This window comes from Abrus precatorius, unplaced genomic scaffold, assembly GCF_003935025.1.
Source record: "Abrus precatorius isolate BTA unplaced genomic scaffold, Abrus_2018 Scaffold8, whole genome shotgun sequence".
NCBI lineage: Eukaryota > Viridiplantae > Streptophyta > Magnoliopsida > Fabales > Fabaceae > Abrus > Abrus precatorius.
Genome location: NW_020874428.1, coordinates 12,140,572 through 12,212,660, shown reverse-complemented (window position 1 = coordinate 12,212,660; position 72,089 = coordinate 12,140,572). Strand labels below are relative to the sequence as shown.

At 34.3% G+C, this 72,089-nt stretch overlaps 1 protein-coding gene and 2 non-coding genes across 3 annotated transcripts; 2 read left to right on the top strand and 1 right to left on the bottom strand.

Moving 5' to 3' along the window:
* Positions 1–10,482: 10,482 nt before the first annotated feature.
* LOC113848558 (uncharacterized protein C57A10.07) lies at positions 10,483–16,253 on the bottom strand. Its single transcript, XM_027478169.1, has 3 exons — positions 15,426–16,253; positions 12,124–12,248; positions 10,483–11,029 (listed from the first exon to the last, which is right to left on the bottom strand). The coding sequence occupies exons 1-3, from the start codon at positions 16,018–16,020 to the stop codon at positions 10,709–10,711; spliced, it is 1,041 nt and encodes a 346-aa protein (XP_027333970.1). The 5' UTR covers positions 16,021–16,253; the 3' UTR covers positions 10,483–10,708.
* Positions 16,254–50,060: 33,807 nt separating this feature from the next.
* LOC113848611 lies at positions 50,061–50,167 on the top strand. The gene has a single exon (XR_003501875.1). It is a non-coding gene; the product is annotated as a small nucleolar RNA R71 (small nucleolar RNA).
* Positions 50,168–57,429: 7,262 nt separating this feature from the next.
* On the top strand, positions 57,430–57,536 carry LOC113848567. Its single transcript, XR_003501831.1, has one exon. It is a non-coding gene; the product is annotated as a small nucleolar RNA R71 (small nucleolar RNA).
* Positions 57,537–72,089: the final 14,553 nt, after the last annotated feature.

Here is a 72,089-nt window from a genome sequence, read left to right as displayed (position 1 = left end):
TTGCTCCACTCCAATTCCTCTTCGTGAAGCTCTAAGATCTGAATCCCCACTCCTCTCTCTCACTTCCTCTAACCAGAAACTAACTAAAAAAACTGAAAATGAACAGAATCCCTTTTTTCCGGATTGTTTCTGGTATTTATAAAATTTCCCAGATTTTCACGTCATCACTTTTATGAGAAATAGTAGTTACGCAGAGAGTTTTTGGTTGCGCGTTAACACTTTTTTCAGAAATAGTGGCCACGTGCATTTTCCTGATATTGAGAGCTCTCTGGAACTATCACTCTTGATGATAAAAGTGACAACGCAGAGCCAAGGTAGTTGCGCGTTATCACTTTTTCTGATAAAAGTGACTACGCGCAGCTCGCCAAGTTGAAGATTCTCTGGAACGATCACTTTTGATGACAATAGTGGTTACGCAGAGCTTTCCTGATATTTTGCCTCTCTGGAACTATCACTTTTAATAATAAAAGTGGTAACGCCCAGGCTTCACTTCTTCTTTGAGCTTTGAAGTGATCACTTTCACTGACAATAGTGATCACGCCCAGTCTGCAATTTCCTATTCTTGAGTTTTTGGAGTCCAGACTTGCTTCTTTCCTCTTCCTTGTCATCAAACTTCCATGAATATGATCCTTGCTCAATTTATTCCTACAAAAACAAGATTAAAAACTTAATTCCTAAGCAAAAATTTCACAATTGCTAAAAGAACTACATATGTAAACAAAATTTAATTCTTTCTCTTTTTCTAAGTTTTTCTGCTTTCTTTATATATTTTTCTTATCATTTGTGTTAGAATTATGCTAAAATATCAGTCAAAATATGGATTCATCAACTATTCAGTTGAATGTTATTTTAGTTGATACACACAGTTGCTGCATAATATCAATATATATCTCACACAAACTCTTTTCTTCTACAGCAAATATGGTCAATACACCAAGGAAAAGCACTCCAAGGTCCAAGAGGGCCAAAACAGCTAGTGCATCTTCCTCTGCACCCCACCTAACCATGACCCCAGGTTTAGGTCATTGGAGCATGAAGAATATTTCAAAACAAACATCCTGAGAAGAAAGTTGGTGCAGGACCACAACTTTGAAATTCAAGAAGGCACCTATCCCCAATTTGAAAAGGAGATTCAGAGGAGAGGATGGGACCTTTTCACGACCTATGCTGGTAATGAGTGGAAGGAAATCACCCAAGAGTTCTTTGCCAATGCAATGAGGGTTAAAGGCGACACTCTCCCTCCCAGACACAGCATAGTGAGGGGAAAACTAGTCAGCTTCACCCCCTCCAACATCCAAAGAGTTCTGAATATTCCAGTTGTGCATAAGTCAACTGGCCAACTGGACTTTACCACCTTCAGCATCCAAAAGGATAAGGACTACAAGCTTATCCTTGAAACTGTCTGCAAGGAAGGTGAGAATTGGGAATTTGACTGTAAGATGCAGCCCAAGAACTTGACCACAAGGCACCTCATCCCTACAGAAAAAGCCTGGAGTGTCTTCATTCTCAGCTCTTTCATGCCAGTCCTCCACTCCTCTACATTGGCAGTGAAGAGAGCAGAGCTCATTTATGCAATCCTGACAGGCATGCCCATCCATTTGGGTGAGGTAATCAACAGTGCCATCATGGACATCTTGAGCAGGAGCAAAGATTTCATGGGTTTTCCATCCATCATCACCATGGTATGCCAAGATGCTGGGGTAGATTTTTGGCGACTACCTGCAGAAAATCAGAGCAGACCCTCCTATTTCTACAGCAATGGTGAAGGACTTCTTCAAACCCAAAAAGACTGCTGACCCAGGACTATCCTTACCAACTGACTATAGGAGGGATACTCCAATGAGGATGAGGGAGCAGATGAAGCAGCTTGCTCTGAGGCAGGACTCTATTCATGCTAGACAGAAGGCCCTCATGACATTTATGGACACGATGCTGCTGCACATAGGGAAGAAGCTGGGGATGACTACCACGCAGCTTTATGAAGCTCCTACTTTCAGTGCCCCTTACCTACGAGCAGCAGTCCAGAGTGACCTTCCACCCTTTCCTCCTACTGCCCCTGCCAAAACTGAAGCAGATGACAGCAGCTCCAGTACCTCAGATGAAGACCTCCGAGCAGCAGTAGAAGATGATGATGACTCTGCCTTTTCCAGTTCTGATGAAGATGTTATTTAGTCTGAGTTTCTTTTTCACTGCACTCACGTTTCACTTACTTTATGTTATTTCCCTGTGTTTACTACTAACCACCAATTCCTTGTAAATATCGCACATTTCTATTTCCACCTTTACTGCTTTATTTTCGTATTGTCACTCTTAATCTGAACATTTCTGACATTTTCACTTATATATATCTATTCCATTTTTTGGCTTTATATTTGCTCCCTATACTGAATTTTGTGTATATTTATGCAGAAAATACCCTCAGTCCTATTAAGAGGAGCATGAATTTGACCCCTGAGATGTGATTCTACTTTCTATGAAAGGGGGGTGATCTCTTTGCCTCTGTTTCCATGTTCTTAGTCTAATTTTCTTGCACAGTGTTAACTGAAAATACAAAAATATTTTCCTTATCTCTCTTTTAATATAATCCAGTTTTGTAATTCCATAGTTACATTCTGATTGCACTTTCCATTCAACTCATGATCATTCTCTGTTTTTGAATATTTTTCGTTCCTACCATGCTGAACATATTTTCTTGAAAGGTGAACTGTAATCACATATTGTTAAGTAATTATCACCTGTTACCATGGTAGAGAATTGAGCCTTTAAATTCTTTTCTATGTGCAATTTACATGTATTGTTGCATGTATCCTCTAGAACTTGCCCTGTTTCTTAATTGAATATGCATTGTGCAATTTTTCATCTAGATGATTGAGGCCTTCTTTGCACGCACTCACCCAACCTTCAACACCTTTGCACCTAGTTTCCCTTGTTCCACATTCCTTCTTTTGCCAAAACTTAGTCTGCAAAAATATTTTTCTTACTTTAAGAGAGGTATTTCTTTTGAGTTGCATCAAGAGTGAATGCAATAAACTAAGTTTGGGGTGCTAATTATGATTGTAGTTGCTTGAGGACAAGCAAGCTCTTAAGTTTGGGGTGGTGAGGATTTTACATGTCAATATTACATGTCAAAAAAATTTGTTTGAAATTGAAGAAGAGAATGATTGTCAAAGTCCATAAAAAAAATGATGAATGAATGAAAAAGAGAGAAAAAGAAAAAGAAAAAGAAAAAGACAACAAGTCATTTTGATAGAAAAGGATTTTCCACATAAGGCAAAGCAAATGAAAAATATGGTGAAAAAGTGCTTGAATATCACTTGCTGCATCATTTTATGCATTCCACTCTTAGTTGTTGTACTCACTTACTCAAAAGAATGCCCTCCTCTTAAATACCCACTTGAGCTTTTGTCCATCCTTGATCAAAATTGAGCCTAACCTAATCCTATTTGTGACCAACAAAGCCCTTATGATAGGTGGTTCATTGTATCTAGGCAAAGGAGATTGAGAATATGGGCAAACATATGGTAGGGTAAGGCAAAATGCATGAATTGAGGGAAAACACTTAGCCTGAAATATTGATGAGTGAAGAGTGAAACACCATCTTGTGAGCTAGATAATTTCTTTGCATTGTGTGGATTACATGAAACCTTGCTAGATTTTTTTTGTTTCAGTTTAGTGGGACTTTGCTTGAAAATAATTGATTTAGACATGATTTCTTTGTTGAATGAATCCATGATTGTGAAAACATTGGAAGTGTCAATTAGAGTTTGATTTTGGAATGAAAATTTTGAAAGAATTTTTTTTGGATAAATCCAACCCTCTTACAAGTGCCTTTATTGAATTATGATTTGCTTGAGGACAAGCAAAAGTTTAAGTTTGGGGTTGTGATGAATCCATATTTTATTAGTTTTTTACTTGTCTTTTTAATGTTTCTTAATAGAAAAAGTAAACTTAGGAATTATAAATAACATAAAAACATCATTTTGGTCAATTTATCATAGATTTCTTAATTTTTGGTTAAATTACATTGATTTACATAGATATAGTTTGCAATTTTGATCATTTGAATAATTGTGCAGGAGTTTCTAGACTTATTCCATGGATTTTTAGCATTTGAGAAAGTTTGAGATGAAAGTGATCACTTTGGAGTCCATAGTGAACACTACAGCAAGCTAGATCTAGAAAGGCAGACCAAAGTGATCACAATGAACCCATAGTGACAACTCCAGATAGGCCAAAAAGTACAAGACTTGCGCGTAGCTACTATGGAACCATAGTAGACACTCTGGAGCAGCCAAAATTATCACTCTGATGCCAAAGTGACAACTCCAGAGAGACCCAAATCACTGGTCTTGCGCATAAACACTATGGAGCGTTGCACGTTATCATTATGAAACCATAGTAGTTACTTTGGGCGAAAATTTATGCACTATAAATAGGATTTGAGAAATTAGGGTACGGGCTTTTGGACATAACTTTAGATTCTTTTGCCACTTTGGGAGCATTTTACAGAGCTTAGGATCCTTGGGTGATAGCCAAGGCCAATCTTAGGGTTTGATTTACAATTTCTCTTCATTTTCCTTTAATTCTTGCATTATGTTGTTGATTTCCCTTTGTTTCCATCTTGAATTTGTAAGACCCATCTCTATGGAGGGCTAAACTTTCTTGTAATCCTTAGTGAATTCATAGATTCTTGAATCCCTGGATATGAATGTCAATATAATTCCCTTTTCTTCATGAATTTACATTCCCCAACTCTTTGAATTGAATTAATGGTTGAATGAAGGGGATATTGCTTAATTAACCCTAATTCATTTTAATGAAATTCTTAACTTAGTTTGCTTAATCCTAAGTTAATTTCTAAGGTTGCGTAATCTTGGGGATGAGAGATTGGAGCCCATGTAAATTGCTTAATTTGTATGGGATATTAAGGTTAATTCTTGCTTTTTGAGTTACCCTAATTCAGAGGAAGAGGAAAAGTATTGAATCTTGAGAGGAATTGGGATAGAATTACATGAACAAACTAAGGATTGCATATTTCATTGATTGGATTCATTAATTTCATCACTTGCCTTTATCTTAAAATTGGAATTACACAAAACCCCCTTGTTTTAATTGTTGTTATAGTAAATATTCACAACATGTTCAATGTATGTTACAAACCAAAGTCGTTGGAGACAACCTAGGCTTGCACCCTAGATACTACAAACTTTTTCTGCATATTTTGATGAAGGTTGATGACAAATCTTTTTGCAAAATGAAATGAAAATCTATCGTTCATCAAATTGGTTTGTAACAAGGTTTAGTTACTCATAACAAAATAAACTATGAAGAACATGATAAATAAACCCATAACCACAAAGAAAAACTCAAACAAAAGAAACCCAGAAACGTAGAAGATAAAGAAAGTTCTCGTTCTCCGAAGAGATGCTCAAACACTTGCTTGGACTCCAAGGGGAAGCTTGTCGTCCTTGCCAATGTTCTCCAATGACTCTCAAAGATGAGTTTGGGTAGAACTAAGAAGGGGAAGAAGGTATGTAGAGAAGTGGGAGTGTCAAGTGTAGAGCATAAGGCTTCTTTATATAGGTTGTGCCTTGAGTTTTCAGTTAGTTAAACTCTATCTTTTCAAATCAGTTTTATCCACAATCAGAATCGCTCCAAATCTTCATATCTAAATTTAAATTTTAAATTCAAAATTTAAACCCAGCTTCAAATAGCACAGCCAAGGACTAAAATTATCTAATTTTCATTCAGAATATCTCCATAATGCACTAATAACAACTTCTAGCTAAACTGCAACAATTAATAACATAATTAGTGTAAATATATATAAAATAAAGTTTTAAGTGTATAAATATAAGTCATAAAATATATAAAAATATGAACTTATCATCCCTTTTCATATTCAATCCCATTGTGATGTTTTTCATTTTGTCAAATAGCACAAATTATCATACTATCATAACACTACCAAATCTAATACAATTTTTGAATTACTTGGTTTTGATGTTTAGGGTCCATATTCTATTCCATCAATTTTTGAACATAATATTTTGCAGCTTTGGTTAATGATTTCAATAGATTTCCTTGGATTATTTTGCTAAAAACTAAAGATGAGACCAAAAGACATATTTGTTTCCTTTATTGAAACTCAATTTAATGTCAAGTTTAAACACATAAGAATTGATTATGTATGGAAACACCACAACAAAATGGTGTTGTTGAAAGGAAGTATTAACACATTTTGAATATGGCCCGTGCTCTATTCTTTCAAGGATAATTGCCACAAAAATTTGAAAAATTTCAAACTTCCTACACTTTTATTAAAACTCATAAAACTAAGTTTCAACTAAGAGCTAAGAAAATGTGTATTTTTGGGTTACAAAGAAAGGACAAAAGGATATATCATTTTCTCCTTTCATGCAAATAATTTAGGTCCTACAGGCATCACCAATAGCATTCCTCAAGTAATTTTATCCAAAACTAATACTTATATTTCTTCAACATCAACCTCTCTCTTACACCTGCCACAAACATGTATCTTTACATTACTCATTTTGGTCTAGATTTTGCACCTATATTATTGCAGAAACATGCCAACACCCACCTATCTGACAATCTAGCAGAATCAGATAGAAACTAAGTTACCTTGAGAACTATCATTGTAGCCTTACTGTAGTTAGCTCTACTACTTCATCTTCAGGTGCAATTCCTTAGCTTCTTTCATCTGTGGTTTCTTATGATAATTGTTCCTATGCCTATAAACAATTTTGTTTATTTATCTCTTCTATTGTTGAACCAACAACCTATCATTAAGCCTCCAAATTAGACTGTTGACAAAGGGATATGCAGGCTGAATTACAAGCTCTTGAGAAAAATCAAACTTGGTCCATAGTGAATCTGCCTCTTAGAAAAATTCCCATTGGCTATAAGTGAGTTTATAAAATCAAGAGACATGTAGATGGTAGTGTTGAGAGGCATAAAGCTTATCTAGTTGCCAAGAGTTACACACAACTGGAAGGTGTTGATTATTTTGATACATTTTTCTTTTTGGCAAAGTTAACTATAGTTCGAGTTCTACTGGTGTGCTATTAAGGGATGGTACTTAGAGCAATTAGATGTCAATAATGCCTTCTTATATAGAGATCTCTATGAAGAAGTGTACATGGTTCTTCTCCTAGTCTTCCTTTCCCTAATCCGTCCAAAGTATGCAGGCTGACCAAATCTCTCTATGATTTAAAACAAGCCAGCTGCTAATGGTATTCCAAGCTTTTCAGTACCTTATTTTCATTAAACTATAAGCAATCTAATGTTGATCATTCTTTGTTTATTAAGATCAATTCTCATTCATTCATAACTTTTTTTAGTGTATGTGGATGATTTTGCAAGTTAATAGGTTTCTTGATGATCAATTTCAAATCAAAGACCTTGGCCAACTAAGATATGTTTTGGGTCTTACAATTGCAAGATCGAAGTCAAGAATCATGCTTAATCAAAGAAAGTACACATTAGAGTTATTGGAAAAAAGTGCCTTATTGGAATCCAAACCTGTTGATATTCCTTTCAATCCTTCTATGAAAATGTATTCAGAACCAAGACAATCCATATTCTAATGAAAGAAGTTATAGATGACTTGTTGGTAGACTATTATATCTCACCATCACTAGGTCAAATATAGCCTATTCATTTAACAACTTAGTCAATTGATGGCTAAGCTTCTGATTTCTCATTTTTAGGTTGCAATTAGAGTACTTAAGTACCTTAAATCAACACCAGCTAAAGGGTTGTTTTTTTCCAAGTTCTTTTGTTTTAAAACTTTCAAAATTTGTGTATTTTGATTGGGCATGTTACTTAGATATTAGGAAATCTATTATTGGTTATTTTGCCTTTATTGGATCTTCTCTTATATTCTGTAAATCCAAGAAGCAAAGCACCATTTCTAGATCTAGGAGTGTGTATGGATTAGATTTTTTAAAAATCAATTTAGATCCATTTAAAATCTAATTATATAGATTGGATTATAAACAATCTATTTTAATATTTTTTAAAACCGGTTTAAATTTAATTTTAAAATTTAGATTGGTTTAAAACCAGTTTTAAATCCGGTAAAAATATACTATAAACATTTTTTATATTATTATTAAATTATTATATTAAAAAATATTTAAATTTTATAATAACTAATATAAAATTATATCTACATATATTTTAATTTATTAATAATATAATTTTTCTTAGTTTTATATTATATTAAATAAATATATATTTATATATATATTCTACTTTTTATCATCTGTCCACTATACAAACTAATTATATAGATTAAATTTTAAACTATTTTATTTTATTTTTTAATCGATTTAAAAGTATTTTTAAATTTTGAATTTAGTTTAAAATTAATTTTAAATTTAGCTTTTGTTGAAACTAGTTTCAAATTTAGTTTGGCATTAAATTAGTTTAAAATCAAGTTTTAAATTTAATTTTTAAGGCAAAACTGATTTTCAATATATTTGTGAATTTAACTTTTAAGGTAAAACTAATTTGTTGTACACATCGTTGCGTTAAATTAGTGCATTTTAAGAAGATTTTAGTAACATTTATTAATTGTATTACAGTTTATAAAAATTTATAAAATATTTATTATCATTTTTAACTTATTTTTAATAAACAAAGTTAATGATGAAAGTTTAAAATAAAATCTATAAAAATAAAAATTAATAATAAAATTATTATGTTATAATATTTTAAAATTAAAAAATAAATATAAATATAAAATAATATATATATTATTTTTATTCAAATCATATGTATGTTTTACTAAAATCATGTTCGGGTGTCACATTATATTTATTAAGATTCAAAATATCACAAAATAATATATATTACTACAAAATATAAAAATATTTAATATTTTAATTAGTAATTAAAAACAAAAAAAAAGATCTAAAATTATTTATTACAATAATTTAAATATTATTTTAATCTTTGTAAAAAATTTTATTTTTAATTTTATATTATTATCTTATATTTTAAAAAAATTCATATATATATATATATATTATTGTTATTATTTTATGTTGAGAATAAAATAATAATTAATTTAATTTAATTTAAAATGAACTTATAGCATGAGGTTATCCACAAAACTTCAATAATCAGATAATGCACCCCTAAGCTCTATGCGTGGCGCATATATATATATATATATATATATATATATATATAATTTTGAATTTATAATTTTATCTAAAATACTCGTTTCTTTATACAATGAATATATAGTCAACATTTGAGAAAAGAATTTGAAAGAGACATCTTGAAATTCTGATGATTGGCTCAAAATCAACATGGGAAGGATCTTCAATTATTCTCAACTGCTAGTTGTAGCCACACATGACAAAAATGAAGTTTTCGGTGACTTGAGTTGCTCCAAGCTTGAAGTGAAATTCTGATTTAGGTAGAAGATCACATTGGGCCCGTTGCAAAGACTACATAGAGGAAGTACTAAAACCAATTTTGATAAAAGTAAATCTAGTTTTGTAAAATGGAATCCAAATCATGTCTGAACCAAAATAAAGTGGATTGGATATCTTAGTTTTTCTTAAGTTGGAATTTTTAAATCCAGTTTAGCTTGAGTTATAGATTGAACTTCTATATTCAGATTTTTTTCACCCCTATCTAGATCTTCCTCTGAAGCTGAGTATCGAGCTCTAGTAAGCCTCAATTGTGAAATCTAGTGGATCCATTATCTCTTGACAAATTTACAAATCTCACTTCAGTAATCTGGTACTATATTTTGTAGTAATAAATATGCAATTTACTTAGCTCATAATCTAACCTTTCATTAGAAAAGCAAACGTATCAAAATAGATTACTCTGTCACTAGTAATAAATTAGTTGATGCCTTCACTAAACCTTTACATTCATCCTATTACCAATCTAGTCCTTTGCCTAATTAGTTGATGCCTTCACCAAACCTTTACATTCATCCTATCCTCTCCAAGTTGAGCTTGCGTGACATCTATGCTCCAACTTGTGGAGAGAAGGTGTATTTCTAGATAAGTATATCTTACTCAGTGACATCTATGCTCCAACTTGTGGAGAGAAGGAGTATTTCTAGATAAGTAGTACATAATTAGTTAGTTACCTTAAAATTAAAAAATAAAATCATAATACATTATTCTTCTTCCATTCTTTCTTAATTTTCTTTGTTGCATATCTTTCATCACTCTTAGAGCATCAAGAGTGTGTGAAGATATTTAATTTAATGAAGAAAGAATAAAGAGTTTAATTTAATGCAGAAAGATAAAAAAAGAATACATAGTATTGTAAAAAAAATGTAGAACAGTATGGTATGAATAATATAACTCTCCAATATTTTTCGAGATGTGTCTTCAGTATCAACATTAAGGTAATAACACATGTAACAAAATGCATTCATCACTCTTTCTACACAATGCAGTTCCCAGATTTCTGACTCATTCGTCAATTTGAGAACACCAAAAATTTTAATATACCACCTTTCACAAACCTTGGACACTCTTTCTACCCGAAGCAATATTTTGATCTACACAATTTATCATCATCCCACAACAAAATTTACTCTTCAAATCATTTATCAACAAATTCGTGCAATGTCAAGTCAACGTAATTTGTATCTAATATCTCTAATTTGTTACTTTACACATGTATAATTTGACTGAGTCATGTTCTATTGTGCCCAAGGGAGTGCACCAGGATAAGGAGTTGGTTCACAATATCTGAATAAAGCTTCAATTTCAGGACACCCATTAGGATAAGGAATTGACCGATGAAAAGGGTCACGCTTTAGTTTCTTGTGATAAAGTGAACCTCGACATCCATATGGATCTCTTTGGAATTGAGTTCTAACCAATTCCTCGCCTCTTAGAGCAGCAGCTTTCGCATTTGATGTAGCAGGGGTGCCAGCATAGGAGAACCTTGATTCTGGAAAGCCAATTGCAGATCGATGTAGATGCGCAAATCTTTCTTCCTTGAAATCATAACTTACTACCTGATTCACAGATCCAACAAATCAGATTGGATACACCACAAATATGTAAGGAAATAGAAGTGCAAGTCAAATGTGCAGGCATCACAGTGGCCATCATGCAGAGAAGGTCTAAATGCAATAATAAAAGCAAATTTTTTTCTTGAATTCCTAACTTACAACCTTATTCTTAGATTCAACAAATCAAATTGAAACACACAACAAATATGTAAGGAAAAAGGAGTGCAAGTCAAATGTGTATGGCATCAGTGGCCATCATGCAAAGGTCTAAATGTAACAATAGAAGCCAAAATTTGTTAGTCCATGGGATCATACTTTTATATGGTGCAATTGATAATACCACCATGAAATGAAATGTCAATAAGCGTTCCCTAAATCATAATATAAAAAAGAATGAGAAGTACAATATCCTCCCCTCCCCCACCACCACCAAAAAAAAATATTAGTACCTCCGGTCATTTTATAAGAAACAAAAGACAAAATTACTAAAATTAAGGAAAATAAATAAATCAGTTATGTTTTTCATAAAATTTTATTCAAAAAACACCTATAATATTAATGATTTAGTTGGTGGCTTGTATATTTATTATTTAATGACACTAATAAAAGAAAGGTATGAAAGAAATTTAGTAATTAATACATCTTAAATCTATCATATGTTTCTTATAATTAGGACCGAATCGAGAAAATACTTCATTTTGTTTCTTATAAAAAGGACTTGAGGGACTAATAATAATTCCTAGTCACTTGATGCACACACTTAATGTTTACCACAGGCAACAAGGGGACCTATACAGGATCTTTAAAGATAAGTCCGTGTTAAGTTTCCTGGGAATACAAAATGATAGACTTCATATGCAACATGTGTGCTGTATGCATATTAATAGCATATTTGAACACTTAATTCAGAGTATTTCTCAGCAGCCATTACAAAAATCTGAGCAGCCTTAGCTTGCATACAATGCAAGCGATTTTAGATAAATTCATTTTTCGCTTTTTTACATACTTTAGCCACTTCACACAAATATTGACATGTTCCATCTTTACACAAAAAGGAACAGAATGCTTCTCAACTCAAATAAGCAAGGCTAGCATACAGTTATATTTTGGGGATAGGTGCCTGTAAGCTCCCGGAATCGACAGAAACTAAATAGAAGATTTTCAAAGCTGTCCCGTGCATGCTCCTCTGTAAGTGCTCTCCATTTCACACTTTCTTCTTTACCTACACAAACAATCCAAAAGAATGAGATAATTTCAGATAAAAGCGATTTAATAGGGAAGCATATGCCAATAGACTAAAGGTGATATCATCCATATCAGCACCCTCAGAAAACAGAGATAAATGATGCAGTGGAGATTCATCTAGCTAACATTACGAAGAAATAGGAAAAGAGTGAGCAACTAACACAGTTGGAGTCATTGAGTATGCATTAAAAATTTATGAAGTGAAGTAAAGAAGAAATTTTGTTAGTAACATAAATCACGATAGCAATTAAATGAAAAAAGCAACAATTCTATTATCGTATGCATAGGTTAGTAGGTTCAAGGCATAAACTAGTAATCAGAGAACATGATGAAACTAAGGGTATTTGGGAGTGACATTTTGGAGTAACAAGGGAGGACAAATTTTCCATTTTTAAATTACAAGAGTTATATAACAATTGTAAAATAAACAAAAAGATTAAATTAAGTTTGTGCTAATCTGATAGCAATAATGAAAATAAACCCATAATAAAAAGGGTTTATACTAGGAAGATTAGGTACATGAGCCTAATAAGAATGGGCTTGATAATAATGGGCTCAAATGGTTTAGCTAGAGGAAAGGACACATAAAAAATGTATTGGACCATATGAGGGAGAGAGAGAAGTATTTAGAAGTTAAGAAGGAACCAATACCTCTCAAATTGCACTGAACTAGTTTTAAAGATAATCTTTTTGCATTCTAGTTTTGCAAAAAACTGTCTTTTTACACCTTTGGGAGTTTGGGTCTAGGGAAGAACTGCAACTTTCTTGAACAATAATCATCTTTTAAACAATTTCAGAATACAGTAAAATTCATCTAGTTTCCATGTTAGTCTCCTCAAGAGAGGTAGTTACAACAGGTCTCTATACATATTAGCCACTTCTAGTAGCACTTTTAAAGGATTAGGAATTGCAACTACAACCTTATCAGTTGTTGAAGTTGCAGTGTAATGATGCATGAGAAGCAGAAGTACTAGTTATTAGGGCAGGGCTACCAGACTTTGAGAACTCATGGGAACTATTGTCTACATTACAGTCAGCTTTTCCAAATTTTCACCTTAAGGATAAGGTGAAAGCTTTGCAGGGGAGTATAATATCAATAATGTAAATAGATCCATAATAAAAAGGGTCTATACTAGGCAGATTAGGCAAAATGGGTCTGATAACAATGGCGCCAAATGATTTAGCTAGTGGGAAGGGAGCATATAAAATGTATTGGACCGTGTTAGGTAACTCTCATTTGTAATTAGTTATGATATGTTAGTTAAGGACTCATAGTTAGTTACAAGATGTTAGTTAATTAGACTAAATTAGTAGTTAGGAAGAATAATATTGTAGAAAAAAATAAGGCATATTGACCTTATATTAAGAGGAAGGGACAGAGAGATCAACAGGTCATTTGTGAAAGGATTAGGGCCTTTAGGCATTGGAAGAGAACAGGGTCTCTCGAATATCTTGAGTTGGACTAGAGAATAATGCATATATTATCACTTCTATTCATCTATTTTCTCTAGGGCTTTCTCTATTTGATCTAGTTCTATCAGACTGTATGTAGAGGGAGAGCTATTGAGAAGTTAGGAGAGAACTAGTGCCTCTTGTATTGCACTGAACGTTTGAAAGATCATTCTTTTTGTATTCTAGTTCAGCAAGAGAGAGTCTTTCTGCACCTACATTAGATATAGGACAGAACAATTTTTCTTGAATCTTTCTTGAATAATAATCATCTTCCACCTCAATTCTTGGTACTAGTGTATCACAATCTATTATTTAACACATTTTTTCTAACACACCTTATTTAATGATTCTCTCTGCTTTTTTAGAGTGTATTCCTAGCACTTCTCTCCACATGTATAGTCAAAGCCAAAAAAAACTTTGCTTATAAAAGAAAGTCCCTATGTATTCTCTCCTCTCTTTCCCTATTTGAAGTAAATTTCCTCTAATTTTATATTGCTTTCAAATCACAGAAGTTGGACTCGAATAGAATGAGAATACTCAAGATGCAGCAGTAAAATAAAAAGTTGGAACCGAGGTTATGTTAGATTGTTTGTGGATTGTTGTAAATATTTCCTTTTATTATCTTTATATAGTTAAGGTAACTAGGCGAGAATATTTATGTATGATTTCTTCCCAAATTTTGAGACCTCGCTTGTATAATAATATCTATATAATTGAATGGCTGAGGGTCTGACTCTCCAGCAAGTTTTTTCTTCAATTCTAAGTCTCTAACCTAACCACTGTCTCAAGTATTGTATATAACATGAGAATTAATTCAGCTAAAAATTAACAGATTATGTTTTAAATGTAAATTTTTTATTTCCCATGAAGTGTGATCTCGTTGCTAATAAGGAAAGGTGACAATAAGTTAAGAAAAACAACGAGGCAATCTGCTGATTCTCATGTTCTATTCACATACATGGGTCGCAGAAGTGCAGCTAAAGACCAGCTCAATTCCCTAGCTAATCTACCATGTTCAATTTTCTTTCATTATTATGATTTGTAATTTCTTTTTTGATTCATGTCTAACACAGAGAATGATACACTAAATACTAGTTAGCAACAAACCACACATCTAAAGCTGTTGTGCGAAACATATATTTAAATTCCCACCCCTCGCATGGGAGTATTTTACTAGAAAACATAGTTAAAAGAACATATAGAGAATGATAGGGGCTATTTGGTTGATGAAAATGTTTTCTATTTTCACTTTTACTTACTAAACTGCCTCCTTGGTTTTAATCTAATTTCTATTTTCAAAGATTTGTACAGGAAACACTAAAAATAACTTTTTCTTTTCACTGTTTTCAATACAAATCTTTGAAAAGAAGAAATAAAATGAAAACAAGGTGACAATTTTGTAACTAAAAGTGAAAACAGAAAAATTTTAAACCAAAAGCCCCTTCATTCCCTAGAAAAGTTTTTTAAAATACACCTACAAAATATGCGAATCTAACGTTCTCACAGAAGATTTCTTAGAAACTTAAAAGAATCTTCCTGCCAAACACCCCCTGATAGTAGAATCAGCTAATTCTATCCCTTCTCCGCTGGTGATGTTTCCTGGCCTATATAATCCCCAACAATGAACATTAAACAGACACTGAATTTCAACAATCAGATAAAATGCCACAATGCAAATGCCAAAACAATCACCATAACTCACCAAACCATCCTTTCGAATCGGCAACAGCCCAGTAACTCTGCGCCTCGCTGCGAGGACCGGCGTCTTTCCGAGTCTCTCCGCCGCTAAAGAGGAGCAAAGCAGAGTCATCCCTGGCTGCAATTTCAACCCCCTTATAAATATGTGTCACAAAAGTGGCAGCTTGACCAGGATTCTTTTGATAAGACTCCAAAAACCAAGAATCCTCTTTGTCAATTTTGCCACAATTGCTGCTGGTGTAAATGGAATGCCCAGCAACCATCACAAGGTTATGAAGCTTTGAGAAAGGGTAATCATCAAAACCCACATCAGATTTAGCATTAGCATTATGCATCTTATATTGGGTGCCATAAAAGGAGAGAAACATGACAAGAGTGAGGACAAAGGAGAGGGCTAGGAAAAGACCCATGCAGGGATGAAGCTTGAAAAAGTGGTGGAAACGGTTTCCGAGTGTTTTGATCATTCTGAAAGGGTGAAAAGAAGAGCTTTTGGGCTTTCTGGTTCGTTTGATGGTGGTTCCTGATTCTAAGTCGAAGTCACTTCTTGGGTACGCGGGAAAGGACTTGGGGCCTTGGAATCCAAAAGGGTAATTGTTCATCGTAATGGGTTTCTCTATGATGTGGAAATGAGAGTGCGGCGATGCAACGGAATCATTGGATCGCAGTTGACTTGAGGCAGAATTGATGAACGGAGTCACATGACAATTTGAGGAGAAATAAATAATCTGAACTTGGAAGATGAGAAAATATTATTATAATAAGATTTAGAATGGATGAAGTGTAATAATGGAAAGTTAGATGTTTTTGGTTTGCTTGATTGAAATTAAAACTTGTTATTGCAGAAGATGAAGAAGGAGATCCAAATTCTGAGGATCAGTCTTTGTCTGTTTGCTAGTACATAGCACTTACAATCATAATTATAATATATTGAATTTTAATAATACTATTTTTATTATTTATTTATGTTTAAATTTTTTTTTAAAAATATAAATATAAAAAATTATTATTAATTTTTATTTATTAATTTTTTTAAATAAAAAATATAATTTTTTTAATATACATGTATATTTTTTTATTATAAAATTTTATTATAATTATTTATTTTTTAAAAAAATTCTTTCTTTTAAAATTTATATACATTATAAATATTTAATTCATTAAAATAATTTTTTAAAAATTTATATTTTTAATAAAATACTTTCGTATAGTATATGAGTTAAAAATACTAGTATTAATATATATATATATATATATATATTAATTATGTTATATTATTTTAATTAAATCTATTATTTTTCTTATAATTTCAAATTTAAAAGTTAAAAAAAATATTTTATGTACCCACTTTCTATTATTAGTATTAAACTTCTCTACTCTAACTCTATTCTCATTCTCAACGTTTGTCTCATTAAAACTTATCAACCATAAAATGTTATTCATTAGAGTTAATTGTTAATGTCGTCACAAGAGGTCACCAAGTGATCCTACACGAAGTGACAACCATTGTGCAAATCTATTTCGTTATCGCCCTGATATTGTCAATCAATCAAATCTCACACAAGATAGGGTTATCACTGACAAATAAATTGTGTGTTTAGTTTCACTTATTATTTCTAAGAATTTTAGTTTAGAAAATTATTATATTAAAATATATTTAGCATTTATGATCTTTGAATATTTATTTTCTTATCTATATTTTTACTTTCTTTAGTAACTACATATTGAATATTTGTATTATTATGCTACTTATGTGAAGTTATATAAACATATTTTTTTTTATAAATATTTTTTTCTCAAACAAGTGCGGATAATAGGTATAAGATGGGTATGCAGGTACCCAGAGGATACGGGTATGGATACAGGGATTAATGTTCATACCCACGCAGTATGGAGCTGAATACAGATATTTTTTTAAAACGCAGGTATAGAGATGTACCCTTCCTATATTTTACCCATTGCCATCCCTACTCCTCTGCCTTTCCCTCTCTCACTCTCTTCTTCGTTTTTTTACCTGGAAAAGCAATGTTAATTTTGTAGTTTAACTTCTTCTTTTTTCCAGTTCATAGATCAGGTTTTCTCCAATTAACTCATAGGACAAATAACCAGATCTTATCGGGATTAGTAACTTTTATCTATAAAAAATTAATATAATCTTTAATATAATGTTTCGATTTTATTAATCTATTTTATTAAAAATGTTAATCTACTTTTTTCTTCGTCCTAAATTCACTCAATTTAAAACGTAGTTATTTATCTCATACAATTATTTGGGGAAAGCTCATAAATAATCATCCTCAAATGACAAAACTTTTCTCCTAAGTTTTTTGTTTGGTCGAGTGATAAAAATTAGGATAAAATATAAGTATATTTATTAAAATGTTGTTATTACTATTTATCAAATAAAAAATTTAGAATTTTATTTTGATAATCTGCAATGTCATTAAATATGATTATTTTAAAGATTTTACTAATTTTAAATTTTAAATTAAGTTTAAACATTTATAAAAATTATATATATATATATATATATATATATATATATTAAAAGTAGAAAACATGATAAATATTTATTTAATAAAATTTTATCATTATCACTCGCTCAACAGGAAGAAAATTAACGGTTTTCATATTTCAATACCTAAAAATCAAACATACCCTAAATTTTTTCCCCCTAAAATTAAGGGCATTTACCGGTTTTAGTATTTCCATAGTTTTCCATGTGGACTGGACATATTAAACTGTTGAACCATTGAAAGATAACTTGGCCAGACATTCATAAGATAAATCACCTTTTAGAAATTACTTGTTATATAATTTTTTTTAATTTTACGTCACTCTTAATAATTTTTTATTGCTTTTTTGGTTTAGTTACACTTTTAATTTATATATTTTATCTTACGTATGACTTTTTTTTGTTTGTTATTAAATAGAGCTTCAAAGTTTATAAACAAAATTTTTGTTTGTTATTAAACCGGACTTAAAAGTTTAAAAACAAATAAAACTTACGTTAGTAGTTTAGGTTACAAAATTTTTAAAATTTATAATCTTAAAAAATACTTTAAAAAAGATAAAACTTTATCAAAATAGAAAAAAAAAACTAAATCTCATGACCTATTTTAACCAATTAATCAACATTGTAGTTAACTTCTTTAAAAACACAATTAAACTTAACAAACTTAATATATTTGAGCAAGTTCATAATCTCATTAATTACAAAAAAAATAAAAATACTTACAACTCTGAATATTAACAATTAAAGAAATAGCTTCTTTAGAATTACACTCTATCCAATTTAGTTAGATGTTCTTAGAAATAACAATTTGAAAACTTCAAAAATTTCTCCTAAGTTTAGCAATAAGAAAGGTGTAGGGATCCAAGGATTTATAAAATTCAGTTATGAATCTTCTCTAGTTGTCTCGGATCAGGCCTCCTAGCTAACTAGACCTAGAGCTTGAGAGGTTGAACATCTATATTAAGCTTGAGTTGCCTATTTAGAGGGGGTTACCATTTCACATGTCTTTGCCACACGATTGCAAGTAATCAAAATCATAAATAGTTCAACAAAACCTCATTATTCATAGAGTTATTATGGAAAATAACACATTTTCTATTTCTTTACAAATTCCAAATAACCACCATAAACAATTTGTTCGAAAGAGGATACAAAGGGAAACTCAATTTAGACAGATTGTAAAACAGTTGATTGGACAAACTAAGGCTAAAAATAGATTGGACAACTATCAGGAGGAAGAACCTATTCTAAATTAGTTTTGCATTTCAACAATCTCTAAAAACATGAATTGAATTACTGAATCAAGAGCTTCCTTACATCTAGCACAAATTGGAGAATTAGTCATTTTATAGTTAAATATTTTTTCATTAGTTAAAAGTCTATCATGAGCAATTTTTCATAAAAAAAAAATAGTATGAGGCCCTCCTAATCCCAAACTAATTTAAAAATATTATTATTCATAGAATTAGTATGATTAAGAACAATAATTAAGTTGTAAGCTTATTTAACTAAAAAGGTCTCATTGTTGGAATATTTCCAAAAGAAATGATCCTAACCATTGACTATCACAGGAGGATTGATTTGAGCAACTAATTCAGAAATAGGCCTAGGGAACAAATTCCTAATTCTAAGCAAATCCCAACTACCTTGATGGAAAAAAAAAAGCCCATAGGGTCATTTAAATCACCCTCATAAATGGGATGAAGAGCCAAACTTGATAAATTCTACTGGTTATGGATCCAGTTATCCTTCCAAAACCTGACTAACATTCCATCACTTATAATCCAACCTAAACATTTATTAAAAACAATCCCAGAATAAAACCATGCTCTTCCATAAGGGAGAGCATTTCTGGTTATTAGTAATTATAAGATTTTTCCCTAGAAAGAATTTATACTTACTACAAATGACCTTAGCCATAACTCATTTAGAGAAGTGATAAGTCTCCAACACAACTTCATTATGAAGGTTTGGTTCACAAGATTAATATTTCAAAATCCCAAACCATCCTCACTTTTAGGCTTATAGATTTCCCCTAATCTATTAGGTAATATTTCCTACCATTCAAAGATATTGTCAATATCTTCACGCCTTAGGAATAATTATAATTTGCATAAAATAATTTATAATACTTGTAATGCCCCAAATTTTGTAATATAGTTTGATTATTAATATAAGTGTTTGCGTTGACTTTTTCGTGTTATGTATTTATATATATATATATATATATGTGTGTGTGTGTGTGGATGTGGATGTTAGAGTGTGTACACTTGATTGCATGATGATGATGTCGATGTGTATGAATGCATATAAATAAGTATAATTGTATTTGTATATGATTGGACTGAAAAACAGGTTAAGGGTGTAATTCTGGGCATTCTCGTTGTAGCGAGAGAATTCTTGCTATAACGAGAGGGCCTTAGAAGGAAGGCATGAAACTATCGCCTTCTCATTGTAGCGACAAAGTGATAGTTTAGGATGTATTTTTGGATGCAATCTCGCTGTAGCGAGATTCTACAGAAACCAGAATGCAATTCCCTCTGAGATTTTCGCTGTAACGAGAGAGGGTGTCACTGCAGCAAGGTTCGCTGTAGTGAGCGCGTCGTGACTAGAGAAGATTTAAAGGAGCTAGGGCTTGGGAACTCATTTTCCCCTTTTCTCTCTTTGAGGTCCCTTCGATTCTATTGACCCAAAACTATATTTAACCAATTAAATTGCCTCCAAAGACGTTCGTGAGCTAGATTGAAGGTTGGATTTGTGTTGGGAATGCTTGGAGGTGAGTTTCCATGGTTAGGGTTTATGATTTCTTGTCCCCACTCATTCTTTTCTCGGTTCTCCTTGAGTTCTCATGGGGTTCTCACATGTAATTAGGTCAAAGTTCGTGTGAAGGAGCGCCTACCTTGTTGTTTTGGTGTGTGGGTCTTCATTTAAGTTAAGGTGGGGAACTCTATCCTAACTCATTGTGTTTAATTTACTGTTTATTTCGTTAAATGTTGCAATGTGGCTGAGATAGAGAGTAGGAAATGTGTATAAACATGTTGAACAATTGATATTGAATGTGATGAGTGAAATGATTGAGTCCAATATGGGCAAATAGCTATGTTAGCGTGTCCTTGAATAATGTAAATGGTTGGAAATGAGTATAGATGGCATGTTAAAATGTTGTGTGTATGAAATGGACATGCGTGTTGCGTGTGGTAGATGAATGTGGGCACTTGTGCCGTGCGCTGTGAATGAGTAATGTGTGTGGTTGAAATAGGTGTGAATGAGGCATATTGAATGTCGTTGTAAAGATGTTGTAAATGGTTCAACGATACACTGGAAGTGTGGAATATGAGGACAGTAGAAATACCTTAGGAAAGAGAGAGTGGTGGTGACACCAATAGTGAGCGTGGGTGCACCACGGGCCACACATTCTCCTCCTGACTAGACCTCAGACCACAACCTTTGCTGAGCGACCCGTGACTGCCCACGCGGTATCCATGAGGCGGGGGATAATCGGTGACCATTTATGGTGTGAAACTGTGATCACAATGACATAGTGAGCGCGGCTAGGTGCGGTAAGCGCACATGTGTGAAATGTTGGTGTAATGAGTGCACCAGTTGTGTTTTAAATTTGAATAGATGATGAATGATGATTGTGACTAAGATTGAGATGCTTGTATTGTGAATCCAGGATTTAAATATGATAGTAAATGTGTAGTATTTGAGGTGAGTCTCTTTGTTTATGTGTGTTGGATAGTGTAGAGTACTCACCTTTACATTTATTTTTTAGGTGACCAAAACGATCAGCATCGGACTCAGTGAAGGAAGGATGAACTGCTATAGAACTTAGATTGTATTTTGAAATTATGATGTAACTAAATTAGTCCTTTAGCAGTCTTTGATATAAATTTGTAATCCTTTATTATTTTGAATTGTTTTATAAAACTCTATGATGGGATCTTTTTATTTAAATGAAATTTTTTATTACTCCCATTTTGCGAAATTATTACTTGAAAATAAATTTAAGGCATTACAATACTCATAATGTAGGATTGAGTAAGGGTAACTCTTCTTGCAAGAGATAATGAATTCATTTTTGAAGTAGAGTTTCTTCTTAATTTTGTCAATTATAAATGCAAAGTCTTGTCTAGATGGACTAAGATGACTGATAAGGATTCATAAGTATTTTCCAAATTAAGGAGAATTTTTAAATCCTAAACTAATAATTAGATCCAAAATTAGAGCATAATCACAGTTTTTGGAGAAATAAACAAAAGAATTCTCCTTATTAATAAAGAGGCTTGAGGCAGAACAAAACTCATTTAAAGCAGTAATTATTACCTCAGCATTTTGCTTATCAGCTTTAGCAACCAAAATAATATCATCAGCATAAAAGAGATGGGAGATTTTAGGTCCTATGCTATTAAAAGAAAAAGGTATCCAGTTTCCACTATTAACCTTAATTAAGTGAGCAAGTCTCTTAATGCACATAACAAAGGGACATTTGTAACGCCCTGAATTTTGTAATATAGTTGATTATTAATATAAGTGTTTGCGTTGACTTTTCTGTGTAGTGTATTTATATTTGTAGATGATTGGATGATTGGGATTGGACTGCATTTTAGCTAAGTGTTCTCGCTGCAGTGAGAGATGTCTTGCTATAGCAAGAGGGCATTGGGAGAGAAGGATGAAACTATCACCTTGTCGCTGTAGCGAGAGGTCCCTCGCTGTAGAGACAAAGCCACAGTTTGGGATGCATTTCTGAGTGAAGTCTCGCTGTAGTGAGAGGGTCTCGATGTAGCAAGATTCTGCAGAAACCAGAATGCAGTTTTGTCTAAGAGTAGCGAAGAAGGGTGTCGCTGCAGTGAGATGACATCCTCCCTCGCTACAGCGAGAATATCTATCTCGCTATAGCAAGAGTGTCCCGACCAGAGAGAATTTAAAAGGGGTTAGGGTTCGAAAAAGGTTATTTTCTCACCCTCCGTTCAAAATTTCTTCAATTCTCTCGACCCACAACCCTATTCCACTGATTAAATTGCCTCCAAAGCTGTTCGCAAGCTAGATTGAAGGTTGGATTCGTGTTGGGAACGCTTGGAGGTGAGTTTTAATGGTTAGGGTTTTGGTTTTTCACTCCCCTTCCCTATTTTTGTGATTTCCCTAGGTTCTTATGGAATTCTTCCGTGTATTTAGGACGAAATCCTTGTGGGGAGCACTTCCTTGAGTCAATTTGCGTGTGGGTCTTCATTCGAGGTAAGGGGGGACTCTACCCTGTTTCATTTGCTTAAAAATTTGTTTAATTGCTATGTTTTTGTAATGTGATTGAGATAGAGAGTAAGAATGAGTGTGTTTATGGAAATTATTGTGTGTTTGAATGAAATGTGAGTTGATTGTGATTGGGTTGACATACCCTTGATTAAATTGTGTGTGATTATATATTTGATTGATGATTGGATAATGTAAGTAGTTGGAAATGGGTACGAATGGCATGATGAATGTAGGTAAATGTGGAAAATGTAGCGTTACAGAATAGGGACATATGTGCCGGGTGTTGTAAATAAAAATGGGCCTCTGTGCCATATAATATGATTTGAATGTGGGCCTAAGCGCCGTGTAATACGAATCAATATGGGCGTAAGTGCCGTGTGATGTAAATGAATGTAGGCTATGTGTCGTGTATTGTGAATGAACATGGGCTATATGCCGTGTGCAAGCATAAACATTGTGTGTGACTGAAATGTGTGTGAATAAGGCGTGTTAAACGTCGTTGTAATGAAGCTGTGAATGGTTCAACGATATACTAGAGGTGTGGAAGATGAGGACGGTAGAAATACCTTGGGGAAGAGGGAGTGGTGGTGTCACCAACAGTGAGTGTGGGTGCACCACGGGTCACACACTTTCCTCCTGACTTGACCTTTGACCACTACCTTTGCTGAGCGACCCGTGACTACCCACGTGGTATCCGTGAGGCGGGGATAACCGACGACCATTCATGGTGGGAAACTGTGATCACGGTGCCACAATGAGCGTGGCTAGGTGCAGTGAGCGCACGTGTGTGAAATATTGGTGCAATGAGTGCATCAATTGTGTTTTAAATTTGACTAGATGATGAATGATGATTGTAACTGAGATTGAGATGCTTGTCTTGTGAATGCATGATTTAAACATATTAATAAATATGCAGTGTTTGAGGTGAGTCTCTATTTTTGTATGTGTGTGTGTGTTGGATAGGTGTGGAGTACTCACCCTTACATTCATTTTTCAGGTAATCAAGACGATCAACATCGGACTCAGTGAAGGGTTGGATGGAACTGCTATAGGGCTTAAAATGTTATTTTAAGATTGTTGTATTAGAAATGGTTATGTAGCAGTTATTTGATATAAACTTGTAAACCTTTCCCTATTTCAAAATATTTTATGAAACTTTTATTATTCCAAATTTGTGAAATTATTATTTATTTGAAATTAAATTTAAGGTGTTACAATATTGGGTCCCTTTACCTAATTCCCCTACTAGGTTTAAAAATTTTAATGTTGCTATTATTCCAATTAATAGTCATTGAGGTTGAGGAAATACATTGATTTATAAGTTAAAAAATTTTAAGACTGAATCTAATAGCCTGAATGGACTGAATCTGCTATTATTCAATCCTTTTCTACCCCAAACTTAGAACATTGCTTGTCCTCAAGTAATGCACTAGAAACATGATGTTACCCCAAACTTTGTTTTAAAACTTATCTTTGATTCAACTCAATTTGCCTCTTTTCTATTTGAATAGGTAAAATGGTTTTTCTAGAAAAGCTTGTAGTGAGGTTAATCAAAGAAAGGCTATCAGCTCAAAGGGGCTAACTAGGACATTCAAGAATGAAAGGCGGTCTATTTGGCTCACTAGGTAAATCTGAATAATGGCCTCCATCCTTTATGTGATTAGTGCAAAACAACATATTCAGTTAAGAAACAAAGCAAGTTCTAGAGAGTGAATCAGAATTTGAGATCAGTCACACATCAATAAATGAAAAGGTTCAAGTCTCACTAAGGAAGTAAATGGATAATATTCATCAATTCAGTTCACTATTTACTTCAAGAATTTGCATGAATAAAATGGCAAGACTGCTTTATTTTTTAAAAATACAAGTATGATAATCATGTTAAGAATGGGAAAAAAAAAACAACTTATGTAATTCAACAATCAGAATTTCAATCAGGTGAAAATCAAGTTTATTTATCAAGAAAACAAAATCTAATGCAGTTTAATATTTTTCTAACTTGTGAATATTTTATGCAAAATGTAAGCTGTAAACATGAAAATAGAGGTACAGAATTAAACCCCCTTTCATGGTAGCTGTGCATATTTCAATCATTCCATGCGCTCCTTGTTCAGAGTTTGAGAGCATGGTCTGCACAAAAACATCACAAGTTGTTCATCAATTATCAGATAAAAATTTAATAAAATTCAAAGCTAGTAGATATTTAAAACATAACTGTTCATAACCAAAATAAAACTAAAATGTAATTACAACACTCAAAAGTCTGAAATTCTAATTACAATCTTTTTACAAAAATTAAACTAATGACAGAAATTTAAATTCCTAATCTACTCTTTATCTTCATCCTCATCCTCATCTTCCAAATGATCATCCTCTTCATCATCTTCTTCCTCTTCTACAGCAGCTGGTGGTGGAGGAAAATGAGTTCTGTAGATGGGGAGGTCTTTGAAGACAGTTGACCTCAGGCATTGGGCATTCTCTGCTTGATTTGGAGTGTGGTACAAGTCTTCTTTGGTCATGCCCATCTTTTGACCAATGTTCATGAGAACACCTTCCAGAAGCATGATGCCAGCCTTCAGACTGCTGTGCAACTCATTCTGCCTCTCAGCTAAGGAGTTTTGTCTTTCAGCCATGAAGGCTATCTTCTCCTTCATTGTGGTTGGATTCTCTCTTTTATACTGGGAGGGAATTGGTGCTGCTGATGTGCAAGAGACAGTAGCATAAATCTCCTTCACCATAGCTACTGTAATTGGAGGTGCAACTCTAATTTTGATTTGATAATCTCCAATTTCAATACCTGCATCCTCACAAAGAACAGTTATTAACGAAGGGAAAGCTAAAGAATCTCTTTTCCTCTTAAGGATGTCCAGAATGCATCCACTAATCACTTCTCCTACATCTATATAAAAATCATTAAATATAGCATATAGGAGTTCAGCTCTCTTCACTGCTAAAGTGGAGCTATGCCTAACAGGCATGAATGAACTCAAAATAAATGTGCTCCACACTTTTGCAAAGGGAAAAAGGTTCTCGGTTGTGATGCATTTGGGCTTTTTTGATAGATTCAGTTCCCAAGTAGTCCCTGGTCTCCCAATCCTCTCAAGGACTTGAACATAGTCCTTGTCTTCAGTATCCCTGAACACTTTAAAGTCTTGCTGCCTAGGTTGTTTTTGAGTCTTAATGTTGAGGACTCTATTGATGTTAGCAACAGAAAAATCAACTGTCGTCCCCTTGACCATTGAATGGTATTTAGGCAGCTGATCTCCCTTGAATCTCATGGCGTTGGCATAAAATTCCTATGTAATGTCTCTCCAGCCAATGCCAGCCATCATGCAGAAGGATTCCCATTCTCTTTTCTGAATTTCCTCCTTGTATTCTGGATAATGGTCTTCAGCTATCTCAATTGCTCTATCTTGGACAATCTTTCTTCTCAAGATATTAGCTCTGAAATAATTCTCATGAGTTATGCTCTTGAACCTTGGATCATGTTGAGGATTTGGCCTTGATGAAGAGGCTCCTGCTAATCTTCCTCTCTTTGTTCTAGGAGTACCTCTAGAAGAGCCAACTGAAGTGTTGTCTGATGTCCTTACCATTTTTTTAAAAAAATTCCTGCATAAAAGAATATTTCAATACCCTGAAAGACATGAATGTAATGCAATAAAAATTCTATAGGACATTTTCAATTTCAGAACTGATCTCAGAATATCAAAATATGAACAATGCAGAACATAAAAATATCATAACAATGTAGAATATGGTTCCTTGAGGCATTTAAACTCAAATATTCATGATTTTGAATGCAAAATGCTAAGGTTCAAGAGTTACATTTATGAACAACTTTCTTCCTAACTATTTTTCACTTTTAGTCCTAAGGTTAACTCATGCAATCTGTCAATGTAGGTCTTTTTCCATCTAAAAATCAATCAATTGAATTGAGAATTACTCTACATTACCTTGTAATTGCATATTCAGATTAGTTATTAACAAGAAAGTTTCTATTTTTCCATTACTCAGTGTTTTCCATAATTCTGAAAAATGAAGAACCTTAATTTTTAAATCAGAGAAGTAGAATACTGACCTGGATTTGGAGAAATGTGCAGAATGAACTTCAATTGATTTCTTAAAAACAAATTTCGTTCAGCAAAAGATCAGAAAGATCAAGAATTTGAGAAATGAGATAAAGAAATGAAGATTTGAGATTCTGAAAATGGCTCTGCGTGGTTCCTTTTATGCATTTTAATGGACACGCTTATTGCACGTGGCCACTTTTTTCATAAAAAATGGAAGTTGTAGAGATGATACTGTGTGCGTGTTCACTATTGCTAGCAAAAGTGAACACTTTGAGGGTAAATAGCATGCGTGTGTTCACTATTGCTAGAAATAGTGAACATTCCAGAGGGTTTTGCATTGAGTAATTTGAAATGAGCTGCGCATGTTCACTTTTTCTGAAAAAAGTGATCACGCGCAGGTAATATTCTTCTGCGTGATTACTATTCCTAGAAAAAGTGGTAACGCGCATCAACCTTAGTTAATATAGTTCTAAGTTAATATATAGTACTTGATTTTTTTGGGAAAAATTGGGATAGAATTAGCATGAGATGCTTTAGACAAAATTGTTAGGTATATTTTTAAGAAATTTTTGATAATTTTTAATTTTTAAATTTTTAAGTTTCAAAAAGTGTCAATTTGTATTGGTTAAAATTGCTGTATAATGCTAAAAATAACATTTTATTTTAAAAATAACAATAATAATAATAAAAATTATAAAAAAATTATATTTTATTTATAAATATTATTTGGAATATAAAAATAATTTTTTTGTAATTAATGAGCATTTGTGGATTTTCTGGCTAATTTTACGTAAATTAGTTATATGCTCAAGCAGAAATTGCGTGTAAAAATTTTGGACACCAACTAAAAGATCAATAGTGTCAAAAATTATTTTATAATTATGTTTAATATATTTCATGATTATTTTTAAATTTTGGGATTTTTATCTAATTATTTCAATTAATTACAAAAGAATTAGTGAAAATTCTAATATTATATTATTATTTTTACTATTTAAGATAAGATCAATTCATCCAATTCATTTTCTTCTCTCTTGGCTGCCGTAAGTGCTCTTCTTCTCCTTCCAAAAGCTTTGAAACTTCTTTGGCTCTAATCTTTTGATTTTCCAAGTAAGTTCATTAAATTTTTTTAATATTCCATCTATTTTCATCATTTTGAACACTTTTAACCGATTAATTTTTTTATTTTCTCCCCCTTTTTGGGTGCTGGAACAGTAGCATGAGGCTGAGATTTTGTCCAAAAATTTTGTTTCTAAATTATGTTTTAATTAGCTTAATCTTTCTATATTTTATAATAAATAATTTTGGTGCTTTTTGTTTTGTTAAAAATACATTTGGGGGTTTAAAACCCTTGGTCTAGAGGAACTGTCCCAAGAATGTTATGAAGGAAAAATAATTATTTTTAATCACCTTTAGGCTTATAGTATTCCATTTACATCATAGAAAACAATTGTAAGACCCGTAAGCCATTTTTGTGAAGATTAGAAAATGATAGTTTCAACTCACTAGTAGTGGGTTGGGTGATTAATGCCTCTTAACATTGATCATGATTATGTGTGATTATTTGGTTAGGATTGTGGTTTGAGAAGTGGTGGAAAGAAATCGTTGGTGAGAAAAAAATCGGTATACACTTCAAGGTAAGGGGGGACATATCTATTTTCACGGGTATAGTAGAAAAACGTTGGGAGATTGGTGTTTTATTCCTTGCTATGTATATATGAATTAGTTGAAGGAATTTATAATTATTTCCATACTTAGTGTACAATTGTTTGATATTCCTTTTTGAAATTGATTTTATGTGTGATGATGTTTCTATGATAATTGTTTGTTGAATTCAGTATAAATAATTGATTACCTAAAATACTTGAGGAATGAACTATCATTCATGTGGAGTGAGCATATAGAAGGTCTGTTGAAAGTTGAAAAGAATTGGAGAATTGCGAAATAAAGATATTAAAAAAAAAATCTTCTTTAATTTTAAGTGGTTTGATCAAAATTTATTTAATAGTTTTTATATATTTAAAATATACCTATATACATATTTAAATAATTTAAAGGATTTTAATTCATTTTAAAGAATTATTTTAAATGGATATTTTGAAATGTGGTGATAATTGGAAAAAGGTATTTGAGAACCATTGAAATGAAAGAAAAGTTGTGAAATGTGGTGGTGGTGAGACTCTGTTTAAAATTCGAAGTGTATTGGAATTTTCTGGCTGTTTTGCAGAGAGAAGAAAATTTAGAAATATCTGACTTATAGAAGATACTCTGCCGGATTGTCAGTGAAATTTTGAAATATATGTTGTTGATTAAAAAGAAATGTTTAATACCTAATTAAAAGACTGAAATTAGGTTCATGCATCATAAGCATGTAATGATGATGGTGTTGGATGGGAAGTATACGAAATCTAGGGGAGACTCCAGGTTAGTCTTGGGGATAATTGGGTGTGATTGAGCCGGGCAAAGGCCAGGGCTCGCAACCCTGTGCTGTCGGTTCTTACTGCAAAACCGGACTATCCTGACAGAACCCGATGGATTATCAGAATCAGTTGAGCTATATCTTTGAAATTATCTAATGAGATAGTTATGACTAAGAATGATTGGTAACAGTGAACTCCTGATCCTTCCCAGAAAGAAAGAAAGAGAAAAAGAAAAAGAAAATGGTTTGGGCTCACATGGATGTGTCAGTATAGCAATTAACTAGGTGATGCACAGAATCATACATGGCATGTACATTGTGTGTTGAGTTGTTGCTAATTGCTATAATGATTGTAAATATCTTGACGTGTTTTCTACTGTACTTTGGTTGAAATGGGTTTGTCTCACCCTTTTAGTTGCTATGTGTGTTGTATGTGAATATGTTTAGTAGGTGAGGACACAAATAGCCTGACCACCATACCAGTTCAGCGTCACAGTCAGATATAATCCTAAAGGAAGATGGGCGCACGATTGGGAACGACAACAGTCCACCCATACTGGCACTATTACCTTTTTGTTCGATAGAAATGGACCAGGCCCACGGGCATACCCCATCCCCATCAGGGTACCCATGAGACTCACTTTTCCATTTACTCCTAGAGTACTGTTAACTTTTGGAGGAAATGGTATTTTTGATAACCATGGGTCTAGGGAGAAAGCTTGTGAGGTCATTTTTGTTGTTTTGTCTCTGATATCGTGACCCCACTTTATTTTGTATGTAAATCAGCTATGTGCATATGTTTATATGACTGGACGACTGTATATTTTAATGAAGATGATATGTATATATGTATTTGGATAACTGGTGGAGATGATGTATTTAGTTTCTATTAATGTGAACAGACGTAAACTCATACATGTGGCTTTCTTACTGTTTGGATTATATTAATATTATATTTATATTGATGGCGTAATAAGTAGTAAGGGTGTCACATTTAGTGGTATCAGAGCAGTTTGTTCCTATAGGCCTGGGGAAAGGCTTGTCATGTTTGTCTGTGTGCTCTTGTGTTACTATTTTCGAAAGAAAGTGGTGATATGAGATTTAGGACGTAGAGTAATTCCTAATTTGTTCAGTTTTACTTCACGTATAAGAAATTAATTGATTATATGTGTGTACAGAAAACTATGGCTGGACGAGGAAGAGGTAATGCTATCTTGAACCAATTATTAGAACGAATGGTGGGAGTTCTAGAAAGGTAGACTGAACTAGTTGGGTATCATGGATTGGAGGCCTTTCGTAAGAATAGCCCCTCGCAGTTCAAAGGAGGTTTTGATCCAGATGGTGCTCAGCTGTGGATTGAGGAGCTTGAAATGATTTTTGCTGTTATGGAATGCCCTGAGGCAAGCAAGGTTACTTTTGCAACATATATGTTGGTTGGTGAGGCAGAACACTGGTGGTGATATGCTCGTCAGCAAATAGAAGCTGAAGGCAGGGAGATTAATTGGGAATCGTTTAAGCTTTGTTTCTTGGAGAAATACTTTCCAGAAGATTTAAGAAGGAGGAAAGAGGTTGAATTTCTGAACTTGAAGCAGGGAAGTATGACTATAGGAGAGTATGCTGCAAAGTTCGATGAGCTGTCGATGTTCTGCCCTTACTTTAATAATAATGGAGATGATCGTTCTAGATGCACTAAGTTTGAGAACGAGTTACGTCTAGACATTAAGCTTGCAATTGGCTATCTAGAAATTATTCATTTTCCTACTCTGGTGAGTAGATGTCAAATTTATGAAGATGATGCGAAGGCAAAACAGGCTCAGTGGAAGAGTTATGGTCTGCAGCAGAATTATCCTAATAGAAGAATAGATGCTCAAGGGAGAGGGAAACCCTATCAAGTATCACAGAGGTATCAAGGATCTTCGTCAGGGGGTGGAAGGTTTCAAGACTTTGTCGGAAGTTCCAATAGAGTTGGTAACAGTGGTACTCGGTGCTTTATTTGTGGAGGACCACATTTTGCTCGAGAGTGTACACAAAAGAGCTATGTTTGCTTTAGATGTGGAAAGCAAGGTCATTTCATTCGTGATTGTCCTGAGATGAAGCGAGAGAACAACAACCAGAACAGTCAAGCTGGTGGTAGCAAAAATAAGAACAACCATCAAGTTGGAAGGCCACGAACTCAAGGGAGAGTTTTTACGATGACTGGGGAGGAGGCATCTCAGTCTGACACCATGATACAGGGTAAATGTTTCATAAATGGGAACACCTTGAATGTATTGTATGATTCAGGAGCTTCTCACTCTTTTATTTCTGAAGTATGTGTGAGACAGTTGAATTTACCTGTTACTGTTTTGCCATATGATTTGATTGTTTCTACTCCTGGTAGTAATTCTATTATTACTTTTAGGGTTTGTTTGAATTATCCCATAATAGTAGAAAACAAAGACCTCTTTGTAAACTTGTTTTGTTTACCCCTTATTGACTTAGAAGTCATTCTAGGACTAGATTGGTTGTCTGCCAATCATGTTCTATTAGACTGCCATAACAAAACCATAGTCTTTGCTAATCCTGTTAAATCATTTCCTGAGAATTTGAGATTTCTATCTGCCAACCAAGTCAATGCTTCTTTGAAAGGAGGAGCTCAGATATGTATGGTGTTACTTTCATTTAAAGGGGAGAAGGAATTTACGATAGAGAACTTGCCGATTGTTTGTGATTTTCCTGAAGTTTTTCCAGAGGATATTCCTGGGTTACTGATGAATCCATTTTTTATTATATTTTTACTTGCCTTTTTGGTGCTCCTTAATAGAAAAAATAGACTTAGATAGTGCAAATAATATAGAAATCACATTTTGAGTAAATATCATAGGTTTATTAATTTTTGGTTAATTTGCATTTAATTACATAGATATAGATTGCAATTTTAATTATCTTGATGATTTTGCAGAATGCCCAAGTTAAATTTGAGAAATCTTGGTCCTTGGATGAAAGTTGCCCCCAAAGTAGCCACTTTTGGGAGCAAAAGTGGCAACTACAGCAAGTCTGGGCATTAAAAGTTCCAAAGTAGCCACTTTCAAGACCAAAAGTGACAACTCCAGAAGCTCCAGGGACGCTAAATTGGAAGCATGATGCGCGTGGTTACTATGGTCTCTCAAAGTAACCACGCGCACCAAAGTAGCTACTATCAAGCCCAAAAGTGACAACTCCAGAAGCTCCAGGGACGCTAATTTTGAAGCCTTCCTGCGCGTGGTTACTATGGGCTCTCAAAGTAACCACGCGCACCAAAGTAGCTACTTTCAGCACAAATAGTGGCAACTCCAGAGAAGCGGCAATCCTTCCATCATGCGCGTAGACACTTTCAAGGCCCAAAGTGGACACTTTCAAAGGCAAAAGTGGACACTTTGGTGACATGTCATCCACTATAAATAGATTTTAGGAATTAGGGTACGAAACTTTTGACACTTTACACAATTTTCTTTGCTAAATTGGGATAATTTCTTACGACATTGGAGTCTTGGGTGACAGCCAAGGGTCCTCTATAGGTTTTAATTTCCAATTTTTCTTTTGATTTTTGTTGAATGTGCATTAATGATGTTTACGTTTTTGCATTTCTTTCTCTCTTTTGTGAAGCCCATCCACTTGGAGGGCTAAACTTCCTTGTAATTCCTAGTCAATGCACATGAATCTTGAATTCTTGGGATTAATTGCAATACAAATCTTTCTTTTCTTGAATTTATTAACCCCAATCTCTGAATGAAATGGAATTTGCATGAAGGGAACATTGCTTAATGAACCCTAATTTACCTAACGAAATTCTAATTCAAAATTGCTTAATTTTGGTTAATCCTTGAGGTTGCTTAATCTTAGGGATAGAGATTGGAGCCCATTAAGATGCTTAATTTTAATTGGGATGTTAAAGTTAGTCTTCGCTTGTTAGATTAACTTAATTTAAGGGAAAGAAAGGGGATTATTGAATCATTTAGAAGAATAATGATAGAACTCATTGCTTGACTAGGGATTACTCATTTTAATTGATTGAATTTCATTAATTTACATTTCGTTCTTGTTTAAAATCCAGAAATTGACAAACCTCCCCCCAATTTACTTGCTTTAAAATAGATGTTCACACTTGTTCGATGTATGTTCTCAACCAAAAATTCCTTGGAGACGACCTAGGATAACACCCTAGTACTGCATTTATTTCTTTACATATTTGATAAGGATTAACGACAATCTTTTGCATGACGAGTAGCCCAAATATCGTTTCATCAGTTACCTCCAGAAAGGGAAGTAGAGTTTGACCCCTGGAACTGGACCAATCTCTATAGCACCTTATCGGATGTCACCTTTGGAACTAGCTGAATTGAAAAAGCAGCTGGAAGAGTTATTGGAGAAACAGTTTGTGCGTCCAAGTGTATCCCCTTGGGGTGCTTCGGTGTTATTAGTTAAGAAGAAAGATGGAACGATGAGGTTATGTGTGGACTATCGTCAATTGAATAAAGTGACTATTAAGAACAAGTATCCACTACCAAGAATAGATGATTTGATGGATCAATTACGAGGAGCAACAATTTTCTCTAAAATTGATTTGAAGTCTGGTTACCATCAGATCAGAGTGAAAAAAGAAGATATTCCAAAAACTTCTTTTAGAACACGCTATGGCCATTATGAATACCTAGTGATGCCATTTGGTGTAACTAACGCACCTGCAGTGTTTATAGATTACATGAATCGGATTTTTCATCCGTATTTGGATAAGTTTGTAGTTGTTTTTATTGATGATATTCTAATATATTCCAAGAATCATGAGGAACATGCGGACCATCTTCGTGTGGTATTGGAAATCCTAAGAAAGAAACAGTTATATGCCAAGCTTTCCAAGTGTGAATTCTGGTTAACAGAAGTGAGTTATTTGGGGCATGTAATCAGTAAAGATGGAATTTCTGTAGATCCTTCTAAGGTTGAAACTGTTTTACAGTGGGCTAGACCAAAAACAATTACTGAGATCTGGAGTTTCTTAGGATTGGCAGGTTATTATCGGAGATTTATTGAAGGATTTTCAAAGTTGGCATTGCCTTTGACTACATTGACTCGCAAAGGACAACCGTTTGTGTGGACTAGTCAGTGCGAAGATAATTTCCAAGAATTGAAGAATAGATTGACTTTTGCTCCTGTATTAATACTTCCAAACCCTTATGAGAATTTTGAAGTTTATTGTGATGCGTCAAGGCAAGGATTAGGATGTGTGTTGATGCAGAATAGGAATGTAGTAGCTTATGCTTCAAGGCAATTGAGACCACATGAGGTGAATTATCCTACACATGATCTAGAGCTTGCTGCTGTAGTTTTTGCATTGAAGATTTGGAGACATTATTTGTATGGTGCTAAATTTGAGGTTTTTAGTGACCATAAGAGTCTTAAGTATCTGTTTGACCAGAAGGAATTGAATATGAGGCAGTGCCAATGGATTGAATTCTTAAAAGATTATGACTTTGAACTTCAATACCATCCTGGAAAAGCGAATGTTGTAGCTGACGCATTAAGCAGAAAATCTTTACAAGTGTCGGCCATAATGATCCGAGAATTAGAAATGGTGGAACAGATCAGAGATCTGAATATGGTAATGGAACTTACTTCAAAGAGTCTTAAATTTGGAATATTGAAGATCACTAGTGAATTTTTAGAACAGATTCGCATAGCTCAGCAAGAAGATGCAATCATACAAGAGAAGAAAGCATTAATTATTCAAGGCAGAGAAAAAGATTTTCAGGAAGGTACTGATGGAATTTTGAGATTCCGAAGAAGAATCTGTATTCCACAAAATGAAGAACTTCAGAAGATGATTTTGGAAGAAGCCCATAAAATTAAATTAAGCATTCACCCAGGTACCACTAAGATGTACCAAGATTTGAAAGAATTATTTTGGTGGCCCGAAATGAAGAAAGCCATAGCAGAATATATGGCATCTTGCTTGGTATGTCAAAAGGCGAAAGTTGAACATCAGAGACCCTCTGGGATGTTGCAATCTTTGGATATTCCCGAATGGAAATGGGACAGTATTGCAATGGATTTTGTGAGTGGATTGCCGAGAACATCTGCAAGTCGTAATGCGATATGGGTAATTATTGACAGATTAACCAAGGCTGCCCATTTTCTACCCATTAATGTTGGTTATTCATTAGAAAAGTTGGCCCAGTTATATATCAAAGAAATAGTAAGACTACATGGTGTACCATCAAGTATAGTATCAGATAGAGACCCTAGATTTACTTCAAGGTTTTGGGAAAAATTACAAAAGGCATTGGGAACAAAACTCAGATTTAGTTCAGCATATCATCCCCAGACTGATGGACAATCAGAAAGAACTATTCAATCACTTGAAGACCTTCTCAGAGCTTGTGTAATGGAGTATAAAGGCATTTGGGATCAATTCTTACATTTGATTGAATTTACTTACAACAATCGTTTTCACTCAAGTATCGGGATGGCACCGTTTGAAGCGTTATATGGTCGGAAGTGCAGAACACCTCTATGTTGGTATGAAACATGAGAGAATTTAACTTTGGGACTTGAGGTGATTCAACTGACTACGGAGAAAATTAAAATGATCCAAGAGAAAATGAGAACGGCACAAAGTAGACAGAAAAGTTACTATGATAGAAGAAGAAAGCCATTAGAATTTCAAGAAGGCGACCATGTGTTTCTAAAAGTTACACCTACCACAGGAGTTGGAAGAGCTATGAAATCTCGAAAGCTTACACCTAAATTTATTGGTCCTTACCAAATTCTGAAAAAGATTGACCTCGTGGCTTACCAAGTTACCTTACCCCCATTTCTCTCTAATCTCCATAATGTTTTTCATGTCTCCCAACTGAGAAAATATATCCCTGATCCATCCCATGTCCTTGAACCTGAGACGATACCACTAAAGGACAATCTTACTTATGAAACATCGCCCGTATGTATTGTGGATCAACGAGTAAAACATCTACAGGGAAAAGACATTTTGCTCGTAAAAGTGGTATGGAGTGAAACTGATGATGAAGATGCTACGTGGGAGCTAGAGAGCAAAATGAGGGATTCTCACCCTTATCTTTTTTCTTAAGGTGCGTAAATTTCGGGGATGAAATTTTTTGAGGGGGGAAGTTTATAATTATGTTTAATATATTTCATGATTATTTTTAAATTTTGGGATTTTTATTTAATTATTTCAATTAATTACAAAAGAATTAGTGAAAATTCTAATATTATATTATTATTTTTACTATTTAAGATAAAATCAATTCATCCAATTCATTTTCTTCTCTCTTGGCTGCCGTAAGTGCTCTTCTTCTCCTTCCAAAAGCTTTGAAACTTCTTTGGCTCTAATCTTTTGATTTTCCAAGTAAGTTCATTAAATTTTTTTAATATTCCATCTATTTTCATCATTTTGAACACTTTTAACCGATTAATTTTTTATTTTCTCCCCCTTTTTGGGTGCTGGAACAGTAGCATGAGGCTGAGATTTTGTCCAAAAATTTTGTTTCTAAATTATGTTTTAATTAGCTTAATCTTTCTATATTTTATAATAAATAATTTTGGTGCTTTTTGTTTTGTTAAAAATACATTTGGAGGTTTAAAACCCTTGGTCTAGAGGTACTGTCCCAAGAATGTTATGAAGGGAAAATAATTATTTTTAATTAACTTTAGGCTTATAGTATTCCATTTACATCATAGAAAACAATTGTAAGACCCGTAAGCCATTTTTGTGAAGATTAGAAAATGATAGTTTCAACTCACTAGTAGTGGGTTGGGTGATTAATGCCTCTTAACATTGATCATGATTATGTCTGATTATTTGGTTAGGATTGTGGTTTGAGAAGTGGTGGAAAGAAATCGTTGGTGAGAAAAAAATCGGTATACACTTCAAGGTAAGGGGGGACATATATATTTTCACGGGTATAGTAGAAAAATGTTGGGAGATGGGTGTTTTATTCCTTCTATGTATATATGAATTAGTTGAAGGAATTTATAATTATTTCCATACTTAGTGTACAATTGTTTGATATTCCTTTTTGAAATTGATTTTATGTGTGATGATGTTTCTATGATAATTGTTTGTTGAATTCAGTATAAATAATTGATTACCTAAAATACTTGAGGAATGAACTATCATTCATGTGGAGTGAGCATATAGAAGGTCTGTTGAAAGTTAAAAAGAATTAAAGAATTGCGAAATAAAGATATTAAAAAAAAATCTTCTTTAATTTCAAGTGGTTTGATCAAAATTTATTTAATAGTTTTTATATATTTAAAATATACCTATATACATATTTAAATAATTTAAAGGATTTTAATTCATTTTAAAGAATTATTTTAAATGGGTATTTTGAAATGTGGTGATAATTGGAAAAAGGTATTTGAGAGCCACTGAAATGAAAGAAAAGTTGTGAAATGTGGTGGTGGTGACACTCTGTTTAAAATTCGAAGTGTATTAGAATTTTCTGGCTGTTTTGCAGAGAGAAGAAAATTTAGAAATATCTGAATTATAGAGGAAACTCTGCCGGATTGTCGGTGAAATTTTGAAATATATGTTGTTGATTAAAAAGAAATGTTTAATACCTAATTAAAAGACTGAAATTAGGTTCATGCATCATAAGCATGTAATGATGATGGTGTTGGATGGGAAGTATACGAAATCTAGGGGAGACTCTAGGTTAGTCTTGGGGATAGTTGGGTGTGATTGAGCCGGGCAAAGGCCAGGGCTCGCAATCCTGTGCTGTCGATTCTCACTTCAAAACCAGACTATCCTGACAGAACCCGATGGATTATCAGAATCAGTTAAGCTATATCTTTGAAACTATCTAATGAGATGGTTATGACCAAGAATGATTGGTGACAGTGAACTCCTGATCCTTCCCAGAAAGAAAGAAAGAGAAAAAGAAAAAGAAAATGGTTTGGGCCCACATGCATGTGTCGGTATAGCAATTAACTAGGTGATGCACAGAATCATACATGGCATGTACATTGTGTGTTGAGTTGTTGCTAATTGCTATAATGATTGTAAATATCTTGACGTGTTTTCTACTGTACTTTGGTTGAAATGGGTTTGTCTCACCCTTTTAGTTGCTATGTGTGTTGTATGTGAATATGTTTAGTAGGTGTGGACACAAATAGCCTGACCACCATACCAGTTCAGCGTCACAGTCAGATATAATCCTGAAGGAAGATGGACGCACGATTGGGAACGACAACAGTCCACCCATACTGGCACTATTACCTTTTTGTTAGATAGAAATGGACCAGGCCCATGGGCATACCCCATCCCCATCAGGGTACCCATGAGACTCACTTTTCCATTTACTCCTAGAGTACTGTTAACTTTTGGAGGAAATGGTATTTTTGATAATCATGGGTCTAGGGAGAAAACTTGTGAGGTCATTTTTGTTGTCTCTGATATCGTGACCCCACTTTATTTTGTATGTAAATCAGCTATGTGCATATGTTTATATGATTGGACGACTGTATATTTTAATGAAGATGATATGTATATATGTATTTGGATAACTGGTACAGATGATGTATTTAGTTTCTATTAATGTGAATAGACGTAAACTCATACATGTGGCTTTCTTACTATTTGGATTATATTAATATTATATTTATATTGATGGCGTAATAAGTAGTAAGGGTGTCACACTCTGCGTGATCACTTTCATTAGCAAAAGTGATTGTTCAGAATGGAACCCTGTAATTGAAGCTCTGCGTGATCACTTTTCTGCAAAATAATGACTCCTTTTGTTATTTAAAGCTCCTTAGAAACTTAATTGCCTCATGCATTCAATTTCAATAATCTCATTTATGCATCCACAACATGAGCCTTCATTGAATCAACACATTATTCCTAAAACACATATAAAACAGAATCTAAAATCAGAAAATTGCAGAAATTGAAATAAAGAATTAACAAAAGTTTAAGTAAAATGCAAATAGAGTAAAAATGGTTCAGAAATGTGAGTTGCCTCTCACAAAGCGCTCTTTTAACGTCACTAGCTTGACGTTAAATGTTCCTCACTGCTGAGAAACCAAGTTAATGCAAAAAGTGTTCCTATTGAATTCTCCTCCATTGTAAATCTTCTGTCTTTGGCCATTGACTTTAAACTTTCTCCCTTCTCTCTGATCTTCAAGTAACTGTTGTTAGCAATCTACACTAGCAAGTGCACTAGGATTGCAGCAAGTGATGAGTAAATTTAAGATCCAAATATCGTCTCCACAGGGAATTTATATTCAAGTATCACTTCATAGAATTATAACCATTTAAGCTTTTTTGAAATTGTAAGGAGAGTGGTAACATCTAATAACAGCAAACTGGAACAATTAAAAGTAAAATGAACTTGTAGAAAACAAGACAATGAACACAGAGTTATGTGATAACAGAGGGAGAAACCATAGCTAGGGAATTGCTTCACCAAAACTCCAATGTTTAATCAATAAAGTTCTGAATTAACAAGCAATTGGAAAGAGTGACAATCAGTTTCACTTTATACTATTCAGAGGTTAATTCCTTAACTCAGTGAACCTAACATTCAATTAAACCATTCTAATTCCTTAGATCTAATTCAATTTAATGTTGCTTTAAGTGTAAGAAACCAAAAGATTGCAAGATCAAAGTTCCTTATCCCTAAGAAAACTAAAATCTCGGTGATTGGTTCAGATCTGAAGAACAAATTCAATTTCCATTGACAAAGGTTCCTCTGAATTTAGTTAATCAAATTTCCATTCAATTCACACGTGAAGTTCAGAATCAATCACTCAATGTATTCCAAAGCTTGAAATCCAGATCCAAATCAATTCAACATGTTCATTTCAGATCTACAATCCCTAACTATGAACGAATTACACAGCCATGGCAGCAGAAGAAGAAAAAGAAAGAGAAGAAGAAACTCAAAAACGCCATGGAAGCTTGCTCCACTCCAATTCCTCTTCGTGAAGCTCCAAGATCTGAATCCCCACTCCTCTCTCTCACTTCCTCTAACTAGAAACTAACTAAAAAAACTGAAAATGAACAGAATCCCCCTTTTTCCGGATCGCTTCTGGTATTTATAAAATTTCCCAGATTTTCACGTTATCACTTTTATGAGAAATAGTAGTTACGCAGAGAGTTTTTGATTGCGCGTTAACACTTTTCCCAGAAATAGTGGCCACGCGTATTTTCCTGATATTGAGAGCTCTCTGGAACTATCACTCTTGATGATAAAAGTGACAACGCAGAGCCAAGGTAGTTGCGCATTATCACTTTTTCTGATAAAAGTGACTACGCGCAGCTCGCCAAGTTGAAGACTCTCTGGAACGATCACTTTTGATGACAATAGTGGTAACGCCCAGGCTTCACTTCTTCTTTGAGCTCTGAAGTGATCACTTTCACTGACAATAGTGATCACGCCCAGTCTGCAATTTCTTATTCTTGAGTTTTTGGAGTCCAGACTTGCTTCTTTCCTCTTCCTTGTCATCAAACTTCCATGAATATGATCCTTGCTCAATTTATTCGTACAAAAATAAGATTAAAAACTTAATTCCTAAGCAAAAATTTCACAATTACTAAAATAACTACATATGTAAACAAAATTCAATTCCTTCTCTTTTTCTAAGTTTTTCTGCTTTCTTTATACAATTTTCTTATCATTTGTGTTAGAATTATGCTAAAATATCAGTCAAAATATGGATTCATCACTACCCCAAACTTGAATTTTTGGTTGTCCTCAAGCAAATCAAATTAAACCAAGGGTAATTCTTCCACTTTTCAGAAAGCATTTCACAACTGCTATATCAGAATTTTTCAATTTGCAATTCTGTGTTTTCTGCAAAATTTTCAATCAAGATATTCATCCAATTACTCATCATTGCAATCTCAATGCATTCATCAAATTTTAAGCAAGAATTGCTATCTAAGTGAATATATCAGCCAAGTTCATGTGAGAAACATTAAAATCATGATCACTTCTCACTGGACAGTGTTTCCCTCAATTCTCAACAGTGTTTGGGTGCTGTTTTCACTCTAAATCATCAATTTCATTGCACTCTACCATATGCTTGCCCAATTTCTCTATCTCCTCTGCTTAGTACAGCCAATCACACATCAAGAGGACTTTTTACAGTTTATAACAGGGCTTAGGTTAAGGTAGATACTGAACAAAATATGAAACAAGTTGCAATTTCAAAAGATCAGAAGCATTTTGAGTGAATGACTTTAAAACTAGTCTGGTTTAGCATCAATTCACATTAAATTCCTCAGTTATGCAGCAGACTAATCATTTTTGTGCAGCAGAATTTTTATTTTCCCTTTTTTTTTTCTGCTACAGTTTACTGTTAATTTCTTCTTTTTGATCTCCATTTTGCTCTTTTCAACTCAGATTCTATTTTTCAACATTTTACTGCAACATGTTTAACTCTTCCATAGTTTTGCTGTATAATTTTTAATGTTTCTGCAGCACTTTTGTTCTTTCGGTCTGACTTTTTGAACTCAACTTAGATAGCTTGCTACTCCCCTACCCCAAACTTAAAATTTTGCTTGTCCTCAAGCAACTTAATTTGATGCTACCCCAAACTTAGTTTTAAAACTCATTCTTGATTAAACTCACAATGCCTTTGATCAATTTGAATGGTAAAATTGGTTTTTCAGCAAGGCGTGTAAGGAAGTTAACTCAAGAAAAGGGAATATTAAGCTCAAAAGGGGTAAACTAGGGCAATTAATCATAAGGGAAGGCATTTTAGGCTAACTAAGTAAATCAAACATGGCCTCTATCATGTGTGTGAGAACTGTAACATGCATATTCAATTAAGAACAAGGTCAAGTTCTAGAGAACGCAGTAAAATCTGATTAATCACACAAGGAAAGAAGTAGGTAGCTCAAGTCTCACTAGGCGTTTAGAAGTGATCATGTGGATTAATGAAAACACAATGCACTTTTCAGAAATATATGCACCTAGTGGCAACTGCCTCATTTTTGAAAATACAAGTGTGATCTCATTTTGAGAATGGGAAAAACAACTTAAAGAAAAATTTTCACACAGAATTCACAGCCAGCAGTTTATTATCTATTCTAGTATTTTGGTGTTTTTCAACAACAATTCAGTGTAATGTGAGGTTACACATGAATAAGAGGTAGAGAATGAAACCCCCCTTTCATGGCAGCTTGTGCAAGAGTCACCATCCAATGTGTGTGATATTCTCTGCACAAAAACACCAGAATTCCATTAACTCGCAGCAAGATAAAGGTATTTAGTTAAGAAGCTAATATAATTGCAAAATAGGTAAGTGAAAATTAAACCAAATTGTACCAATTAGTGATTACAACCCAAAAAGTTTAAACTACTAGAAATTTACAAAAATCTAATAACAGAATTTAAATTCCTAGACTAATCTTCTGCTGCATCTTCTTCCTCTGAGCTTTCCTCTTCAGAACCTTCTTCTTCTTCTTCTTCTTCTTCCACTACCTCTTCAAATGGTGGCTGAGGAAAGTGGGTTCTGTATATTGGCATATTCTTGAAAACAGAAGAACGAAGGCACTGGGCATTCTCTGCTAAGTCTGGAGTATGATACATTTCTTCTTTGGTCATTCCCAATTTCTGACCAATATTCAGCATAATACATTCCATTAGCATGACTCCAGCTTTGAGGCTATTATGTAGCTCAGTCTGCCTTTCAGCAAGTTGATTCTGCCCTTCAGCTAGCTGCTTCAGAGTGTCCTTCATCATCATTGGTTTCTCTTTCTTGAATTGTGAAGGAATTGGGGCTGCAGAAGTGCAGGAAACAGTTGCATAAATCTCTTTGATCAGAGCTGCAGAAATGGATGGTGCAGCTCTGATTTTCTCTTGATAATCACCAAACTCTACTCCTGCGTCTTCACAAAGTAGTGTAATTACTGAAGGAAAGGCTAATGAATCCCTTTTTGTCTTCAGTATTCCCAAGATACAGTCGCTTATTACCTCTCCCACATCTATGTAGATGTTGGAGACTATGGCAAAAAGTAGAGCAGCCCTCTTCACAGCTAGTGTGGAGCTATGTTTGACAGGCATGAACGAATTTAAAATAAACATGCTCCATACTTTGGCAAAGGGCAGAAGATTCTTGGTGACAATATGCTTTGGCTTCTTAGATTGGTTGAGCTCCCATGTGGTGCCTGGTTTTCCAATCCTTTCCAGAATTTGCACAAAATCAATATCTGGACTTTCCTTAAACGTTTTGAAGTCCAGCTGTGCAGCATGTTGTGCAGAATTAATTTCCAGCACCCTGTTGATATTTGCTGGTGAGAAGTCAATTCTCATGCCCTTGACCATAGAGCTGAACTTAGGGGTTCCTTTCCCTTTAAACCTCATGGCATTGGCATAGAATTCCTGAGTTATTTCCCTCCAACCCAGGCCAGCTGTTGCACAGAAGAATTCCCAGCCTCTTTTCTTGATTTCCTCTTTGAATTCAGGGTAGTTGTTCCCAGCTATTTGGAATGCTCTGTCAGGAACAATTTTTCTTCTTAGAATATTGGCTCTGAAAAAGTTTTCATGAGCCAAACTTCTGAATCTCGGATCATGTGTGGCTGGTGGTGAGGATCCTGAAGGTACAGCTGTTCTTGGTGGAGGTGATGGTGTAGGTGAGGGTGCAGGTGCAGGAGTTCTGGTTGAAGGTGGTGGAGAAGGTGAGGGTTCAGATATCTGAATAGGTGAAGAGCTTGAGACACCATCAGTTCTGGCCCTTTTTGATGCTGCAGCTTGGAGATTTCTGCTGGATCTTCTTGTTGGTGTCATGGAATATGCAGCTCGCTTCTTCTTAGGGGTGGTAGAAGATGCAGCTTGCTTCTTCCTAGGAGTGGTAGAAGATGCAGCTTGCTTCTTCTTAGGAGGACCCACAGGTGTGTTGAATGAAGTCCTAACCATTTTGGAATTTTCTTGGTTGAGATGCAGAAATGATATTCGAACAAGGAAGAAGAAGCTTCTGTGCATAGTCACTCTTGACAAAAAAAGGAAGCGTTCCAGAGAGTTCATTTTCCCATCTGTCTCTGCGTGATCACTTTTATTAGTAAAAGTGATTGTTCCAGCAGAAAATCTCAAATTGCGTTCTCTGCGTAGCTTCTTTTCTGCAATAAAGTGACTCCTCTCATTAATCAATTACCTCTAAAACCTCAATTAATTAAATTTTCACTCTTGAATCCATCAAATACACATTCTTCACATTGAATGTCAATTCAAGTATCTCAATTATGCCTCAGAAAATCAGATTCAGTGGACTATTCACATACATTATGCAGAAACTTCCAGAAATTGGTAAAATCAGATTATGCAGAATCTGAAACTCTTAACTACACATTCACCTCATCAATTCTCAGATTAAGCAACCAAATACACCTCAGAAACTCAGATTCAGCAATATTTGTGTAGAATTTTTGCAGCATATCAGAAATTTACAGAACAATAATATGCAAAATTCTAAAAACACTATAGAAAGCTTAAACTGGGTTAGAAATGTGAGTTGCCTCTCACAAAGCGCTTCTTTAATGTCACTAGCTTGACATTAGTTGTTCCTCACTCAAGAGGAACCAATTTCAAGCATGATATGTTTCTTGCAAACCCTTCTCCATGATAGATCTTCAATCTTTGGCCATTGACCTTGAATTCCCTTCCTGTTTTCTGATTTTCTATAAGAATTGCTCCAAAGGGAGAGGTCTCCTTTATTAAAAATGGTCCAGACCATCTAGATTTCAATTTCCCTGGAAACAATTTTAATCTTGAATTGAATAACAGCACTTGCTGGCCAGGTCTGAAATCTTTTTGCAGAATGAATTTGTCATGGATTCTCTTGGTTCTTTCTTTGTACAACTTTGCATTCTCATATGCTTGCTGTCTGAATTCCTCCAATTCATGCAGCTGCAGAACTCTCTTCCTTCCAGCACTTGACAGATCGAAATTAAGCCATTTTGTAGTCCAATATGCTCTATGTTCTAGCTCTAGGGGTAGGTGACAGGCCTTTCTAAATACTAACTGATATGGAGACATACCAATTGGAGTTTTAAAAGCAGTTCTGTATGCCCACAATGAATCATCCAGCCTCTTTGACCAATCCTTCCTTAAGCTGTTCATTACTTTCTCCAGAATTTGCTTGATTTCTCTATTTGAAACCTCCACTTGTCCACTTATTTGTGGATGGTATGGAGTAGCAACCTTACGCTTCACACCATATTTCATTAATATAGCTTCAAGATACTTGTTGCAGAAGTGAGTACCTCCATCACTTATTAGCACTCTAGGCACACCAAATCTTGAAAAAATGTTCTTTTCTTATAAAAGAAATCACTACCTTTGCATCATTTGATCTGGTAGGAATTGCTTCTACCCATTTAGACACATAATCTACTGCCACTAGAATGTATTCGTGTGAAAATGATGGGGGAAATGGTCCCATGAAATCAATCCCCCATACATCAAATAGTTCCCTTCTAAGATGTTAGTTAATGGCAGCTCATGTCTTCTTGAGATATTTCCAGTTCTTTGACATTTGTCACAGTTTTCTTCATACCTTTTGGCATCTTTGAAGAGTGTAGGCCAAAAGAAACCTGCTTGCAACACTTTTGCAGCAGTTCTTGAACTTGCATGGTGGCCTCCATATTCTGAATTATGACAATGCCATAATATCTCAACTTGCTCACTTTGTGGAATGCATCTTCTAAGTAACCCATCTACTCCAATTTTGAACAAGTATGGGTCTTCCCACACATAGAATTTGCTGTCATGTAGGAACTTCTTCTTTTGCTGCCAAGTAAACCTCTTTGGTATGAATTGAGTGGCTTTAAAATTTGCAATGCCAGCAAACCAAGGCATGTTATCCACTGCGAACAGCTTTTCATCTGGAAATTCTTCATTTATTTCCAATGATTCAGTGGTTGAACTCTCCAAGGGTAATCTGGATAGGTGGTCAGCAACACTGTTTTCTTTCCCTTTCTTGTCTTTGATCTCTAGCTCAAATTCTTGGAGGAGTAGAATCCATCTTAATAATCTGGGCTTTGCATCCTGTTTTGTCAAGAGATATTTAAGAGCAGCATGATCAGTATATATAATCACTTTTGAACCCATTAAATATGATCTGAACTTATCAAAAGCATATACAACAGCTAAAAGTTCTTTTTCTGTTGTTGTGTAATTCACTTGTGCAGGATTTAACACTTTGCTTGAATAATAGATAGCATGTAATTTCCTATCTTTTCTCTGTCCTAAAACAGCACCCACTGCACTGTCACTTGCATCACACATGAGTTCAAAAGGTAGTTTCCAATCTGGTTTTGCAAGAATAGGTGCAGAAATCAGTTTCTCTTTTAAAACAGAAAATGCATGCAAACAATTATCATCAAATATGAAATCTGCATCCTTTATAAGTAAATTACTCAAGGGTTTAGCAATCTTGGAAAAGTCTTTTATGAATCTTCTATAAAAACCAGCATGTCCTAAAAAACTTCTAACTCCCTTAACATTGACAGGTGGAGGCAATTTACTAATGACTTCTATTTTAGCTTGGTCCACCTCCATTCCCTTCTCTGAAATTTTGTGACCAAGGACAATGCCTTCTTGTACCATGAAATGGCACTTCTCCCAATTTAACACAAGGTTAGTATCTTGACATCTCTGCAAAACAGTGGATAGATTAGCTAAACAATCATCAAAAGAATCACAAAAAACAGAGAAATCATCCATGAACACTTCTATGATGTTTTCTACCAAATTAGAAAAAATAGAAAGCATGCATCTTTGGAAAGTGGCAGGGGCATTACACAAACCAAATGGCATTCTCCTATATGCAAAGACTCCAAATGGACATGTAAATGCAGTTTTCTCTTGATCTAAAGGATCTACAGCTATTTGATTATATCCTGAATACCCATCAAGAAAACAATAAAATGAATGTCCAGCAAGTCTTTCTAGCATTTGATCTGCAAATGGTAGTGGGAAATGATCTTTTCTGGTTGCATCATTTAATTTCCTATAGTCTATGCACATTCTCCATCCACTCACAGTCCTAGTAGGAACAAGTTCATTTTTTTCATTAGGTACAACTGTCATACCACCTTTCTTTGGAACAACTTGGACTGGACTTACCCAATTGCTATCAGAAATTGGGTATATTATTCCTGCATCTAACAGCTTTATGACCTCTTTTTTAACTACCTCTTTCATGGCTGGGTTTAACCTCCTTTGTGGCTACACAACAGGTTTAAAATTCTCTTCAAATAGAATTCTGTGCTTACAAAATGAAGGATTTATACCTTTCAGATCTACAATACTCCATCCAATTGCAGATTTGTGTTCTCTCAAAATTCTGAGCAATTTTTCCTCTTGTTCCTCCTTAAGTTCGTTATTGATGATGACTGAATTTTCATGATTCTCATCCAGAAATGCATACCGCAGGTGTGAAGGGAGTTGTTTCAGTTCTAGCCTTTGCTTTTCCTCTTCTTTATCATCCTTTTCTAGCTTCTCCTTCACTGAATTTTCTGCAGATTTTCGAATTGGCAGAGCTTCTAGTTGCTGTTGCACTTCCTTAATGCATTCTTCATGCAGAAGTTCAGATTTGTTGCTTCCTGCAGATATTATTTCTTCTAACACAGCAAGTTCATCAATTTCATTAATATGGTGTTGTGTAATGAAAGCATCCAGTATATCTACCTTTATACATGTGCTATCTTCAATTGGATATTTTAAAGCTTCAAACACATTAAACACTACCTTCTCATCTTGAACTCTAAGCATAAGTTCACCTTTCTGCACATCTATTAAAGCTCTCCCTGTTGCAAGAAATGGTCTCCCTAGGATCAAAGGAATGTTAGAATCCACCTCCATGTCCAGAATTACAAAATCTGCAGGAAAAATGAACTTGTCAACTTTAACTAATAAATCTTCAACAACTCCATATGGATAAGTGTATGATCTATCAGCTAGCTGCAGTGTAATGTTGGTGGGCTTCACTTCCTCTATGCCAAGTTTCTGCAGAATAGCCAATGGCATCAGATTTATGCTTGCTCCCAAGTCACACAATGCTCTTCCCACAGTGCAGTTTCCTATTTCACAAGGAATGCTAAATGATCCAGGATCTTTCAACTTTTGAGGAAGCTTTCTCTTTAGAATGGCACTGCACTCCTCTGTCAAAGGTACTGTTTTGTCATGCTCTAGCTTCCTTTTTCTGGAAAGTAGTTCTTTCATGAACTTTGCATATGAAGGCATTTGCTCCAAAGCTTCTGCAAAAGGAATGTTAATTTGTAATTTCTTAAAGACATTCATAAACCTTTCAAATTGTTCCTCTTGTTTAGGATTTTGGACTCTTTGAGGATAAGGCAGCCTCTTGTATTTTTCTGGGTCTATTGGCTTACAAGCTTCTTCAAAGAGTTGCTTTTTGGTTTTTCTTTCAGAATTCATGGGAACTTTTTCTTTTTCTTCTGAATGGTCTTTCTTCAATAGCTTAAAATTTCCTTGTTGCAGATCTTGTTCAATGTTTCTTTCTACTGCATCATTCACTTTCTTTTCTGCTGGTTTAGGGCTTGCAACTACAGCTCCACTCCTTGTAGTTATGGCTTGACATTGCTCTTTAGGATTGATTACTGTATTGCTTGGAAATCTTCCTTCATCCCTGCTGGATAATTGTTCAGCTAATTGTCCAATCTGTGTCTCTAGTTTCTTCATGGAAGCTTCTTGGTTTTTGAAGCTTGTTTGAGTTACCTTCATGAATTGCAGCATAGTCTCTTCTATCTCAGTCAACCTCTCATTCATAGGTCTAGAAAATTTCTGATTTCCTTGAGGTTGAGTGGATGAATTCCTCTGAAAATAAGGCTGTTGTGTTGCTGGACCTGCATTAGAAAAAGGCAAATTTGAATTAGAATTCTTTGCAGCAGAATATTGATTATTCCAATTAGAATACTGCTGAGTTCTATTATTCGAAAATTGAAATCCAGGGGGATATGATGGTTGTTGTCTCTGAAAATTATTCATATAATTCACTTGCTCTTGTGCTTCACTTGTGGATGCCTCACATGCACCATTTGCATGGTTTCCTCCACAAAAATCACAACTTAGCTGACTGGTAGGCATACTCCCTGTTTGCAGATTGTTGATTTGTTGTGTTAAGGCAGCTAATTATTCTGAAAACATTTGATTTTGTAGCTGATTTTGTGCAAGAAAAGTTTCCAGAACTTTAGCTTCATGACCAGAGTTTCTTCCTTGATTCCTTGAGTTTGAATTCTGATACATTGAAGATGCCATCATGTCAATAATCCTCTGAGCTTCTTCCAAGGACTTTGTATTTAATGAACCTCCAGCAGCAGCATCAACCATTGTTCTTGTTACTGCATTCATCCCATTATAAAAAGTCTCTAATTGCATCCAATCTGGAATACAATGATGTGGACACCTTCTAAGCAGTTCTTTGTATCTTTCCCATGCTTCATACAATGATTCTCTTTCTTGCTGCACAAAGGATGTAATTTCTCCTCTCAACTTAGTAGCTTTGGATGGAGGGAAGTACTTAGTTAAAAACTTATTCACAAGTTCTGTCCAGGTTGTGATGCTTCCTTGTGGTTGAGCTTGTAACCAACATTTTGCTCTATCTCTCAAGGAAAAAGGAAATAGTCTTAATCTGATAGCTTCTTCACTAACTCCATTCATTCTTATGGTGTCACATAGCTGCAGAAAATTTGAAATATGCAGGTTAGGATCATCAGAATTTCCTCCAGCAAACTGATCCTGTTGGACTAAATGTAGTAGGGCAGGTTTAATCTCAAAATGGTTGGCTTGAATAGTTGGCCTAATTATAGAAGAGTTAAAACCTTGCATGTTAGGAATAGCATAGTCCCCTAATGTTCTAAATCTGTTCTGTTCTTCCATTTCTATTGCTGGATTTGGTTGTCTCAAGGGTGTAGATGTTCTTTTCACTCTAGGATTACTCTGAGATTCTGGAGAATGGACAGCTTCTAACTCACTATCACTCCATATGGCTTTTTCTGCTCTAGACTCTTTTCTCAATCTTCTCAAAGTTATGTCTATGTCAGGATCAAAGACCAGAATTGATTTATTCTTGTTTTTACCAAGCATATACAAATCAGTTGAAGCAAAATTAAACCACAATTGATATTCAGAAATGTACAACAGAATTCATGCACTATCTATCAGTAAAAGCATATAGAAACTTAAATCTAGCAGTTGCAGAGTTGTAAAATCATGTACAAATATGCATAATGACAATTACAACTATAAAGAGCAATGAAAACTGAAATTATGCAGATAACAAAGATGTAAAAATTCTATGCAGCAGACAGAAATATTATGCAGAATATTACACAAGGTGCAGTAAAATTATGCAGAAAGCAATTTGAAAGCAAAGCAACAAATTAAATGCTCAATCTAGTTACTTTTCTACTACTAATGATATTGAAATGCAAAATTCCCCGGCAACGGCGCCAAAAACTTGTTGTTAGCAATCTACACTAGCAAGTGCACTAGGATTGCAGCAAGTGATGAGTAAATTTAAGATCCAAATATCGTCTCCACAGGGAATTTATATTCAAGTATCACTTCATAGAATTATAACCATTTAAGCTTTTTTGAAATTGTAAGGAGAGTGGTAACATCTAATAACAGCAAACTGGAACAATTAAAAGTAAAATGAACTTGTAGAAAACAAGACAATGAACACAGAGTTATGTGATAACAGAGGGAGAAACCATAGCTAGGGAATTGCTTCACCAAAACTCCAATGTTTAATCAATAAAGTTCTGAATTAACAAGCAATTGGAAAGAGTGACAATCAGTTTCACTTTATACTATTCAGAGGTTAATTCCTTAACTCAGTGAACCTAACATTCAATTAAACCATTCTAATTCCTTAGATCTAATTCAATTTAATGTTGCTTTAAGTGTAAGAAACCAAAAGATTGCAAGATCAAAGTTCCTTATCCCTAAGAAAACTAAAATCTCGGTGATTGGTTCAGATCTGAAGAACAAATTCAATTTCCATTGACAAAGGTTCCTCTGAATTTAGTTAATCAAATTTCCATTCAATTCACACGTGAAGTTCAGAATCAATCACTCAATGTATTCCAAAGCTTGAAATCCAGATCCAAATCAATTCAACATGTTCATTTCAGATCTACAATCCCTAACTATGAACGAATTACACAGCCATGGCAGCAGAAGAAGAAAAAGAAAGAGAAGAAGAAACTCAAAAACGCCATGGAAGCTTGCTCCACTCCAATTCCTCTTCGTGAAGCTCCAAGATCTGAATCCCCACTCCTCTCTCTCACTTCCTCTAACCAGAAACTAACTAAAAAAACTGAAAATGAACAGAATCCCCCTTTTTCCGGATCGCTTCTGGTATTTATAAAATTTCCCAGATTTTCACGTTATCACTTTTATGAGAAATAGTAGTTACGCAGAGAGTTTTTGGTTGCGCGTTAACACTTTTCCCAGAAATAGTGGCCACACGCATTTTCCTGATATTGAGAGCTCTCTGGAACTATCACTCTTGATGATAAAAGTGACAACGCAGAGCCAAGGTAGTTGCGCGTTATCACTTTTTCTGATAAAAGTGACTACGCGCAGCTCGCCAAGTTGAAGACTCTCTGGAACGATCACTTTTGATGACAATAGTGGTAACGCCCAGGCTTCACTTCTTCTTTGAGCTCTGAAGTGATCACTTTCACTGACAATAGTGATCACGCCCAGTCTGCAATTTCTTATTCTTGAGTTTTTGGAGTCCAGACTTGCTTCTTTCCTCTTCCTTGTCATCAAACTTCCATGAATATGATCCTTGCTCAATTTATTCCTACAAAAACAAGATTAAAAACTTAATTCCTAAGCAAAAATTTCACAATTGCTAAAATAACTACATATGTAAACAAAATTCAATTCCTTCTTTTTTTCTAAGTTTTTCTGCTTTCTTTATACAGTTTTCTTATCATTTGTGTTAGAATTATACTAAAATATCAGTCAAAATATGGATTCATCAGTAACACAGCACCAAAGGGAGATACTTCCTTTACCATAAAAGGTCCTGACCATCTAGACTTGAGTTTTCCAGGGAACAACTTCAATCTAGAGTTGAATAGTAGAACTAGCTGCCCTGGTCTGAATTCTCTCTGCAGGATGAATCTGTCATGTATTCTTTTAGTCCTTTCTTTATACAGTTTTGCATTTTCATATGCAATTTGTCTGAATTCCTCTAGTTCATGTAGCTGTAACACTCTCTTTTCTCCAGCCTTGGTTGAATCAAAATTCAGCCATTTAGTAGCCCAATATGCTTTATGTTTAAGTTCCACAGGAAGATGACATGATTTCCCAAACACTAATTGATATGGTGACATACCAATTGGTGTTTTGAATGCAGTTCTGTATGCCCATAATGTATCATCAAGCTTCCTTAACCAATCTTTTCTTGAGTTACTGACTACTTTCTCTAAGATCTTCTTGATTTCTCTATTTGAAATTTCCACTTGTCCGCTTGTTTGAGGATGATAAAGAGTTGCTACTCTGTGTTTTACTCCATACTTATTCAAAACATTATCAAGGTATTTATTGCAGAAGTGTGATCCTCCATCACTAATCAGAATTCTTGGCACTCCAAATCTTGAAAAAATGTTTTTCTTTATGAAGGAAATCACCACTTTGGCTTCGTTTGTTCTGGTTGGTATAGCTTCCACCCATTTAGACACATAATCCACTGCCACAAGTATGTATTCATAAGAAAAAGAAGTTGGAAAGGGTCTCATAAAGTCTATTCCCCATACATCAAACAGTTCCACCTCCAAGATATTGTTCAAAGGCATCTCATGTCTTTTGGAAATGTTACCAACTCTTTGGCATTTATCACAGTTTTCTACATAAATTTTTGCATCTCTGAACAACGTAGGCTAGAAAAATCTTGCTTGTAATACTTTGGCAGCTATTCTTGATCCACCATGATGGCCTCCATAATCTGAATTGTGGCAATGCCATAGGATATCAGCTTGTTCTTTATGTGGAATACATCTTCTCAAAATGCCATCTACTCCAATTTTGAATAGATGAGGATCTTCCCAAATATAGAACTTGCTGTCATGAAGAAATTTCGTTCTTTGCTGCCAATTCATTCTCTTTGGAATGTGCTGAGTGGCCTTAAAATTCGCTATATCAGCAAACCAAGGTAATTCATCCACAGTTAGTAGCTTTTCATCAGGAAATTCTTCATTAATATCCAAATAATATGATGGAAATGTGTCCAATGGAATTCTGGATAGATGGTCTGCAACACCATTCTCTTTTCCTTTCTTATCTCGAATTTCTAACTCAAATTCTTGAAGTAGTAGAATCCATCTCAGCAGTCTTGGTTTAGCATCCTGCTTAGAAAACAAATATTTCAGAGTAGCATGGTCAGTATATACCACAACCTTGGACCCTACTAAATAAGACCTGAATTTATCAAAAGCAAATACTATAGCAAGCAACTCTTTTTCAGTGGTTGTGTAATTAATCTGTGCAGAGTTTAGGACTCTACTAGCATAGTAAATCACATGTAGTCTTTTATCTTTTCTTTGTCCTAATACAGCACCCACTGCATTGTCACTTGCATCACACATTAGCTCAAATGGTACAGTCCAGTCAGGTTTAACAAGAATTGGAGCAGAAATCAGTTTTTCTTTTAAAACAGTAAAAGCATGCATACAAGATTCATCAAATACAAATGCTGCATCCTTTACAAGCAAGTCACTCAGAGGTTTGGCAATTTTAGAAAAATTTTTAATGAACCTCCTATAAAACCCAACATGGCCTAAGAAACTTCTAATTTCTTTCAGATTCACAGGTGGAGGTAATTTACTAATCACTTCTATTTTAGCTTGATCAACCTTCATCCCTCTAATTGAAATCTTATGGCCAAGCACTATTCCTTCTTGCACCATAAAGTGACATTTCTCCCAATTTAACACCAAGTTGGTGTCTTGACATCTCTGCAAAACAATGGACAAATTAGATAAACAATCATCAAATGAATTCCCAAAAATAGAAAAATCGTCCATGAATACCTCAATTATTTTCTCAACCAAGTCAGAAAAAATAGCTAACATGCACCTTTGAAATGTAGCTGGAGCATTACACAGCCCAAAAGGCATTCTTCTATATGCAAATATTCCAAAGGGACAAGTAAAAGCAGTTCTTTCTTGATCAATTAGATCTATAGCAATTTGGTTATAGCTAGAATATCCATCTAAAAAGCAGTAAAATGCATGTCCAGCTAACCTTTCTAGCATTTGGTCTGCAAAAGGTAGAGGAAAATGATCTTTTCTGGTTGCATCGTTCAGCTTTCTATAATCTATACACATCCTCCATCCTGTGACAGTCCTTGTGGGTATCAACTCATTCTTTTCATTTGGTACTACAGTCATTCCACCCTTTTTAGGTACCACTTGCATAGGACTTACCCAATTGTTGTCTGAAATAGGATATATGATCCCTGCATCTAATAGTTTAATGACTTCCTTCCTTACCACTTCCTTCATGGCAGGGTTTGATCTTCTTTGAGGCTGCATAATTGGTTTAAAATTTTCTGCAGATAAAATTCTATGCTTACAAAAGGATGGATTTATACCTTTCAAATATGAGATGTTCCACCCTATTGCTGATTTATGGGTTCTCAAAATTCTCAACAACTTCTCCTCCTCTTCTTCCTTGAGTTCATTGCTTATGATAACTGGATTTTCATGTTTATGATCCAAGAATGCATATCTCAAGTGAGATGGAAGTTGCTTTAATTCCAGCTTCTGACTTTTCTCTTCTTCTCCTTCATTTTTCAACTCCTCTTTGATTGATTCTTCTGCAGGTAGAGTTTTCAATTGCTGCTCCATTTCAAATACGTTTTCATCTTCAAAATGGAGAGATTTAGTATTTCCTGCAGGTATGGTTTCTCTCAACACAGAAATTTCATCAAATCTATTGAAAGAACAAGGAGTGATCATAGAATCCAATGTATCTACTCTCATACATGTGTTATCATCAATTGGATATTTCAAAGCTTCAAATACATTAAATATTACCTTTTCCTCTTGAACTCTAAGCATTAACTCTCCTTTTTGCACATCAATGAGAGCTCGTCCAGTTGCAAGGAAAGGTCTGCCCAAGATTAATGGTATGTTTGCATCTACCTCCATGTCCAATATGACAAAATCTGCAGGAAAAATAAATTTGTCAACCTTAACCAACAAATCCTCTACTACTCCATATGGATAAGTATATGATCTATCAGCTAATTGCAATGTAATGTTGGTTGGTTTCACTTGTTCTATCCCCAATTTCTTCATAATGGCTAATGGCATCAAATTAATGCTTGCCCCCAAATCACACAATGCTTTTCCCAAAGTACAATTTCCTATTTCACAAGGTATGCTAAAGGATCCTGGGTCTTTTAATTTTTGAGGAAGTTTTCTTCTAAGAATAGCACTGCACTCCTCTGTCAAGGGTACAGTCTTATCATGTTCTAACTTCCTTTTCTTGGAGAGTAGTTCCTTCATGAATTTGGTATAAGATGGCATTTGCTCCAAAGCTTCAGCAAATGGGATGTTAATTTGCAGCTTTTTGAACACGTTTAGAGACCTCTCAAACTGCTCCTCTTGCTTAGGATTTTGTAATCTTTGAGGATAAGGCAGTCTCTTATATTTTTCTGGATCAATTGGCTTGTAAGTGTCCTCAAATAATTGCTTCTTTGTCTTTCTTTCAGGACTTTTATGAACTTCTTCATTCTTTTCTGAATGTTCTCTCTTTAGTAGCTTGAAGTTCCCTTGCTGCAATTCGTCTTTTAAATCTCTTTCCTCTGCTGCATTTTCTACTTGCTTTTCTGCTGCAACATTATTTAGTTTCTTTTCAGCTGGTTTTGGACTGGCTACAACAGCTCTACTTCTTGTAACTATAGCTCGACATTGTTCCTTTGGATTCACCACTGTGTTGCTTGGAAATCTTCCTTCATCTCTGCTTGTTAATTGTTCAGCCAGCTGTCCAATTTGAGTTTCTAACTTCTTCATAGAAGCTTCTTGATTCTTGATGCTGGATTGAGTGACTTTCATGAATTGTAACATTGTTTTCTCAATCTCGTTCATTCTTTCACTCATTGGTCTAGCTGAATGTTGACTTCTTTGAGGTTGAGTAGAAGAATTTCCTTGAAAGTACTGTTGTTGTTGGTGATTTCCTGCATTTGAAAATGGAAGAGATGTATTAGTGCTTTTCATTGCAGAATTCTGAGGATTCCATTTATAAAATTGTTGATTCCTATTATTAGAATACTGAAATCCAGGAGGAAATGATTGTTGAGATAAGATTGTTGCTGTCTTTGATAATTCCCCATATAATTGACTTGCTCTTGTGGTTCAGGGGTAGGTACATCACATGCACCATTAGCATGATTCCCTCCACAAAAATCGCATGTCAACTGACTTGTTACCACATTTCCAGTCTGCAAATTATCAATTTGCTGAGTCAAAGCTGCTATTTGATCAGAAAATAATTGGTTCTGCAGCTGATTCTGTGCAAGAAAAGTTTCCATCATCTTTGCTTCATATTCATTGCCTCTTCTTGTATTCCTCAAGTTGGAATTCTGATACATGGATAAGGCCATCATCTCAATGATTTTTTGGGCTTCTTCCAAGGATTTCATGCTCAAAGATCCTCCTGCAGTTGCATCAATCATAGTTCTAGTTACTACATTCATTCCATTATAAAAAGTTTCTAGCTGCATCCATTCTGGAATACAATGATGTGGGCATCTTCTCAGCAATTCTTTATATCTTTCCCATGCTTCATAAAGTGATTCTCCTTCCTGCTGCACAAAAGATGTTATTTCCCCTCTCAGCTTAGTAGCTTTTGAGGGAGGAAAATATTTTGTTAGAAATTTATTCACAAGTTCAGTCCATGTGGTGATACTTCCCTGAGGCTGTGCTTGTAACCAACATTTGGCTTTGTCTCTTAAAGAAAATGGAAATAGCCTTAGTCTTATAGCATCTTCACTTACTTCATTCATCCTTACAGTATCACACAACTGCAGAAAATTAGAAATATGCAGATTAGGATCATCAGAAATTCCACCAGAAAATTGATCCTGCTGCACTAGATGAAGTCAGGCTGGTTTTATCTCAAAATGATTGGCTTGAATGGTTGGTCTAACAATTGAAGAATTATAGCCTTGCATATCTGGAATTGCATAATCTCCTAGTGTTCTCATTCTATGTTGTTCTGCCATTTCAACTTTTGGAGTTGGTTGTCTAAAAGGTGAATGTTTCCTATTTGCAAAAGGAGTGACTTGAAAATTCTGGAGAATGTATAACCTCTAGATCACTGTCACTTCCTAAAGATCTCTCTGCTCTAGTCTCTTTTCTTAATCTCCTAAGAGTTCTATCAATGTCAGGATCAAAGACAAGAGTAGATTTATTTTTGTTTTTGCCACGCATATACAACTAAATACAGATATAGTATAATGAAAACAGAAAACTGCACATGTAATGTAATATTTGTAGAAAATTTAAAGAAACAAATGCTCAATCTAGTTATTTTCCTATTACTAATGATATTGAAACAAATTATTCCCCGGTAACGGCGCCAAAAACTTATTACTTTTACAACTGCTGTTGCACTGAAAGTAAACTGACTAGCAAGTGTACTAGTGTTGTTGTAGCAAGTTATAAAAAATCTTAGAATCAAATTGAGTTCCAAGTATCGTCCTCAGGGAATAAAGTTCTCAATTACCACTTCACAAGATCATAATTAGTTGAGCTTTACAAATTTCAGATGGATTTGGTATGAATGTATCAAAAATGAAATTAGAAAGTAAAACAAAACAGTTAGTACAAAAGTATATAGTAAACAGATGTAGAAAAAGTAGTTAGGAAATTGTTTCACCAAAACTTCAACATTGAATCAATAAAGTTCTGAACTTTCAAGCATTTAGATGGAATGACAATCAGTTTCACGTTATATTAATCAAAGGACAATCCCTTGCCTCAATGAATCTAACATCTAATCAAATCACTCTAATCCCTTAGATCTAATCCAATCAAATGCTGCATTAAGTTTGAGAAACCAAAAGATTGCAAGATTAAGATATCTTATCCCTAAGAAACCAATAACCTTGGCAATTAATTCAGATCTGAGAAACAAATTCAATTCCCATTGATAAGGGTTCCTCTATGATTAGTTGATCAAATTTCTATTCAATCACTACTTTAACAGTAGAATCAATCACTCAATCCAATCCAAAACTCAAAGTTCAGATCCAAAATCAATTCAACATTTCTATTTCAGATTCACAATTCCTAACCACAAAGAGTTTAAGCAAACATTACAAAAAGAGAAGAGAAGAGAAGAGGAGAAGAGAATGAACAAAGAAGAAACATCTTCAAGCCAATCTCCAATTTGATTCCTCAAGAAATGAAGCTTGGTGTTCGTCCTCAATCTCCCTCTCTGACTCTCTCAACAACAAAAACAAATGGAAAATGAAAAATGAACAAAAAACTCTCTAAATTCCTGAGCTAACTACCTTTTATAGAATTCCCACTCTGCTGGCGTGATCACTTTTTTCAGCAACAGTAATCACGCAGAGGCTAATTCTTCATTTCCACTTGCGCGTGTTCACTTTTGCTGGTGATAGTAGCCACGCGCACTTCAAAGTGTTCACTTTTGTTGAAAATAGTAGCCACGCAGAAGCTTCCCTTACTAATGTCATCCGCGTGTTCACTTCTGCTAGAAATAGTAAACACGCAGAAGCTACCTTCTTGCGCGTGTTCACTTTTGTGGATAATAGTGAACACGCACAGCTATTCTTCTTGGAGGACTCTCTGGAACGCTCACTTTTTCCAGAAAAAGTGATTACGCAGAAGCTTTTCTCATTGCAACCTCTCTGGAACGATCACTTTTGCCAGTAAAAGTGATTACGCAGAAGCTCTTCTTCATTTTATGGTTTTGGAGTGATCACTTTCACCAGCGAAAGTGATCACTGTGAGGCTGTTCTTCAATTATCAACTTCTTTCCTCCAATTTTTGCTACTTTTCTTTTATTTTTCCTTTGATCATCCAATCCTCATGAACTTAGCTCAGAATTCCCTACAAAAGCATACTTGAAATGTCACTTTTTACATAAAAAATCAATGAATTTTAAAATAACTATGTTTAAAAGTGACATGCAACATTTTATTATTTTTTTAAGGGTTTTCTACTATTTCTAGCATGTTTTCTTTATTAATTGCACTAAAAACTATTGTAAAATACTAGTAAAATATGGATTCATCATTAATACCCTACCTTCCAGGAATGAAACTAGTTTAACTGGTAGAAATAATAAGGTATGTAACATCCTACTTTTTAAATTTTGGAAAATAAATAATAATTTATAACAAATATTTCTTAATTAAAACTAATTTAAATCTTTTCCAACTTCAAATCCAAGAATAAATTGGTTTTTGTCCTAAATCAGGTATTCTCAAATGTGAGAAATCCAAAACTTTCTCTTTCAAACATATTTACGATTAATTTAAGCAATAAATGAATCATAATCTAAGTGTAATTGGATAATATTACCAAATTAAAATAACATAAAGTTATAGACCCTGAATTTAAATTATATATTTATATGCATGAAAACATCCTCTTTACAAACTATTAACCAAAATATATATACAATGTAAAATATTTAATTACAAAATGATCATAAACAACATTTTCTAAGAGCAGTTCTGATCCATGCCCAAATGCTGAGAGTTTGTTCCTAACCATCGTTTCTGTTACCTAAAATATTTTGTAAGGATGAGTTCCTTTCTTATCATTAAAATATAACAAGTATAATTTTTATATTAAAAAAAAATATATTTTACCATCCATATGCAAAATGAATATATTAATTTACTTGAAAAATAATCTCCCTATCATATTCTCTTAACATTTATAAAATATCTGGTCATTAATCCTATTCAAAATACACCAATTGTAACACCTTAATTTTAATTTTCAATTTAATAAGGATTTCACAAATTCGAATAGCCAATTTTTATAAAAATACTTCAAAATAAGGGAAGGGTTACAAATTAATATCAAATGACTGCTACAAGACTAGTTCAATTACAACAATTTCAAAATAAAAGCTAAGTTCTATAGCAGTCCATCCATCCCTTCACTGAGTCTGGTGCTGATCGTCTTGATTACCTGAAAAACGAATGTAAGGGTGAGTACTCTACACTACCCAAAAACACACAATCAACGTAGAGTCTCACCTCCAGCACATTTCCAACATATTGAACAATACAATCACAAGTAGTATTTCACATCCATAAGTACAAAACACAAATCCACACATACACACACTAGCCACCTCATTATAGTACTGTGATCACAGATTCTCACCATGAATGGCCGCTGGTTACCCTCGCCTCACGGATACCACGTGGGCAGTCATGGGTTGCTCAACAAGGGTAATGGTTAGAGGTCTAGTCAGGAAGAGAGTATGTGGCCCGTGGTGCACTCGTTCTGCAGTCGGTGTCACCACCACTCTCTCCTCCCCAAGGTATTCCTACCGTCCTCATCTTCCACACCCCAGTGTATCGCTGAACCATTCATAGCACATTACAACGACGTTAATTGATAAATCCATATTTTGACTGATATTTTAGCATAATTCTAACACAAATGATAAGAAAACTGTATAAAGAAAGCAGAAAAACTTAGAAAAAGAGAAGGAATTGAATTTTGTTTACATATGTAGTTATTTTAGCAATTATGAAATTTTTGCTTAGGAATTAAGTTTTTAATCTTGTTTTTGTAGGAATAAATTGAGCAAGGATCATATTCATGGAAGTTTGATGACAAGGAAGAGGAAAGAAGCAAGTCTGGACTCCAAAAACTCAAGAATAAGAAATTACAGACTGGGCGTGATCACTATTGTCAGTGAAAGTGATCACTTCAGAGCTCAAAGAAGAAGTGAAGCCTGGGCGTTACCACTATTGTCATCAAAAGTGATCGTTCCAGAGAGTCTTCAACTTGGCGAGCTGCGCGTAGTCACTTTTATCAGAAAAAGTGATAACGCGCAACTACCTTGGCTCTGCGTTGTCACTTTTATCATCAAGAGTGATAGTTCCAGAGAGCTCTCAATATCAGGAAAATGCGCGTGGCCACTATTTCTGAGAAAAGTGTTAACGCGCAACCAAAAACTCTCTGTGTAACTACTATTTCTCATAAAAGTGATAACGTGAAAATCTGGGAAATTTTATAAATACCAGAAGCGATCCGGAAAAAGGGGGATTCTGTTCATTTTCAGTTTTTTTAGTTAGTTTCTGGTTAGAGGAAGTGAGAGAGAGGAGTGGGGATTCAGATCTTGGAGCTTCACGAAGAGGAATTGGAGTGGAGCAAGCTTCCATGGCGTTTCTGAGTTTCTTCTTCTCTTCTTCTCTTTCTTTTTCTTCTTCTGCTGCCATGGTTGTGTAATTCGTTCATAGTTAGGGATTGTAGATCTGAAATGAACATGTTGAATTGATTTGGATCTGGATTTCAAGCTTTGGAATAGATTGAGTGATTGATTCTGAACTTCACGTGTGAATTGAATGGAAATTTGATTAACTAAATTCAGAGGAACCTTTGTCAATGGAAATTGAATTTGTTCTTCAGATCTGAACCAATCACCGAGATTTTAGTTTTCTTAGGGATAAGGAACTTTGATCTTGCAATCTTTTGGTTTCTTACACTTAAAGCAACATTAAATTGAATTAGATCTAAGGAATTAGAATGGTTTAATTGAATGTTAGGTTCACTGAGTTAAGGAATTAACCTCTGAATAGTATAAAGTGAAACTGATTGTCACTCTTTCCAATTGCTTGTTAATTCAGAACTTTATTGATTAAACATTGGAGTTTTGGTGAAGCAATTCCCTAGCTATGGTTTCTCCCTCTGTTATCACATAACTCTGTGTTCATTGTCTTGTTTTCTACAAGTTCATTTTACTTTTAATTGTTCCAGTTTGCTGTTATTAGATGTTACCACTCTCCTTACAATTTCAAAAAAGCTTAAATGGTTATAATTCTATGAAGTGATACTTGAATATAAATTCCCTGTGGAGACGATATTTGGATCTTAAATTTACTCATCACTTGCTGCAATCCTAGTGCACTTGCTAGTGTAGATTGCGAACAACATTAATTGATAGCATGCATTATTTGTGCACATTTTCAATCCTTTAGAGTGTGTAAATTACCTTTCATGTTCCCTTATTTCACAAATTATGGCATTTCCTAGTTAATTGGATGATAGGAACTAAATTTTAATTAATGTCTAAATTCTGTTTTCAGACCTGCACTCACTGTTTTGATCGTAACTTTTTCCACAGATGTTCGTTCGGTCTGATTCTAGTTGCATTGGATTTCTCATTTTCTGGGCTATAAAATTCATGTGCAGATCGTCCAAATTAAAGCTGATTTCTATTTTCTATGAATTTTTAAAGTTAGGAAAATTGTGCAGGAATTTTTGTATTCGAATTTTGTTCTTGTAATTTCATTTCATTTGTATTAACATTTAATTAGCTTGTAATTTGGGCTGTTTAATCACACTTGTGGGCCCTTCCTTTTAGTGTTGGATCTGATCATAAGTGGTGCCTATTAATATATTAGAGGCTCCACTTTGAAAACGGTTTTTGTTTTTTGTTTTTGTTTTGACACACTTTTAAAATTCGGTTTTGGCTCCTAAAATTCTCTCTCGAATTCTCTCTCTTCTCTTGGTGTGACTTTTCGTCTTCTTCTCTCTTCTTCTTTCTTCTTGACTTGGCTGAGCATTGGATTCAATGGAAGGCTAGGCTTCTTGGATTGATACACAAGGAATAGGGAATTGCAAGGAAGATTCAGAGTGGCTCCAAGTTTGAATTCTCTTTTCTCCTCTTCTATTTTGTTTTTCAAGATATTGATAACGTTTGGGGATAGGAATTGAATTGACTTGAATTGCGATTGTAGTTTGATTCATGAAATTGAATTAGATTGATAGATCTATTAGTCAAATTCGTAATCTAGTTTATTAGCAAATTCGATTGAATTAGTTAATGGATTAGATGTTCAAATTAGGGAAACAATGAAGGATGTTGTTTGCATGAACCTATGACTTGTGGATCAATTAATTCTCATTAGATTTCTCTTTTATTCCAGAATTTTATGCGTTTGATCAGATTATTCTTAAACTCTCAAAATTCCCCAATCTTTTGTTTCATTTTAACAATTCGGCAAAGAAGAATTAGATACAAACGTGTCCTCGAGAATTCGACCTTGGTTGACATTATTCTACAAATAATTGCGAAAACATTGTGCATTTGATAAGTGTTCGACAAAGCTATATCATTAATACGCCTATTCACACATATATTCCATTCACACATGCAATAATCATGCTTACACACGGCACACAGCTCACATTGTATTCAAATACACGGCACTAGGCCCACGTTCATTTCACATCACACAGCACATAGCCAATATTCATCTATATTACACCACATTTACATACAATCCACATCCATCAAGTTCGGGTCAACACACATAATGTTCACATATCACGGCATATGGCCCACATTATATTTTTTAGCAATTTCCTACCCACTAACTCAGCCACAACACAATATCAAGCAAAATAACAACAATTCATGCACAAAAGAGTAGGATAAAGTCCTCCCTTACCTCGAATTGAAGACCCACACTCGGATTTGACCATGGACGTGCTTCCTACATAGATTTTGGCCTAAAACACATGGAAGAACTTCATGAGAACTCTAAGAAACTGAGAAATAGAGAAATGAGGATGAGAAACGAAATCCTAACCATTAAAACTCACCTCCAAGCGTTCCCCACATGGATTCAACCTTCAATCAAGCTCTCGAACGACTTTGGAGGCAATTAATCAGTGGAATAGGGCTTTGGGAACGAGAGGATCAAAGGAATTTCGAAGGCAGAGGGAGAAATAACTCTCCTCGAACCTTAACCCCCTTTAAATCCCTTTCTGGTCGCGACACTCTCGCTACAGCGAAAAAAACAGAGAAAACTGCACTCTGATTTCTGCAGAATCTCGCTACAGCGAGACCCTCTCGCTACAGCGAGACCCTCTCGCTACAATGAGATTGCATCTAGAAATGCACCCAAAACTATCGCTCTGTCACTATAGCGAGACGTCTCTCACTACAGCGAGAAGGCAACAGTTCTGGTCTTTCCTCCTAGGGCCCTCTCGCTACAGCGAGAATCCTCTCACTGCAACGAGAATAGCCCAATGTTACGCCCTGCACGTAGACACTTAGCCCATTTTCAGCCTATCCAGTCATACATACACATATATACACACATCCATGTACTTAATACACATAAAACATCATTTTCAAATAAATCAACACACATATGATAACACATAAAACATCCATGTACTTAATATACATAAAACATCATTTTCAAATAAATCAACACACATATGAATATATATATATATATATATATATATATATATATATAAGAATAATAATAATTAATATTACCAAAATTCGGGGCGTTACACCAATTTCTATGATAAGGCTTATGTTAAATTCAAATAAAACATCACATCAATTAATTGTACTCTAATTACCTCATCACTCTTACATATACCAATAACATATTCAATCCAGTTCATATCAACCTAACAGCTTCTTATATAATGTGACCACATTCCATAGTTGCCTCTAGCATTTCACGAGGTCTTACACAATAGGTGAATAACTGCTAGTTAACTCATGCATACGGATACACCATATACACTTATAGGGCCCCTTAGCAAAAGTACAGTTAGGAGTGTTAGTTAGGAAACGCATGTGTGGCCATATGATGCATTCACAACTTACAATTTCCACACTCAAGCGAATGTCATCCATCACCTACGTTTCCCCCAGACTTCCATAGTCGGCTCCCTATTCCATACTCCCAGTGTATCGTTGTGGCTATTCACACTAATTGCTTTCTCATCACTTCATATATCATTCACAGATTAGCATGTTAGAATACACATATTATAACCATCTAATTCAATGTATTACGATACATATATTGTAAACATACCCATCAATGTGTCACAATACCTGTTCATAATCACATCAATTTATTGGCTACAATTCTTGCATCGTAAACATACATCTCATGATTCCACAATCTCATCTTAATTTCATATTTCACAGATTCAGTTTCATTCAAATATTTTCACAACAGTACATATACTTCTCATGCAGATTATTCATCATTTGACTCATTTTTTTCACACATACTCAATTTTCAATCAAATCCAACAACCACATCATCATACGATTTACACATAAAATCTGACTATCAATTAAACAAATTTGCCAGAGATCAGATATCTCTGAACTCAGCCCAAATTGAATAACATAATGAATTATATTTCATAATATCTCAAAATAATCAGTTATCATCAACTAAACCTCCTAAGATTATAAACATAATCAATTATATTTCATGGTTATAAATATTGTTATGTTCTAATGATAGAATTGAACTCTCCTTACCTCAGTATGAAGGTCTAGGAGAAGTTTGATGAAAAGGATTGCTTAGATGAAGATTCTTCTTATACAACACAGGATAACCTTTTAAAAATAGAACTTGGATAGAAACAATCAATAAATCTAGATATAAACTCAAGGAAACTTACTTTGAGTTACTTAGATTGAGGATTTAAACTTGGATTCGTCTAATAATCGCAGTTTGGAAGAGATTTTTAGAAGAAAAGATAGTAGGAATCTAGAGAAAACGAGAGGATTTGAAACAAAGATTAAGTGAAATGAAATATCTCACTCTGGAAATCCCTTAAATACCCTCAGATCCCTTAAACGAGAGGTACCTCACCTGGGCAAGACATATCTCGCTTGGGCGAGATATGCAGACAGTGGTTCCTTACCCATTCTCTAATATTCTCGCTTGAGCGACACCCTTCTTACTTAAGTGAGCTGGGTGTTCAGAGAGTTCAAGATTTTCCTACCATTCCTCGCTTAGGCGAGCTCCATCTCGCTTGGGCGAGGTTGTAGTTGGGGTGACCCAATCTAGTCTCGCTTGAGCAAGAATGCTCCAGAAAGAAATAATCCTGGGCGTGCAATCTCACTTGAGCAAGGCATATTGTCACTCTCTTAACAGAAGTAATTTTGACTAGTAAATGTACTAGTGTTATTGTAGCAAGTAATAAAATGTTAGAACTGTGTTTGAGTCCCAAATATCATCCTTACGGAATAAAGTTCTCAATTATCACTTCACAAGTCCACAATTAGTTGAGCCTCACGAATTTTAGATGAAGTTTGGATGCAAAAGTAACTAATATTGAAATTAAAAAATAAAACAGAACAATGAATATGAAAGTATGTATTTGACAGATGTAGAAAACATAGTTAGGGACTTGTTTCACCAAAACTTCAGTGTTGATTCAATAAAGTTCTGAACTTTTAAGTCTTTAGATGGAATGACAATCAGTTTCACGTTTTATTATTCAAAGGTGAATCTAACATTTAACTAAATCACTCTAATTCCTTAGATCTGGTTCAATCAAATATTTCATTAAACATTAAAAACTAGAAGATTGCAAGATCAAGATATCTTATCCCTAAGTGTGACACCCAGGCGCTAGGCGAGGGCGGGGAGTGATCGCCGGTGCAATGTAGCATGGACAAGGAGCGGTTACCTGGTAGGCTTCCGAACTTACATCGGAATGAGAGGAGGATCCAGAGACTGTGTATACAGTTAAGGATAGCTTAAAGGAATTGATTAGGACTACCTATACTAACAAAATGCATTTACTTTTCGATGGCCTATCACTTAAGAACTCAAAGGTTAAGCGTGCTTAACTTGGAGCAATTATGGGAAGGGTGACCTTCTGGAAAGTTTCCGGGGAGTGTGTGAGTGAGGACAAAGCACGTTGAAAAGTCTCATGTTAGTTTGTAGTGACAGTTGTCAGTCCTGAATAAGTTGCCGAGTTGTTAAAATAATGGTATCAGAGCAGGCCTTTCTCCCAGGAACAAAGGAGTATCTCGAACCTACACCGAGGTATTGACGGCGATTGACAAATCAAATATCGCAGATCAAAATGGGATACGATGAGATAGAATGCAATAGAAACAAAGACAAGAAAAACGGGTTACCTATTCTTAACGGTCAAAGCGAACCCTTTCTTTCCGAATTAAAGAATTCAGCTACTACCTATACTAATAAAATGCATTTACTTTTCGGTGGCCTATCACTTAAGAACTCAAAAGTTAAGCGTGCTTAACTTGGAGCAATTATGGGATGGGTGACCTCCTGGGAAGTTTTCGGGAAGTGTGTGAGTGAGGACAAAGCACGCTAAAAAGTCTCGTGTTAGTTTGTAGAGACAGTCGTCAGTCTCGAATAGTAGAATCAATTACTCAATCCAATCTAATACTCAAAGTTCAGATCCAAAATTAATTCAACACTTCCATTTTAGATTCACAATCCCTAACTACGAAGAGTTTAAGCAACCATTACAAAATGAGAAGAAAAAGAAAGAGAAGAAGATGAACGAAGAAACATCTTCAAGCCAATCTTCAATCTGATTCCTCAAGATTTGAAGCTTGGTGTTCGTCCTCAATCTCTCTCTCAGACTCTCTTAACACCAAAAACAAATGAGAAGTGAAAATGAACAAAAGATCCCCAAGATATCTGAGCTAATTCATATTTATAGAATTCTCGCCTTTCTAGCGTGATCACTATTCTTCATAAAAGTAGTCACGCTAAGGCCTTTATGATGTTCTCCATAACTGGAATGATCACTTTTCTTCACAAAAGTAGCCACGCTAAGGTTGAGATATGCGTGTGTTCACTTTCGTTGGCAAAAGGAGACACGCGCAACTTTGCAGTGATGGAAGATTCTCTAGAACAATCACTTTTGTGAACAAAAGTGATAACACGCAGCTTGCTTTCCTAGAGGCTTCTCTGGAATTATCACTTTTTCCAAGAAAAGTGATCACACGCATTTTGTTATTATTGAAGCTTCTTTGGAATGATCACTTTCATCAGCAAAAGTGATCACGCGTAGATTTCCCTTCACTTTCAAGCTCTGGAACAATCACTTTTACCTAGAAAAGTGATCACGCCTAGCTCTTGCTTAATTAAACCTTGTTCCTTGATTCCATTTTTGCTACTTTCCTTCTATCTTTCCTTTGATCTTCCAACCTCATGAACTTAGTTCAGAATTTCCTACAAAATTATGATTGAATCATTAATTTCTAAACAGAAAATTTGTAAATTCTAAAATAACTATGTATTTAGAGAAAACTTTAATTATTCTATTATTTTTATGAGTTTTTTTTGTTTTTTCCAACATGTTTTCTTTATTAGAGGTATTAAAACTAAGGTAAAATACTAGTAAAATATGGATTTATCACATATCTCGCTTGAGCGAGATATCCCCTGCATCAAAACTCTACTAAACATTTTAAAATTCTCCTTAATACTTTCCAACATCACCCACCATCAATTAATAATCCATCCTTAATACTATTTTGAAATAAGGATGTTACAAGTAGAGCCTTCCTAATTTTATTAGCTAAAAGTTTTATTATGATTTTGTAACTAACATTATAGAGAGAGATTTTCCTAAAATGCTTAATGTGTTCAAGATTATCAATTTTAGGGATTAAGGTAATAACAATGCCATTAATAACGACAATGTTTTTAGGTTTATTAAAAACCTCTAAGACAAACTTTAAAATAAATGGAGCTAAAAAATTTATTGATTTTTAAAAAAATACAGCATGAAGCCCATATGGGCTAGGAGATTTAAAGTTTTCTATACTAAACATGGTGCATTAACTTTGTCTAAGATTAAATCAATGTTAAATATATTTTTATCAGATTCCTTGAAAGGAAGAAACCTAGACATAGTTAAGAGGGAATTACTTGTAGGCTAAGGGTCAGAATAGATACTCCTAAAATATCTCACAACAAAGTCTTGAAGTTTTACATGATTAAATTCTAATACATCTTTATCATCCATAAGGGTCTCAATTTGATTTTTTTGCCTACGGATAATTATAGTTTTTTGGAAAAATTCCTCATAATCTAGAATTTCCTGATATTACATCTATAGAGATTTCATAAGTTTACAAGAGTAAGGATTATCTTGATTAGTTAATTTACAAGAAATGCCCCTAATCCTATTTAATAGTCTTTTTTTTCTTTTAAAAATATTACCAAAAACATTTATATTCCAATCAAAAATATTATTTTTAAACTGTTCACATTTTGAAACTAGGTCTTAGAAGTTATCCAAAAATTTTTGACTTGGTTTTTGAATCATCATGAGACAGCCTAGGAGCCAAGAATTTAAAAGGTTTACGGTAGGTTCTAATGCTATCCGTACTCCTAATTTTTAGCCACAAAGCAACATGATCATATTTCAAAATAAGAAGATGAATAGGGAAACTATTCTGAAATAACATCTTCCAGGAATCATTAACAACTATTTTATCATTTCTTTCCTTAATCTTTCCTCTATATTAGGTAAAGGGGTTTCCTTTGAAGCTCGAATCTTGGAGCGTACAAGTATTGAGGCAATCAACAAATTGATTCATAAGCTTCAAATTTGCAGGCTTACCTCTTGATTTCTCTTTCTCAAAGAGAATAGAATTAAAGTCCCCAACTAAACACTAGGAACAATTAATTGTGGAGCTAAAGTCAATAGGAAATTTTCAACATTTACTCGTAATCCTTCTTAAGGGATAGCATAAACAGATGAGAGCACCCAGTCTCTCTGCCCATTACTGATCTTAAGATGAATAAGATAATTACTTTTTCTAAAATATCAACCTTAATTTTCTAGTATTATAGCAACACCAAATTCCCGCAGAGAAGTCTATAGCATCAACCTTAACAACGCAACCCAGATTGAATTTTTTAACAACCATATTAGCCTTACTGAAGTTAATTCTAAATTCGAATAGGGCAATAAAGTCTAGATTATGAACTGTAATTAGATCATTAATGAGTTTAGGAAAAGTATTACCATTCGCACCACTACAATTCCAAATGAAGTAGTTCATAAACTAGGGAGAGAAATTTTAGAGCATCCTCAAAATGCTAGGATAGCCCTATATTATTTTCTACAGAGTAAATATTTTCAAGATTAAAATGATCCTATTCTCTCACTTTATCTAGCTTCATTACTAAAGAAGTGTCTAATGGCCTATTAGTAAGTGCATGTTTAGGAGTTTCTTGCTTCTTCCATAAGAATTCAAAATTAAGGCATATGAGATCTTGTATATTATGTCCCAAGTTACTATTTTTTTAAAGGATATTTTGAAAAGTAGACATTAAAATTAGTTTACTTACTTTCCTTATTAGGATCACTTCTATGATCTTCCTGTTCATTGCTAGTGTTATTAGCCTTTTTAGGTTGAGGAAGATTATCTTTTTCCTTTCCCAGTTTCACAAGTTTGGATGCAGTTCTAGATGTAACATCCCTTATTTATTTAAATAATTTTCCTCTCAAGAAAAATAGAAATATTAATATGATGTGATTAAAATAAGTGAAAGATAAATAAATAGAAAGGATTTTCATATGTGTAAAATCTAAATCACTGAAAATGAGCAAAATTCTAAAACTTCGTACATATAAATCTCGTTTGTAATAGAATTGAGGATATAATCTTGAGATTATCAAATTACAATTTCAGAAAAGCTAAAATTTCTATATCGACAATTAATTGCTAATTATTAGACATGTGTTTTGAATCGTTATTTACAATAGATTTATTAAAATACTTCAAGCTCCCATTAGAAACTTATACAATGTAATTACTTCTTCAAAATAGCTGGTCCTAACAGAGCAGTCCTTTTCCTACCATTCCTTGTGAGTATGATCCTAGGACGGATCAATCCCTTTTTTATTGCTTCATTACCTGAAAAAGTTTGTAAGAGTGAGCATCGCTTGCCCCACTAAAATTCTTATTTTATAGAATGATAAATAATAATACAGAAATATTTTCTAATACAAAATGTAACAAAGTAATAATGTTCCATATTTAACAAATTTAACCAGACAAACACTCATACGTATTTCATTTCTTATTTAATTAACTCATTCAAATTCAATGTCTGAACTCATGTCACTTTACTAAATCATACAATTTTAATCAAATGAAAATTATCCATGAATATTACTCCATATTTAACCAATTATCATTGTCTAATCCATATCTTCGTGCCACTTTATTCATCTCAAGTCTGAACATCTCATCAATTAATGGTACTCTAGGTACTCTTGGGCCCCTAAATCACTGCCAACGCATTCTCCTTAGTTACGAAGGACTTACACAGCAGGGTAGTTACTAGTCAGCTAAACCACACACAGATACAACTTGCACATTC

Bases quoted from the DNA above. Each gene is read 5' to 3' on its own strand.
- LOC113848558 (XM_027478169.1), bottom strand. From the start codon at position 16,020: ATGAACAATTACCCTTTTGGATTCCAAGGCCCCAAGTCCTTTCCCGCG. The intron at 12,249-15,425 runs GTGAGTTATGGT...TTGTTTGTGTAG, and splicing joins CGATTCGAAAGGATGGTTTG to GTAAAGAAGAAAGTGTGAAA. The intron at 11,030-12,123 runs GTATGCTAGCCT...TCTGTGAATCAG, and splicing joins CCTATCCCCAAAATATAACT to GTAGTAAGTTATGATTTCAA.